A 51507-nucleotide genomic window follows, 5' to 3' on the forward strand; every position below is an offset into this window, starting at 1 on the left:
CCCCACCCACAGTGTATGCTCTCCTTCAGTTCCGTAAGCAACACCTTATTTTCTGCCAGTGCCCTTCCCGAGACTAGACTCTGGATTCGCCCCTGCGTGCTTGGTAATTACTGTGTTGGTCCCCCCGCCCTCCTTTTTTCCTTCCTATGTTTCCCCACCCCACCCCTATTTTCCTTCCCCTATTCCTGCCCCATCCTTAAGCTTCCTGTCCGCCCTTTTTTCCTCCCCCTTTCCCCTTCATCATTTCTTTTTTCTCTTACCCTCCTCCCCCCCCCCCCGCGCTCCCCCTATTTTCCTTCCCCTATTCCTGCCCCGTCCTTAAGCTTAAGCTTCCTGGCAGCCCTTTTTTCCTCCTTTCTTTCTCTTAACATCTTCCCCTCCCTTCCCTCTTCTTCCACCCTTCCCCTATGCCTGCCCCATCCTTAAGCTTTCTTAAGGCCCTTTTTTCCCCTCCTCTTTTGCCTCTTCATCCTTTCATCTTTCTCTTACCATCTCACCCCCCCCCCCCCTTCTCGGTATGGTTCCCATCCTCCATCTTCTCCTCCCTCTTCTTTTTTTTTACTCCTCCATCCCTTTTATGTACTCCTCCATCCCTTTATGTACTCCTCCATCCCCTTTATGTACTCCTCCATCCTCTTTCTGTGCTCCTCCTCAACCTTCTTTATGCTCTCTACTGTCCTCTTTGTGTAATTCTCTATCTCCTTTCTGCACTCCTCCTCCATCTCCTTTCTGCAATTCTCCATCCTCTTTATGCACTCCTCGATCTCTTTTCTGTACCCTTCCTCATTCTTCTTTATGCTTTCTGCTGTCCTGTTTGTGTACTCTTCCATCTCCTTTCTATGTGTCTCCTCCTTCTGCTTTCTGTATTTCTCCATCTTCTTTATGTACTCCCCCATCCTTTCCTTTCTGTACTCCTCCACCCACTTTGTGTGCTTCTCCATCCACTTTATGTGACCTTTCTCCCCCTTCTTCCTGCACTCCTCTATCCTCTTTGAGAACTCCTCCATCTCCTCCCTGTGATCCTCCTCCCTTTTCCTTCGGCCCTCCTCAATCATCTTGGAGCACTCCTCCATGTTCTTTCTGTGCTCCTCCTCCCTCTCTGTCCTGTACACCTCCCTCTTGTTTGTGTACTCCTCCGTCCACTTTCTGTGCACCTCCTCTTTATTCTTTCTGTACTCCTCTATAATATTTGAGTACTCCTCCATCTCCTTTCTGAGACCCTCCTCCTTATTCTGTCTGTACTCCTCCAACCTCTTTGTGTAATCCTCCATCTCCTTTCTGTGCTCCTCCTCCCTCCTCATTCGGGACGCCTCCCTCTCCTTTCTCCACTTCTCCCTCCTTTCATTGCTCTCCTCCCTTCTGTTTCTGTCATCCTCCTCTGACTTCATTCTGCGCTGCTCCTCCTTCATCTCTCTGTGTTGCTTCTGTCTCTGGTTTCTGTCCTCCTCCTCTGACTTCTTTCTGTCATCCTCCTCCTTCTTCTTACTGCACAGCTCCAACCATTGATCCAGCCTACTGTTTCTGTCCTCTTCCCTCCTCTTCTTTCTGTCCTTCTCCTCCTCTGACTTCTTTCTGTCATCGTCCTCTCTATTCTTACTGCACTGCTCCAAACATGGATCCGGCCTACTGTTTCTGTCCTCCTCCCTCTTCCTGTTTTCCTTCTCCTTCCTCTTTGTGTACTCCTCCATCTCCTTTCTGTGCTCCTCCTCCCTCCTCTTTCTGGATGCCTCCCTCTCCTTTCTCCACTCCTCCCTCTTCTTACTGTCCTCCTCCTTCCTCTTTCTGTCTTCATCCTCCCTCTTCTTTCTCTCCTCCTCCTCCCTCTTCTTTCTGCACTGCTCCTCCCTCTGTTTTCTGTTTTTCTCCTCCCTCTTCTTTCTACACTGTTCCACCATCTTCTTTCTGTTCTCCTCTTCCCTCTCCTTTCCGCTCTGCTCCTCCTTCTTCTTTCTGTCCTCTTCCCTGCTCTCTAAAAACAGCTCCAGCATTTTCATTCTTTTCTCTATCCTCATCTTTACCCCACAACTCTTCTTTTTCTTTCTGACCTCCTTCTTTATTTCCTTTCTGCGCCATATCCTCTTCTTCTTTCCGCCCTCCTGGTTGCTGTCCTCTTCCCTCTTCCTGCTCTCCTCCTCCTCCATCCTTTTCTCCTCCACCTCTCTCTTCATCAACTCCTCTTTCTCTATCATCTCCTTCTCCTCCTTCTTCCTGCGGTCCTCCTCCTCCTTCCTCCTGCTGTCCTCTTCTTCAATCCTTTTCTCCTCCACCTCTCTTTTTTTCAACTCCTCCCCATCTGCCATCTGCTCCTCCTCCTTCTTCCTGCGGTCCTCCTCCTCCTTCCTCCTGCTGTCCTCTTCTTCCATCCTTTTCTCCTCCACCTCTCTTTTTTTCAACTCCTCCCCATCTGTCATCTGTTCCTCCTTCCTCTTCCTGCTGTCCTCCTCCTCCTTCTTGCTGTCCCCCTCCTCCATCCTTTTCTCTTCCTCTCTCTTCAGCAACTCCTCCACCTCTGCCATTTGCTCCTCCTCCCTCTTCCTTCTACCCTCCTCCTCTGACTTCTTTCTGTCATCCTCCTCCTTCTTCCTAATGCGCTGTTCCAACCACTGATCCAGCCTACTTTTTCTCTCCCCTTCCCTCTTCTTCTTTCTGTCCTCCTCCTCCTCCTTCCTCTTCCTGCTTTCCTTCTCCTTATTCTTTCTCTTTTTCTCCACCCTCTTTGTGTACTCCTCCATCTCCTTTCTATGCTCCTCCTCCCTCCTCTTTCTGGACTCCTCCCTCTCCTTTCTCCACTCCTCCTTCTTCTTTCTGTTTTCCTCCTCCCACTCCTTTCTGTACTGCTCAATCCTCTTCTTTCTGTTCTCCTCTTCCCTCTCATTTCTGCTCATCTTCTCCCTCTTCTTTATGTTCTTCTCCACCTGCCTCTCCCTGAGCTGCTCCAGCTTTTTCATTCTGTCCCCTATCTTCATCTTTATCCCCTCCTCCTCCTTTATCTTTCTTTTTTCCTTCTTGATTTCCTTTCTGCACCATTTCCTTTTCTTCTTTTTGTCCTCCTCCCCCTTCTTGCTATTGTCCTCCTTCTCCATCCTGTTCTCCTCTTCCTTTTTTATCTGCTCCTCCTCCCTCTTCCTGCTGTCCTTCTCCTGCATCCTGTTCTCCTCCCCCCCTCTCTTCATCAACTCCTCCTCCTCTGTCATCTGCCCCTCCTCCCTCTTCCTGCTGTCCTCCTCCTGCATCCTGTCCTCTTCCATCCCTCTCTTCAACAACTCCTCCTCCTCTGTCATCTGCCCCTCCTCCCTCTTCCTGCTGTCCCCCTCCTCTATCCTGTTCTCCCCCACCTCTGTCTTCATCAACTGATCCTCGTCTCTAATCTGCTCCTCCTCCATTCTGTTCTCTACCCCTCCCTTTATCAACTCCTTCTCCTCCTCCATCATCTGCTCCTCCTCTCTCATCAACTCCTCTACCTCTGTCATCTGCTCCTCCTCTCTCATCAACTCCTCTACCTCTGTCATCTGCTCCTCCTCTGTATTTTTCTCCTCTACCTCTCTCTTCATCAACTCCTCCTCCTCTGTCATCTGCTCCTCCTCTGTATTTTTCTCCTCTACCTCTCTCTTCATCAACTCCTCCTCCTCTGTCATCTGCTCCTCCTCCCTCTCCCTACTTTCCTCCTCCTCCATCCTGTTCTCCACCAACTCCTCCTCCTCTGTCATCTGCTCCTCCTCCCTCTCCCTACTTTCCTCCTCCTCCATCCTGTTCTCCACCAACTCCTCCTCCCCTGTCATCTGCTCCTCCTCCCTCTCCCTACTTTCCTCCTCCCCCATCCTGTTCTCCACCAACTCCTCCTCCGTTATCTGCTCCTCCTCCCACTCCCTACTTTCCTCCTCCTCCATCCTGTTCTCCACCAACTCCTCCTCCTCTGTCATCTGTTCCTCCTCCCTCTCCCTACTTTCCTCCTCCTCCATCCTGTTCTCCACCAACTCCTCCTCCTCTGTCACCTGCTCCTCCTCTTGGAAAGCAAGTATTTCAGCCTATAAAGGAAAAAAAAAGGTGGTAAGTGAAAAGTCCAAAATTTAAACTGGAACTCTACATAAAACTTAGCTAGTTACTAAATAAATAAATATTACAATGTTATGTAGTCACATATGTAGCACCCTCCTAGCAAAGGTCCTGGCAAATTTAGCTTCAGCTCATTCTGTAATGAAGGGAGCAGTAATTGTTTGTTTTGTTCAGGGTCTCACAGACAGTGTTAATTTTGGCAGCAAATTTCAATTTAGTTTTAGTCTTAGGACTAAAATGGCATTTTACTTTTAGTCCCATTTTAGTCTTCTGCAGTTGTTTTAGTCGTAGTCGACTAAATCTTCGGTACATTTTAATCGACTAAAATGTCCTACGTTTTAGTCGACTAAAGTCTCCAGTACATTTTAGTCGTCTAAAACCTAATGGGTGTAATTAAATTGTAATGCATTAGTTAACATTTCTCTACAATTTCCAAACTCATTATATACCGCTGGAGTGAAAAATCTAATATGTTATTTATTGAGGTATTGAGGTATGAACATGCACTACAGACCAGTGTTAATTTTAAGTCATTATTAAATAGAAACATTAAAGTTTCTATTTAGCTTTAGTCTTAGTTGTTTTAGTTTTAGTCTTATTTTAGTCGAATAAAATAATATTCATTTAGACGACTAAAATGTTTTAGTCGTTTTACTCGACAAAATTAACACTGTTCACAGGTTGGGAATTTGTTTCCCCTGACTCTAAATGAAGCTTCAAGAGCTTACGGCGGGAGATTCAAATCAATTAGCCAAAAACCAGCCAGCCAGTCAGGCGGGGCACTCAGTGATCAGTATGTAATGGCGTACAGAGGGTAGGGGTTTAGGGGTGCGCTACCTACAGAGGGCAGGGATTCAGGGGTGCGCTACCTACAGAGGGCAGGGATTCGGGGGTGCGCTACCTACAAAGGGCAGGGATTCAGGGGTGTGCTAGTACAGAGGACAGGGATTCAGGGGTGCGCTACCTACAGAGGGCAGGGATTCCGGGGTGCGCTACCTACAGAGGGCAGGGATTCAAGGGTGCGCTACCTACAAAGGGCAGGGATTCAGGGGTGCGCTACCTACAGAGGGCAGGGATTCAGGGGTGCGCTACCTACAGAGGGCAGGGGTGCGCTACCTACAGAGGGCAGGGATTCAGGGGTGCGCTACCTACAGAGGGCAGGGATTCAGGGGTGCGCTACCTACAGAGGGCAGGGATTCAGGGGTGAGCTAACTACAGAGGGCAGGGATTCAGGGGTGCGCTACCTACAGAGGGCAGGGATTCCGGGGTGCGCTACCTATAGAGGGCAGGGATTCAGGGGTGCGCTACAGAGTGCAGTGATTCAGGGGTGCGCTACGTACAGAGTGCAGGGGTGCGCTACGTACAGAGGGCAGGGATTCAGGGGTGCACTATGTAGAGAGGGCAGGGATTCCGGGGTGCGCTATGTAGAGAGGGCAGGGATTCAGGGGTGCGCTATGTACAGAGGGCAGGGATTCAGGGGTGCGCTATCTACAGAGGGCAGGGATTCAGGGGTGTGCTATGTACAGAGAGCAGGGATTCAGGGGTGCACTATGTAGAGAGAGTAGGGATTCCGGGGTGCGCTATGTACAGAGAGCAGGGATTCAGGGGTGCGCTACGTACAGAGGGCAGGGATTCATGGGTGCGCTATCTACAGAGGGCAGGGATTCAGGGGTGTGCTATGTACAGAGAGCAGGGATTCAGGGGTGTGCTATGTACAGAGAGCAGGGATTCAGGGGTGCGCTATGTACAGAGGGCAGGGATTCAGGGGTGCGCTACGTACAGAGGGCAGGGATTCAGGGGTGCTCTGTGCCCAATGTGCAACATCTAATTTCCACCCCTCCTACTGGGTTCTGACCTCTGCCCCCATCCCCCAACCTCTAAACACATCTTTCTACACACCTCCACAGCCCTCCTACCCCCTCCCCCCTTCCACAGCAAACCTCACATCTGTACTCTCTCCTACCGCTACAAGTCCTCAAAATCTGCTAGATGTAAATGAGAACACACAGCCACCGGAGCCGTCAGGTACATCTGCCACTGACTGGTTATGCCGGATGGATAGCGCATGCGCTTGGCTACACACACAGCCGGTGTTCTGTCAAGAAGTGCCCCCCCATCGAATAGTGCCCGGGAAGTACTGCGCATGCGCAGGACGGAGCCGCACTTCAGCTGCTTTGCCGATCAGCTGGAGTGACGTGACCAGGGAGCAAGCGCACATCGTAGGAGGCATCTCTCTATGGGGATACCATTTCATGGCCACAATTGGAACCTATACAAACAGGGGGGAGGGGGGGGGGTTGGACCGTAGTTCTCACATTGTGCCTCGCAGTGTGCTGATGGTCCGGTTTTGTCTGTGTTGGAGGGCAGGTTTTCTGTGTTGAACAGCCGATTTTGCCTGTGTGAACACAGACAAAACCAGCCCTTCAACACAGCCACTAGCCGCCCTCCAGCAGCAGCCATGTGAGAACTACAGTCTCCCCCGACATTTGTATAGGTTAAAATTGTGCGTGTGAAATGGTATCTCCCATCGAGAGATACGTCTGACGATGTGTGCTTGTTCCCTGGTTACGTCAGCACAGCGGATCGGGATATCAGCTGTTGTGCTGTTCCGTCCTGCGCACGCGCAGTACATGCCGGGCACTATTCTATGGGGGGGGCACTTCTCGACAGAACACCCGCGCCGCTGGGGAGACTGAGGGGAGCGCAGGAGTGCATGTTTACTCCTGTTGCCAAGGAGACCTGTGTGACAGCGGAAAGCAGCTGGTTAGAACAGGAGGTGGCGGGCGGCAGGCGCTGCGCAGGTCACATTACAAGGCCTGGCGTTGTGTTTGCCACCTGTGCCCTCCACTGTTTATTGGAGCCAATGTGAATGGAGTGTTTGTGTGGACGGACAGCCTCTCTACTTATTTGGTGGGAAGTGGTTCTAATCAGCGCCCCCTGCGGGGTTAATGCGACACGTCTTATAAAAAGGTAAATAAAAAACAAATACTTACTGGAAAATAGTAATTCCAAAGAGCCGCCGCCAAGTCTCTCACTACAACCAGTAACAATAACAACAGCATTTTTGCGATTTGTATTTTTCCCTTGGGATGAAAATCTCCGAAAACGATAAAAGTATCTCAGAAACGATCAACGATCTGCAAAGAGAAGAAAAAAAAAACAGGATTAGTTTATTGTCTTATTACTTAAAGTGGTTGTAAATCTCAGACATGAAATGTGAACACGGCAAATGTTTCCATGGTGATTACTTCTTGTCCCTCTCCAAAGTGTCATTTCTCTCTTGTTCCTCTGTTATCAGTATAAATTAAATCTGACATGTTTTCCTGACACCAGAGATAAAATGGTGACAGGGAGGAGAGCTCAGCACACAGCCTGTGTATTCACAGCTCAGCTCTGCATGGTGTGTGGGGGAGGGGTGATTGTCCCTTCAATCAGTTCTCACACACTATACAATGTACAAGATCTCTAACTGCAGCTCCCCTCCCCCGCTCTGTTCTCCTGAGAGGTGAAGATGGATTTTATGGAAATTGTGGACTTTGATCAGATTTACAACCACTTTATATATCACACAGAATATCTACAACTGATGTCAATGGGAGTCTCATTATACTGAACACATCTACTGATTGGGGGGATTCACTAAGGGCCAGTTCACACCACATGTGGTTTTTTTCTGCATCAAAAACGCATGGAAAGTAGGGTATATGGTTTTCAATGGCATAGTTCACACCAGTGCTTGCCGTTCCAGTGCGTTCCAGAAAAAAAAAAAAGTAGAACATGCTGCATTTTTTCTGCACTGGACTGTACTGGAACGCTGTAAAACGCATCAAAAAACGCACTGCAACACACTTGTCCTTATAAGGGTTAAGGAAAAAAAAGAGGGGAGAAAAAAAAGCACTGGACTGCATCAAAAACGCACCAAAAATGCATCAAAACCGCGCATGCAGAAAAGCACCTGGAACACATCCGGACTGCGTTTCTATGGTGTGACCCCAATACTGGAGCAGACAGAATCTGGATCAGATCTACAGATCAGCCAATCGGCATCCAGATTCAGCTTGTTTGGTGAAGCTGTGAAAATGAAATGATTGGTGTAAACAGCTGCTCCAGTCTTAGTAAATCCCCCTCATTGTATATAATATCCATCTAAGAATCCATCCATCATTCATCTTATATTAAAAAAAAAATCAGTAAACACCATTAATAATAATGTAGGAGGATTAAATAATATGGATGGACTTTGTTTTACATCAAATGACACTAATAGGAGAATATAATAAAGGGGAGAATGAGGAGAGATGGGAAATAAGACCTACCTGTACACGAGATCAATCCAAATGGTACTGAGAACTCCCTGCAGCTGCCTTATGTGTGTGCTGTTGCCACTGTGATGTCACAGTAGGCGGAGCTTAAGACGGCCGTCATGTGACAGGAAGTAAGGATTAAGTGAGCCTTTGCCACAATGACGACATAGTAGGCGGAGCTTAAGATTTTTTTTTTTTTTTTTTTTCTAACGGCCGTCACGTGACAGGAAGTAAGGAGCTACCTGTTTGATGTTGAAGGTTTGTGAATTCATCTCAGTATTGTCTGCAAAGTCCACACACAGTTCTCATTTATCTTAGAAAGTGTCTGTTTAGAGTGAAATCTGTCCGATCTTCAGGAATGAATCCGATTTTCAGCAATAAATGTCATCTTTATTAATAAATCTGATCTTTCCTTATAAATGTGATTTTCAGGAATAACCAAAACAAACCATAACCAAACAAATTTGAATCCATCTATGGTTGTTCTATGAACTTTTCATGAAACAGCTTGTTGGAAAACTTTGCTTTGATCAGCACATGCAGCCCTGATCAGTATATTCTGATGACGCTGTCAGAATAGTGACACGGGGGGTAATCTTTCCATCCACCGCGAATGTATGGATGGGGTAGTCAGTTCAATTTTTTATTTTTTTGGAACAGCCAGCTTAACTTGACACCAGGCCATCACTTTGAGCCACAGACTTGTAACAAGTATGTATATTAGGACTTCTGACTTTAATTTGCTGCACACTTGTTCAGGGCATGTGAGTCGGAAGTTGTGAAGCCAGAGAGAGCCAGGCTGCTAGCATTTTCCTAAGAGGATCAGCGTTGGCTGCTGCTATATTTCTCTTGTGACAAGTGTTCTATAGGCGTAGATGAATTAGTACAATCAGGCTTGGCTATTGTTTACTGATCCATGTCTAGTGCCTGGTCATCCAGTAATTCAAGTTTATCTAATACCAATATTAACCACTTCAAAACCAGCCTCATTTTGGATTTTAGGTGTTTAAGAGTTTAAAACAGGTTTTTTTGCTAGAAAATTACTTAGAACCCCCAAACATTATATATTGTTTTTTTTCTAACACCCTAGAGAATAAAATAGCGGTCATTGCAATACTTTTTTTTGCACTGTATTTGCGCAGCGGTCTTCTAAGCGCACTTTTTTTGGAAAAAATTCACTTTTTTGAAAAAAAAAAAAAAGACAACAGTAAAGTTAGCCCAATTTTTTTTTATATTGTGAAATATAATGTTACGCCAAGTAAATTGATACCCATCATGTCACGCTTTAAAATTGCGCCCGCTCGTGGAATGGCGTCAAACTTTTACCCTTAAAAATCTCCATAGGCGACGTTTAAAAAATTCTACAGATTGCATGTTTTGTGTTACAGAGGAGGTCTAGGGCTAGAATTATTGCTCTCACTCTACCGGTCGCGGTGATACCTCACATGTGTGGTTTGACCACCGTTTTCATATGCGGGCGCTACTCACGTATGCGTTCGCTTCTGTGCGCGAGCTCGTCGGGACAGGGCGCTTTAATAAATTTTTTTTTTTTTTTTTATTATTTATTTTACTTTATTTTATTTATTTTTTCACTGTTTTTAAAAAAAAAAAATTTGGATCACTTTTATTCCTATTACAAGGAATGTAAACATCCCTTGTAATAGAAAAAAGCATGACAGGTCCTCTTAAATATGAGATCTGAGGTCAAAAAGTCCTCAGATCTCATATTTAGACTAAAATGCAAAAAAAAAAAAAAAAAAAAAAATCGTTTTAAAAAATGACACAAAAAAAATTGTGCCTTTAAGAGAAGTGGGCGGAGCCGTCGTAATGACGTCGCTCCGGCCGTCACATGGTATAGAGACGGGTGGGGGCCATCTTGGCCTCACTCGTCTCAGTGCCTCAGCGGTGACAGGTCCCGATCTCCTCCGCCGCTACCAACGGCTCCGGTAAGCGGCGGAGGGCGCGGGAGAGCGGCGGGAGGGGGGGTGGCACCTCTCCCGCCGCAGATAACGGTGATCTCGTGGCGAAACCCGCCGCAGAGACCACCGTTATCGTGTACAGAATCGCCAGCCCTAAAGATGGATACCTCGGTTGTGGCAGCAGCTGCTGCCATTACCGAGATATCCATCTTTAACCACTTGCCGACCGGGCCATAGCCGAAAGACGGCTGCAGCGCGGTCGGCTAGTTCTGGGTGGACGTCCATGGACGTCCTCCCAGAATACTGCTCGGGCGCGCACCCGAGAACTTCCGTGACCGCCAGGTCCAGAGGACCCGGCGCATCACGGATCATGGTAAATGGCCGCTCATCGCGGCCGTTTACCATGTGATCGCTCCGTCAAATGACGGAGCGATCACATGTCAACAGACCGGTGTCATGTCATGACGCCGGTTCGTCCCTCCCCTCTCTGTACCGATCGGTACAGTGCGAGGGGAGAGGGGGAGGGATCGGATGGCAGCACCGCTGTGGGCTGCATGTGTAGTGCCCACAGCGGTGCTCAGTGACAATTGCTGTCACATCCATCCATCCCTCCATGCTCAGCCATCCCTGCAATACTCTGCATAATACTCTGCATAATACCCTGCAATACTCTGCATAATGCCCTGCAATACTCTGCAGTACTCTGCATAATACCCTGCAATACTCTGCCTAATACCCTGCAATACTCTGCATAATACTCTGCATAATGCCCTGTAATACTCTGCATAATGCCCTGTAATACTCTGCATAATACCCTGCAATACTCTGCATTATACCCTGCAATACTCTGCATTATACCCGGCACTGCTCTGCATTATACCCGGCACTGCTCTGCAATATACCCCGCAATACTCTGCAATATGCCCAGCAATACCCTGCAATATACCCTGCATTACTCCGCAATACTCTGCAATACCCCGCAATTTTTAACCAGTTCCCGCCCACAGTCATATGACGTCCTTGACTTTGAGCGGGGATATCTGAATGATGCCTGCAGCTACAGGCATCATTCAGATATCAGCTTTTTCAGCCGGCAATTTCCTACACCATAAGAATGATCATAGCGGCTGTTCCACTGCTTGATCGTTCTTATGGGAGGCGAGAGGGGACGCCCCCCCTTCCCGCCACCCTCCGGTGCTTCTACCGACTCACCGCTACGATCGAAGCCAAGATCGTTTTTGTTTTTTTTTTTATTTCAGGCTTCCCAGCCTAGAGGTGAGATGTGGGGTCTTATTGACCCCCATATCTCACTATAAAGAGGACCTGTCATGCCATATTCCTATTACAAGGATGTTTACATTTCTTGTAATAGAAATAAAAGTGATCAAAAAAATTTTTTCGGGGAAAAAAGTGTCAAACTAAAATAAATAAAGTAAAATAAACAATAAAAAAAAAAAAAAATTTTTTAAAGCGCCCATTTCCGTGTGCTCGCATGCAGAAGCGAACACTTACGTAAGTCCCGCCCACATATGAAAACAGTGTTCAAACCACACATATGAGATATCACTGCGAACGTTAGAGTGAGAGCAATAATTTTGGCCCTAGACCTCCTCTGTAACTCAAAACATGTAACCAGTAAAAAATTTTAAAGCGTCACCTATGCAGATTTTTAAGTAGCGATGTTTGGCACCATTCTACGAGCGTGTGCAATTTTGAAGGGTGACATGTTAGGTATCTATTTACTCGGTGTAACTTCATCTTTCACATATACCGTGTGAGATAAAAAGTTGCAACAACCGCCATTGTATTCTCTAGGGTCTTTGCTAAAAAAATATATATATATAATGTTTTGGGGTTCTATGTAATTTTCTAGCAAATAAATGATGATTTTTACATGTAGGAGAGAAATACAAGAATTGGCCTGGGTGCTGCAGAACGCCTGGAGGTGCTCCGTGCATGTTGGGCCTCTGTATGTGGCCACGCTGTGTAAAAGTCTCACACATGTGGTATCGCCATACTCGGGAGTAATAGCAGAATGTGTTTTGGGGTGTAATTTGTGGTATGCATATGCTGTGTGTGAGAAATAACCTGCTAATATGACAATTTTGTGAAAAAAAAAAAAAGAAAAAAAAAATCTTGATTTTGCAAAGAATTGTGGGAAAAGATGACAATTTCAAAAAAACTCACCATGCATCTTTCTAAATACCTTGGAATGTCTTCTTTCCAAATAGGGGTCATTTGGGGGGTATTTGTACTTTTCTGGCATGTTAGGGTCTCAAGAAATGAGATAGGCCGTCAGTACTTCAGGTGTGATCAATTTTCAGATATTCGCACCATAGCTTTTGGACTCTCTAACATTCACAAAGACCAAATAATATACACCAAGTTGTACTTATTTTTACCAAAGATATGTAGCAGTATAAATTTTGGCCAAAATTTCCGAAGAAAAATTACTAATTTGCTAAATTTTATAACAGAAACAAAGAAAAATTCATTTTTTTTACCAAATTTTCAGTCTTTTTTCTTTTATAGCGCAAAAAATAAAGAACCCAGCGGTGATTAAATACCACCAAAAAAAAGCTCTATTTGTGTGAAAAAAAGGACAAAAATTTCATATGGGTAAAGTGTTGTATGACTGAGTAATTGTCATTCAAAGTGTGAGAGCACCGAAAGCTGAAAATTGGTCTGGTTAGGAAGGGGGTTTAAGTGCCCAGTGGTCGAGTGGTTAAAAAACAGGACGTCAATATACAGTGGGCGGTCGGGAAGCGGTTAAAAATTAAATAGAAATGCATTGTAAGGCCCCATTCACACCAGCGGGCCGATCGGGTCCGCCTGTCTGTTTTTCAGGCGAATCTAACCGGACCACCCATTGTTCTCTATGGAGCGGCGGATGTCAGCAGACCGTTGACACCCTCCGGCATTCGATCCGATAAAAACAGACGAATCTGATGACAGTCAGATAGAAACAGGCAGTTTGTTTCCATCCTACCGCCCAGGGGCGTAGATAAGGGGGGAGTCAGGAGTGTTCAAACCTCCCCCAGGGCCAAAATGAAATGCATGGTGTCCCTGCTCTGCAGCCGCACATGCAGAGGCGTATCTAGGGTATGGCAGCCATGGCAAGTGCCATGGGCGCCATAGGGGGGGGGCGGCAAAAAAGCACAAAAAATAAAGTCCCACTACCCGTCCTCTCGCGGCCGCCTCCCGATATACTCTTGTCCCCGGCGCCACGACCGGCCTGCTGGAGCGCAGCGCCGGCACAGCAAATTAGCAAGTGAGGAGGCCAGGAGGGAAGCCAGTGACAGGCGCCCCCCCTGACAGCCGATGAGTTGGTCTGGCCAGAGTGACCGCCCCTGGGTCATCTACGCAGAGATAGAGTAACTGGCGGAGGCGGAGCCTAATGCTCCGCCCAGGGCCGGATTAACATAGGGGCTGGTGGAGCTGCAGCTCCAGGCCCCTCCCTCAATATAGGCCCATGGAAGTGGCTTGTCAATTCCTGTGTGCCTTCCTGAAGGAAGAGGAGCCCTCTGTGCACACATGGAGGAGACAAGTCAGTGCAGCCAAGTCCTGTCTCTGCCGATGCCTGACTCCTATCACAGGATCTGTTCACTCACACAGATCCTCCATGTCTGGGGGAGGGGCGCTGATGTCCTAACCAGCAGGAGCCCGGGAGGAAGGACATCTCCCATACTGTTATGATAAGGTCAGTACATTTGTTAGGGGGATGTTGTGTAATTATTGTGCTAGGGGACAGACTGCTGCTTCCCCCATGTAATGTGCTCTCTTGTGCCCAGTGCCCACCATGTCATGTGCATTGCAGTGCCCACTATGTAATGTGCTGTGCCCACCATGTCCTGTCATGTGCATTGCAGTGCCCACTATGTAAAGTGCTGTGCCCACCATGTCATGTGCATTGCAGTGCCCCCCATGTAATGTGCTGTGCCCACCATGTCATGTCATGTGCCTTGCAGTGCCCCCATGTAATGTGCTGTGCCCACCATGACATGTGCCTTGCAGTGCCCCCATGTAATGTGCTGTGCCCACCATGTCATGTGCCTTGCAGTGCCCCCATGTAATGTGCTGTGCCCACCATGTCCTGTCATGTGCATTGCAGTGCCCACTATGTAAAGTGCTGTGCCCACCATGTCATGTGCCTTGCAGTGCCCCCATGTAATGTGCTGTGCCCACCATGTCATGTCATGTGCCTTGCAGTGCCCCCCATGTAATGTGCTGTGCCCACCATGTCATGTCATGTCATGTGCCTTGCAGTGCCCCCCATGTAATGTGCTGTGTCCAGTATGTCATTTGCTGTACATTGCAGTGCCCACCATGTAATGCGCTGTGCTGACCATGTCATGTGCTGTGCATTGCATTGCCCTTCATGTGATGTTCAGTACCCACTATGTCATGCTGTGCCTTGCAGTGCCCACCATGTCATGTGCTGTGCCTTGCATTGCCCACCATGTAATGTGCAGTGCCCACCATGTCATGTGATGTGCCATCCAGTGCCAACGATGTCATGTGCAATGCCCACCATGTCATGGCTGTGCCTTGCAATGCCCGCTATGTAATTTGCCGTGTCCACCATGTCATGTGCTGTGCCATACAGTGATCCCACCATGTAATGTGCAGTGCCCACCGTGTAATGTGCAGTGCCCACCGTGTAATTTGCAGCGCCCACCATGTCATGTGCACTTCCCACCATGTCATGTGCTATGCTGTGCCCACCCTGCCATGTGTTGTGCCCAGCATGTAGTGTGTTGTGCCCACTGTGTAATGTGCTGTGCTGTTCAACAGTGCCCACCATGTCATGTGCAGTTCCTAACATGTAATGTGCAGTTGCATTTCCCACCATGAAACGTGCTATGCCATGCAGTGCCCACCATGTAATGTGTTGTGCCCACCATGTAATCTTATGTGCCATTCAGTGCCCACCATGTAATGCGCTGTGCCCACCACGTCATGTGCTGTGCCATGCAGTGCCCACCATGTAATGCGCTGTACCCACCATGTAATGTGCTGTGTCATGCAGTGCCCACCATGTCATGTGCAGTGCCCAGCATGTAAATTGCTGTGCAGTGCTCACCATGTCATGTGCTGTGTTGTGCCCACCATGTCATGTGCTGCACCATGCAGTGCCTACCATGTAATATGCTGTACTCACCATGTAATGTGCTGTACATTGTCTACCATGGCATGTGCCGTGCAGTACCCTCATAAGAGGGATAAACTGTTGTAGGCCCTCAAACCAGTCCTCCTCAGTCAGTGTCGGAAGGTCACGTTGCCAGGCCGAGAAGGCCCTAGTAGCCCCAGAGCCTCCCGCGCATGTAAGTCGGAGATAGACGGAAGATAATGTTCTATCTATGATGCGGGATGTAAGCAACCTCTCCACCGAGTGGGGTTCAACCTTAATAGAATCGGGGAACTGTGCCCTAAGGGCCTGTCTTAGCTGTAGGAACCTAAAATACATCCAGGAGGGAAGCCCAAATTTACCCTTCAGCCCTCCAAAGGAGAGCAGACCTCCCTCGGGCATGACATCTCTCAGTGTTCTCACTCCGTATCTGCCCCACTCCTGCGGGTCAGGTACTGTCCGCAAATGGGACATTGACAGAATGCCCCATACGGTTATATGGGGAGAGAACGTCTGCGGCTCCTCTAGATGCTTTGAGACTTGTTTCCACACCCCTACCGTGGTCCTCATGAGGGTGGTGATTTGTGCGGTGGATCTAGGCCCTCTGTAAACTAGATTGCTTAGTTCAGAATTGGAACCCACTATAGCTGCCTCTAGGTTGACCGAGGGGTTGGATTGATCCTGTGTGAACCACCACCTCACTGACACCAGGACCGCAGCCCGATAGTATTTCCTAAAGTTGGGGAGGGCGAGGCCGCCTTCTGAAAGTGCGAGCTGAAGTGTGGACCTAGCTACTCTCGGTACCGACCCCTGCCATATAAATGAACTGATCATTTGTTCTAGTTTCGTGAAGAAGGAGTTAGGTATACTAATAGGGGTGTTTCTGAATATGTACAGAAACTTAGGGAGGAAGGACATTTTAATTAAATTAACCCGGCCTACAGGGGTGAGTGGTAGGTTCTTCCAGACAGAGCTCTTCTGCATAAACCTCTGAAGGACCAGGTGTACGTTGGACTCTAGGTATTTTGGCAGGTGTCTATGGATCTGGATCAGGGCCGGATTAACATAGGGGCTGGTGGAGCTGCAGCTCCAGGCCCCTCCCTCAATATAGGCCCATGGAAGTGGCTTGTCAATTCCTGTGTGCCTTCCTGAAGGAAGAGGAGCCCTCTGTGCACACATGGAGGAGACAAGTCAGTGCAGCCAAGTCCTGTCTCTGCCGATGCCTGACTCCTATCACAGGATCTGTTCACTCACACAGATCCTCCATGTCTGGGGGAGGGGCGCTGATGTCCTAACCAGCAGGAGCCCGGGAGGAAGGACATCTCCCATACTGTTATGATAAGGTCAGTACATTTGTTAGGGGGATGTTGTGTAATTATTGTGCTAGGGGACAGACTGCTGCTTCCCCCATGTAATGTGCTCTCTTGTGCCCAGTGCCCACCATGTCATGTGCATTGCAGTGCCCACTATGTAATGTGCTGTGCCCACCATGTCCTGTCATGTGCATTGCAGTGCCCACTATGTAAAGTGCTGTGCCCACCATGTCATGTGCATTGCAGTGCCCCCCATGTAATGTGCTGTGCCCACCATGTCATGTCATGTGCCTTGCAGTGCCCCCATGTAATGTGCTGTGCCCACCATGTCATGTGCCTTGCAGTGCCCCCATGTAATGTGCTGTGCCCACCATGTCAGGTCATGTGCCTTGCAGTGCCCCCATGTAATGTGCTGTGCCCACCATGTCATGTGCCTTGCAGTGCCCCCATGTAATGTGCTGTGCCCACCATGTCCTGTCATGTGCATTGCAGTGCCCACTATGTAAAGTGCTGTGCCCACCATGTCATGTGCCTTGCAGTGCCCCCATGTAATGTGCTGTGCCCACCATGTCATGTCATGTGCCTTGCAGTGCCCCCCATGTAATGTGCTGTGCCCACCATGTCATGTCATGTCATGTGCCTTGCAGTGCCCCCCATGTAATGTGCTGTGTCCAGTATGTCATTTGCTGTACATTGCAGTGCCCACCATGTAATGCGCTGTGCTGACCATGTCATGTGCTGTGCATTGCATTGCCCTTCATGTGATGTTCAGTGCCCACTATGAAATGCTGTGCCTTGCAGTGCCCACCATGTCATGTGCTGTGCCTTGCATTGCCCACCATGTAATGTGCAGTGCCCACCATGTCATGTGATGTGCCAACCAGTGCCAACCATGTCATGTGCAATGCCCACCATGTCATGGCTGTGCCTTGCAATGCCCGCTATGTAATTTGCCGTGTCCACCATGTCATGTGCTGTGCCATACAGTGATCCCACCATGTAATGTGCAGTGCCCACCGTGTAATGTGCAGTGCCCACCGTGTAATGTGCAGCGCCCACCATGTCATGTGCACTTCCCACCATGTCATGTGCTATGCTGTGCCCACCCTGCCATGTGTTGTGCCCAGCATGTAGTGTGTTGTGCCCACTGTGTAATGTGCTGTGCTGTTCAACAGTGCCCACCATGTCATGTGCAGTTCCTAACATGTAATGTGCAGTTGCATTTCCCACCATGAAACGTGCTATGCCATGCAGTGCCCACCATGTAATGTGTTGTGCCCACCATGTAATCTTATGTGCCATTCAGTGCCCACCATGTAATGCGCTGTGCCCACCACGTCATGTGCTGTGCCATGCAGTGCCCACCATGTAATGCGCTGTACCCACCATGTAATGTGCTGTGTCATGCAGTGCCCACCATGTCATGTGCAGTGCCCATCATGTAAATTGCTGTGCAGTGCTCACCATGTCATGTGCTGTGTTGTGCCCACCATGTCATGTGCTGCACCATGCAGTGCCTACCATGTAATATGCTGTACTCACCATGTAATGTGCTGTACATTGTCTACCATGGCATGTGCCGTGCAGTACCCACAATGGAATGTGGTGTGCAGGGCTCATCATGTCATATGCAGTGTCCACCATTTAATGTGCTGTGCTCACAATGTAATGTGCTGTGCTGTGTCATGCAGTGCCCACCTTGTCATGTGCTGTGCAGTGCCCACCATGCTATGTGCAGTACCCACTATATAATGTGTTGTGCCCACCATATAATGTTCTGTGCAGTGCCCACTTGTAATGTCCAGTGCCCACCATGTAATGTGCTCAGCTGTGCCTGCCATGTCATGTGTTGTGCCCACCATATAAGGTCCTGTGCCCACTGTGTGCATGCGCTGTGCTCACCATGCAATGTGTTGTGTTGTGCAGTACCAACCATGTCATGTGCTGTGCCCACCATATAATGTACTGTGCCTACCTTGTAATGTGCTGTATTGGGCAGTGCCAACCGCATAATGTGCTGTGCCCACCATTAAATGTGCTGTATCCATGTATCCACCATGTAATGTGTTGTGCCAACCATGTGATGTACTGTGCTATACCCCCCCCCCCCGTGTAATGTACTATGCTGTGCCCCCCACAGACTCATCCCCTCACTCCCACCCCCCTCTTTCTCTCATCCCCTCTCTTTCACCCTGTTCTCTCACTCACCCCCTTCACCCCCTACCACCCTCTCTCTCTTTCACCCTCTCTCTATTCCCCTTTTTCTCTCTCTCTCTCTCTCTCTCTCTCTCTCTCTCTCTCTCTCTCTCTCTCTCTCTCTCTCTCTCACCCCCCCTCTCTCTCTTTAATTTAAATTTAACAAAAAATTGTTTGCGTTTTCATTTTATTTATTTTCATAAAAAGGCCCACCAACATCCTTAGCACCAGGCCCATGATGCTCTTAATCTGGGCCTGTCTATAGGGGAACATGGAGGCTGGCGACCAGGAGAAGAAAGAGACATCAGAGTAGAAAACCAATTGAACCCCCCCCAGGCAGCAGCAGCAGGTACTAGTACTGTACAGCACCTGTCACCATGATATTGATCATCTTGTGCATGTGTACCAGTAACCAGCACCAACTTCAAAGCAAGCAATCAAATATAGTGCTCAAACAATTTGGATTAAATAAATATGCTTAGCCATAGATATCATAAAGTGTAAAAAAGTGATTTGTGTTAGTAGTACCTGCTTTTGCTTTTATATATGATATCAATGGCTAAGCATATTTATTTAATCCATATTGAGCACTATATTTGATTGGCTACTTGCTTCTGCTTGGGCCTGGCATACACACACACACACGCACATGATGATGACTTAGACCCCTTTCACACTGAGCCGCTCCGGGCGTCAGCGGTAAAGCAGCGCTATTGTAGCGCCGCTTTACCGTTGTTTTAGCAGCGCTATTCGGCTGCTAGCGGGGGCGGTTTAACCCCCGCTAGCGGGCAAAAAAAGGGTTAAATCCACAAAATGCCGCTGCAGCAGCGCTTTGCCGGCGGTATGGCAGCACTGCCCCATTGTTTTCAATGGGCAGGAGCGGTGGAGGAGAGGTGTATTCACCGCTCCTCCACCGCTGCAAAGAAGCTGCTGGCAGGACTTTTTGTGACATCCTGCCAGCGCAGCACCCTCAGTGTGAAAGCACTCAGGCTTTCACACCTGGTTTGTAGCTGAGGCTTTTTTCAGGCGCTATGCTGGCGCTATTTTTAGCTGTTAAGTGCAGTTTTCAACTTAACTGCTTCTAGTTTATATTGCTTTGCCAAATTTAGCTATCAAAGAAATAAGACACAGAATATAGATTTCTGTATATCAGATCCGAGCCTTAAAGGTCCCGTACTCTCAACTGAACCTGTCGGCTCTTTATTGGGGCTTTTTATAAGGCTTGGTTACACAAGCATCAGTTTGAGCAAATCTCCATATAAGGTAACAAGCAGTATAATTTCAACATACATGACGCTGGACACATCTGGAAAGACTTAAGCTACGTCTTACAACATATACTGACACGCACACATTTATGCTGAGAAATGAAAAACAACTTAAGTAGAACTCCAACCTATTATTTCCAACCTTATCAATTTCCCCCTTTGACATCATCCCCTCCCCGATTCTGGGTCCTTGCTAACAAGTGAACAGCCGATACTTCAAAGAGTGCTATCCCTGACCGCGGGTTGTCAGAGGAGGATAAGTCTTCTTTATTTACCCTCATCCCTCAAATCCATACCAGCATCTTATAAGCAAAGAGAATAGAAAAGGGGTGATGTCAAGTTACCCTTTTTGTCATTGGAGTTCCTAATACCTTTCTCTTTCCATTCTATCTGTTCATACCTTAATCTTCCTATATAATCAACAGTTTATCACGGTAAGCAGTACAAAAACTAAAATTAGAATAAGTATCGGATTGAGCATCCAATTAAAAATTGCCGTAGCAGTGGGTGACCATCCAGCAAATACATCATACCAATGATGTGTTGTTTCATCTCTTATTTGTGAGGATAAATGTATTAATTTCCCTTTATCTATAACCGCAGATATTAGATTATTTTGAAGGGTATGTTCTTGTGTCTCTATGTGTTTTCTAAGTATTTCGGACTCATTTAAGATTTGCCGTAAGAGCTCTAATGATATTATAAAAGGAGTAGTATCAGTAAGATTATCTACCGTCCATTCTAGATTAAATATTCTATGTGCATCTGGTTCAAAAAGGAAAGTGTCATTTTGCCATTTAAGCATTTTAACATTCTTTACGCATCCTGAAAAAGGGGCCGTTTTATTTAAACTTTCCATAGTTTCCTGATCATTTGTGACTAAACAAATATGTTGTGTTCCTATCTCCATAAATCTGTTTCCTACACCTGCTGGTAGTCTCTGAAACTTACATATGTTAGATTGATGTTTCAATAAGCAAAGTTCATAGACTGGAGAACTTCTTCCACAGACTATTCCCTTATTAGTTTTAACACATAAACTTAGATCATGAGTCATGTTTTGTGTATCTACATAGTGTCCATAAATCTCAGAATACCAAAATTCAGGTAGATCCTTTCCTATCAGGAGTGGCATCACTATTAACTTACACATTACCTGGACCTCCTCCACTTTGTATACATCAAACCTTCCAGCACACCATCTTTCCTCACATTCAACTTCTTTTCCTGGTACTTCAAACCATGTACTTTCTAAATTTAAACCCTTAAAATAGTTCATCCAAGTGCGATTTGAATGTGATAAGATAGTGTAGAAAAAGCACATTGAGTAATGTTTATAAACTCCTGATTTTCTTTCCACAACTCCAGACTAGCTAGTGCTGTGTGATTAACCATAATATTGAGATATTTAGTTAATTGTACCTAGCTAATTTGTGTTTCGAATGTTGTAGGTAACCATTTGCTTGTAATTATTAAACTATCAGCTATGTGACTTCCTGCACATTTCCACTTATTTTGTATCATTTCCATCTGTATCCCATTCATTATTCCCATTCCAGTTCCTGCAGCTCCCAGAACTGTATCATACCATTCTCGGCGATACCTACATTCTGGTAGCTGGGGAAAAGTTACATTAAATTTGATTTTTGTTTTCTGTTGATACCGAAACATTTATGCAAGATCTAGGAATAGGAGTTAATACAGAGGATTCGAAGATGGTGGGTAGAGCGTCCTCTATCTTTATATTGAAACCATAATGTTGCCATTGTATATATATCCTCCTGTTGTGCTTTCCCGTTTCCTTACTAGTACAAAATACCATTCGTAGTAATGATATTGTGTTATACTCTTATCCTGATTTACCCATCTAAGATCAGTACTATTTTCATGAACTGTTACATTGATACCCGGAGTCCATGTATAAACAAACATTTGAAAACATTCAAGCACTATTATCATAGTTAGAAGAATCTTCATTCTGTTTCTCTCGGTTCAAGACTCTTTTTGCAGTGTGATGCGTGGATCCAGGCTGCTTTTCCTTCCAATTTCACTGAAGTGGCTGTGGTCAAAAGCACTTGATAAGGACCTTCAAATCTAGGTTCCAATGTCTTTCTGGTGTGTTTCTTAACATATACATAATCTCCTGGTAGCAGTGTATGTGTACCTGTTATTGAATTAGGGTCTGGAAGAGAAGAATACACACTTTTGTGGATCTTAGTTAGACGTTGTTGTAATTGTATCACATATGCAGTCAAACTATCACATTGCAATTGCATACTCTGTGGAAAGTATAGACCTAATCTAGGTGCATTCCCAAAAAGTATTTCATATGGGTTTGTTTAACTCTTGCATAGCTTTTTGTATTTTCAACTTTATTGTCCCATTTACTTTTTCCACTGATCCTGAACTCTGTGGATGATAAGGGGTGTGAAAACTTTGTTGAACCCCTAACATGGTCATCACATTCTGCATGATTTCTCCTGTAAAGTGTATCCTCCTATCTGATTCTATAGTTTCAGGAAGACCAAACCTAGGTATTAACTCAGTAATCAGTTTCTTGGCTGTGACTTTTGCTGTGGCTGATTTTACTGGATAACTTTCGGGCCAACCTGAAAATAAATCGATACACACGAGGACAAATTCAAAGGGGCCGCTCTTAGGCATTTGTATGTAGTCAATTTGCAGTCTCTGGAAGGGGTATTGGGCCCGAACCTGGTGTTTCCGTGGGGTTTTTACTCTCTATCCTGGGTTATTCAGGAGACAGATTTGGCAGGCTGCACAGTAGTTTCTTGCAGTACTACTGAATCCAGGGGCGAGCCATCCTTGGTTCACAATCCTATACATGGAATTGGAACTGACGTGTGTGGGTAGGTGAACTGCCGCTGCCATTGCTGGGTACAGAGAGGCAGGCAGGCATACTTTGCCTCCTTCCCTCCATACATTGTCAAGGTCTGGTGCTGCTCCCATCCTGACCCACTTATCTTTCTCGCTCTCCCCTGCTTGCTCCTGTAATTTACTCAACTGCTGCCATGTTGGTTCTGGGATACTCACCTCTACCGCTGCTAAGGTTTCAGGGCTTCCTTCCCCTAGAGCTGCCTGTTTTGCAGTCAAATCTGCAAATGCATTTCCTTTTGCCTCAATTGTTTTTGCGCTCGTGTGTGCCACTATCTTCATGATTGCCACTCGTTTAACCTTTTAAAGATTGTTCAGAACTCTCTTAATCCCTTCTCCATGTTTTACAGGTGTACCTGCTGCTGTCAGATAACCTCTAGCCTTCCATATATGGCCATAATCGTGCGCTACACCATAAGCGTAGGCAGAGTCAGTATAAATATTCCCTTCTCGTCCTTTTAAGTATTCTAGGGCTTGTTCTAAAGCTTTTAATTCTGCTTCTTGTGCTGACATGTGGGCTGGTAAGGGCTGTGCTTCAATCACCTGTGTCAGTCACTACAGCATACCCTGTGTGATATTTACCCTTGTCATCAGCAAACCTACTACCATCTATGTACAAAGTGTGCTCAGCATTTAAAATCGGTGTATCTGTAACATGTACCTTTAAGAAAAAAAAAAATGTACTCTGTCTTAATTATCACCAGATGTTCCTTCTAACTAGAATGACTCTATTGTAGGGATGTTTAACCCTTTCAACTCTGAAAATACACTATATATGAATGTAAAAAAATGATGTGTAAAAAATATCTCATCTTGATATAATAAACATGTCCTGTCACATAAAAATGATATATAAAAACTGCAACATATCTGATGGATAAATTATTTCATCAGTAGTCAAAAAAACTAAAAAGTCCATTGTTTTTAGAATGTCCTCTCTTATCAGAAGTTCTCGAGAATTTTTTTTTTCTTCCTCTTCTTCTTCCTTATTAGTACTATCATTCCCCCTTGCCAAATCTGGTGACTGAACAGGCAAAAAGGTAGCCAAATTTAAAGTTGTACAGCGCTGAAAAGTAACATTTGGAGGTAAAAGTAAAGTACACTGTAACCTTAATTGCCTAGCCATTGAAATGTGTTTGGGCTGTACCTGAGACAAGATTGCATGTATCTCATGTGTGGTGTGCACTACAACTGGATTGTCTAGAACAATTTCTGATGACTTATCTAGGATTATCGACACCGCTGCTATCGCCCGTACACAGGACGGTGAACCTCTGGACACTGGATCTAATGCTGCTGAAAATTAAGCAACGGATCTTTGTTTTACATGTGCCTGTGTCAAAACACCTGTGGCGTGTCCAGTGATTTCAGCAATGTACAAATAAAATATCTTGGTGTAATCTGGAATACCAATAGCCAGGGCAGAAATCAACAACCTTTTCAAAGTGACAAACGACTCATAAGCTACTTCTGTAAGCATATACGGTACAATTTTCAAACAATCATATAATGGCTGCATCAAAACGCTAGCATGTGGTATCCATTGTCTACAATATGACACAATACCTAAAAACATATGCAATTGTTTGAAATTCCGTGGGGGTAACATTTCCTTTATCACTTGAACCCTCTCCTCAGTGAGATGTCTCGTACCCTGTGATATACAATGTCCCAAAAAGATAACTTTTTCTGACACACTTGCAACTTTTTCTTATTAACCTTGCAACCTTTTTCTGCCAAAAATCGCAACAAATTAAGGGTGGTATGCAGGCTTTCAGTCTTTCACTTATCTGTGGAATTAATCCTTCCATAAACTGTCTATTGAAGGCTCAGATCGTGACTGGCAGAGCCAAATCCAATCCCTCATCTGCCATCATACTTTCCATAGATAAGTAAAATTCTGATACAGTCTGTCCTGGCATTTGTTTCATGAGTGATATTGACCCTCTCTCCTGTTGTTTTGCCTGAGAGAAAGCTTCTAATCTAGCAATAAAAGGAGCCCTTGAGTCTATGTGTCTGACCTCCTGTCTCTAAATTGCCATCCCCCCTCAGCTCGTCTGCAGGTCAGTCATAAACTAGTTAAACAGGGTCAGAGTCATTTTATGTCTGCATAAATCCTCCCCATCCTGCCAGGTTGCTTCATGTGTATTCATTAACTGTGTCACAAAAAAAAAAATCTACAGAAAGCAGCTGGCTTTGCTATACAAAACCCATCCTCTACCCTCAATTTCAGGATATATCTTGTGTAGTTTACGTACTATGTCAGTATATGGGGGTGGGATGGCTGAACTAAGATTATTTAAAATTTCAACATTTTTTTTTTTTTTTTTTTTTTTTTTTTTATTCTTCTGTCTTTCATATCCCAACCATCACAATCTGAATTATATTTCCACCCCTCTTCTTTTGCTCTATTTGAGACCTTAATTAAGCATTGAATCTGACGCATCCATTGCTTCTCTAACACCTCTCCTTGTCTGTCCCTTTTTATTTCACTCCATACATCCGGGTCTAAACCCGCTGCTCCTTTCACCTTAAATTTACGAAGGACATCCTTTAAGTCCTATGCTTCATCTTTCCCATAGATGTTCTTAATTATCTGTGGCACCGTATAATGCACCACAATTCCCTGACGGGGTTTCGTGTTCTGCTGGCCCATTCTGACAGTCCGTGCCTAGGTAGCGTGTGGGACACTTAGTGTACAGTACTAAATACTAAAAAAAGCTACACTAGTTCCTCGTTGCCTTCCTCCTAGGGTACCAGAATACTAAAAACCTCTCCGGATGAGATTTCTGAAATCGAATTACTTTATATGCTAGCCAACTCACAAATATTATGACCAGAATGGCAGCTACACATATACAAGCATTCCTTTAAGTGACCAGGTATCCGACTAGATCTCCGGGCTTATGGAGACCTCATTCCCCCTGTATCTGGGAATCCCTCTCATACACTCTTATCCCTGCTTTATGGAGCAGACAGGGCTTATACTTTCAACCCGTCTATGGTTTATGAATTAAATTGAATATCAAACTTAAGCGGCAGACCCCCAAAGTCCTCTTGCGAGGTTAAGGACGCATTCTACTGCTCATTGGGATGATATTCTTTCAATTCATACCAACCTAGGCAAGGCTCATTCACTTTCTCAACAAGACAGACAAATAACAAACAACAAATAATTCCAGCAATATAAACCACAATATGCAGTAATTCTAGACTCACCACTACAGAGGCTGGTGTTTTAAAACCAGGAGAACCGTAACTGACAGAACGGATAGGCACAAATCAGGGGAGCACAGAATATAAGAAAAATAAAGCTTTTTCTTACCTGCGCAGGTTTTTTGATCTGTGGTTCCCGGAATGCCTGACCTTTTGTTCCGTCAGTCCAATTCATCCACCTCTTGAAGTGTCATCGGTGTGTCCCTACTTCCGGGCGCCAGAAATGTTAAGTGCAGTTTTCAACTTAACTGCTTCTAGTTTATATTGCTTTGCCAAATTTAGCTATCAAAGAAATAAGACACAGAATATAGATTTCTGTATATCAGATCCGAGCCTTAAAGGTCCCGTACTCTCAACTGAACCTGTCGGCTCTTTATTGGGGCTTTTTATAAGGCTTGGTTACACAAGCATCAGTTTGAGCAAATCTCCATATAAGGTAACAAGCAGTATAATTTCAACATACATGACGCTGGACACATCTGGAAAGACTTAAGCTACGTCTTACAACATATACTGACACGCACACATTTATGCTGAGAAATGAAAAACAACTTAAGTAGAACTCCAACCTATTATTTCCAACCTTATCATAGCGCTGTAGCACCTGAAAAATGCCTCCAGTGTGAAAGGGGTCTTAAAGTCATCATGGGCGATTCTGCGTGTGTGCCAAGCAGACTGGGCCGGCACTACCACTAGGCAAACTAGGCAGCCTAGAGCACCCGGTCGCTGGTGATTCTACTCCCTTTCTACCTCTGTACAGTGTCAGAGGCGATGGCACAGCATTTTTGGGTGCTGGTAAGGCCGCATTTATGGGTGCTGATGTTACTGTATTTATGGGTGCTGATGTTACTGTATTTATGGGTGCTGATGTTACTGTATTTATGGGTGCTGATGTTACCGAATTTTTGGGTGCTGGACAGGGGCGCAGTTTCAGGTCTTGCCATAGGCGCCATTTTCACTAGATACGCCTCTGCGCACATGGCACCAGCGACAAGCAGCACCGCAGTCAGTGGTACACAGAGTGTAATAATGCCGCTGCAGCAAGTGTAATAGATCATTTGGCATATCCGCACGCATGTTGTGGTACACTGGCAGGCTGGTTTATCAGGCTCGGGCTGAAGGCTGACAGATCTATCACCAGGCAGCACAGTGGGAGCCGGCGGTGCATGTAGTCCTGCCCACTGCACACCATGTATTCCCGTTGGCTTGCAGTGCCACTCCCACCTTGGGCTTGGGAGAGGAGCTTTGCCTGGGCCCTGGAGCGCAGAGTGCTTGTGAAGTGCTGTGTAGCCGCCGGCCCCCCACATGGATGAACTGCTGCTGTCCTGTCCAGGTATGTCCTTCTTTCTCTTCTGGCCTAGTCTCAGAGAGTGTCCTCAGACTTACCACTGCTCCCACTGCTGTGCTGCTGCTGGCATTCTGCTGTTCATACTAGGTAATCGTGAGTCAGTGAGAGACTGTCTGTGATTCTGTGTGGCAACTGACAAAGCATGTGATTGAGGCTGGCTGGGCTAAATTTTGCATTGCTTGTATTACTGACAGTTGATTGAGGCTAAGCTGAGTTTTCTATTGCTTGTGTTACTGACAGTCCAGCCTGGCACTGGCAAGCTTGTTGTGGTGCTCACCGGCTTACTGATTCAGTAGTTGGCACCACAACATGTCTGCCAATGCCAGAGCCAGGCTGGACTTTCTGCTGCCCTCAGTGGCATGCCTTGGCCCTGTTTTACCCCTGGTCCATACATATGTGGTACAGAAAGCGCTGTGCTCCCAGTGCGTTTCCGCACTGCATTGCAATCACACTGTGTTTTTGATCTGCTGCAGGTGTCAACTCAAAGTTAACAACTCCCCAAAATAAGGTCACAAACGCAGTGTTTGTCTGAACCAGACCGCATGGTTGCTTTTAAAAAAAAAAGGTGCCTGTACTTCTTTGGTGCGATTCAGCCCATTCAAAATGGGCTCCAATAACACCACACAGAATCACATGTGAATTGCACAGGAACGCGGTGCAGTTCCTGTGCGATTTACATGCAAACTATAGTGTAAAACCAGGCTTACTGTGTTGATTGCAGTGCAATCAAAGCCCATTCATTTTGAATAGGCTTAAATCGCACCAAAGTCATGGAAACGCACTGCAACCGGTTCGCATGGTCGTTTTGTGAAATTGATCTGGTGCAGGCAAACACACTGTTTTGCAACCTTTATTTGGGGTGTCGTTAAGATAGCACTGACACCCACTGCAAGGGGGGTGCGATATGAATGAGGTGCATGAAACGTTCGTGGATTGAGGGTTTCCTGCGTTGTAGTGTACCGCCGCAAATCTCCTAAGCAGTAGTGTGTTTTTTTTCTGCCGGTGCAGGAAGGTGTGCAATTTACACACCTTCTCACACCCGCTTAGATGTGAACCTAGCCTAAAGAAAAGTCAGTGTTTTCAAGGCTGGTCATTTTTCAGTTGATTGTTTGTTTTTTAATTTTGTGATTAATTGAAAATTAAGCTAATGTGAACACAGTGAGTGTGCTTCCTTCCACAAGATGGTGCCCTTTGCACTTGCCCAGTAAGATTGGCTATTACAGGGCACCATCCTGTGGTAGGCAGTGCATCCCACCCCCCAGCTGAGCAGGCGGATCCGCTTGATGGATTCCGCTCCGTCTGAGAGTTTACATACAGTTTAAAGTGATACTAAACTCTGGATTAAATTAAAAACAAAAAAACTTTTTTCAAGCATTCCAATACGTATTCTTTTTTTTTTTAATTCTTTATTTAGCGAGAGACAAGGGTTTACAAACTCTATGCACAGAAATAATTACCAAAGGTAAGGCAGTTTAGACACAGCTGAGGAGTCACAATATACTGAAATATACAATAACTCAGAAAAGACTCATGAGGTCATAGACTTGCAGTAACAAAGTCAGAAGTTTCCAAGGACTTCCAGAATAGCGTAGCGATAACCTCCGTAACAAAAAATATAACCCCCACTCTGGCTGCCTGCCAGACCTGAATCACATGCCTTTCGACAAGGATTTTTATTAAATTAGCAAGTGGGGATAACCAAAAAAGTGCACTCTGCTGCAACTTTGGAGGGGTGCGACTTAGATGCGACTTTGACCAATGATAACGGGCAACTGTTGCACAACTTTCGCATATATAACATTCAGGTGTGACATGAAAGTCAGACCAAAGTAGTGCAGGAACCTTTTTAAAGTTGCTGCATTTTAAATTGCACATATTTGAACAGTAGTTATTGAAAAACATGGGGTGCGACTTGTCATGCGACTTTCGTGTCCAAAGTCCCATGACAAATCACTCACGTGTGAATGGAGCTAAAGGATAAGTTCATCTTTAGGCCTGGTTCACACTGCTGCGTTATGGGATCCGACTTGTGAGACCCCAAGGCAGATGACCTGTCAAATTCAATGTTTCCCTATGAGAGTGGTCTTACCGGAAGCTACACAAGTCACTCCAACTTTATGAATAGTTCCTGCACCACTTTGGTCTGACTTGGGTGTGATTTCAGCCCTTGTACAGGCTCCTAAATAGCATCCAAGTCAGATCAAGTCGAAATGAAGTTGCAGGGCAAAGTTGCACGACTTTGCCGTCGCAGCAGTGTGAACCGAGTCTAAGCAGCCTGTTACATGTTACACCCATATTTAGGGTCTACATAACATGCTCCTATGCACCCGCCTTCCCCTGCCAGAGCTCTCCTTTCTGTGATAGCAGGCAGGGGTTTTTCTTCCTGCACCAGCTGTCACATTTTGAAAGCAGTACACCGGTGCGGGGCTCATCCGTCAGCAAACAGACCTTTAGGGGTTGATTTACTAAAGGCAAATAGACTGTGCACTTTGCAAAGTGCAGTGGCACTCTGATAGTGCAGTTGCTCCAGAGCTTAGTAAATGAGGTAAAGCTTCACTTTGCAAAGAATACCCAATCACATGCAAGGAAAATTTCAAAAACAGTCTTTTTGCTTGCATATGATTGGATGATGGAATTCAGCAGAGCCTTTCCTCATTTACTAAGCTCTGGAGCAACTGCTCTCGCAGAGTGCAGCTGCATATTGCAAAGTGCACAGTATATTTTCCTTTAGTAAATCAACCCCAATGTGTCTGTGGGCAGAAGCTTCTGATGGGGGTGTAAGGAATGAGGATGGGGGCAGCAACAATGTATCCTCCGCTTCCCCTCTACAGGTGCTGTTCTCCCTCCTGCCAGCTTTTAGCTGCTGCAGGGTGAGCCACAAAAGATCAACTCCAGCTATATCCCCCACCTGCTGCACTGATCACTATGGGATTCTCCCCCCTGCGGGTAGGGGTAATTTAATCAAGATGGTGTACTTACCAAAATTCTTGTATTTTTTTGGTAGCTGCCATATTCCCTTACTGAATTCCTTTTTACAAAGGTGAATGGTGTGCTCCCTGGTTTCATTAGTTCAGGTTGAACTCCACGGTTGGCCCTGTCTACGTTGCAGCTGCCCCTTGGTATGGGGGGATTGTCTCTCCCCAATTTCCAGCTTTACTACTGGGCGGCAGTGCTTGTCACTGGCAAGTGGTGGTTTTCACAAGCACGAGACAATCTTGCTGTGACTTTGGAAGCAGCCATTGTGGGCTCATACTCAACGCTTAAACTTGTCTCCAGGGGCCCTAGGGCACACCTGGAAATTACAATTTTAATGCGTACCATTGTGTTGGTTTGGCGTAGAGCTCAGGCAAAGTATCACACTCTGGAATCCTTCTCCCCTCATGCCCCTTTGTGGGGTAACCCTTCTCAACCTCATATGCATAGTAGCCCAGATCCTAGTGTGTGGGTCTGAAGCATATAGTGGCTGAGGGTCACTCGAGGATGTTCCCTGATCGCAAGGCCGCTTTTCATCTGCCTAACTGAATGTTTTTCAGGTACTTGCAGCTTAGGCATGCTTTTGGCCAACAATTCCCCTCTTGGATAACCTTGGAGTTAGACCCCGTTGAGAGACTGTTGACCTCCCAAGTGTTGGATAAGCCCCTCCCCTATCTTGCACTTCTCCATGGCCTATGCAGCCTCATTTTTTCATATGGTATGGTATTATCCCTCCTTACAGTCGTTTTAGTGGTGACTGATGTCAATTCGGTGTGCAACTTCACTCTCAGATTGGATCCCAGGGTTCTACTTCTGAATGTTTTTTGATGATTCTCAAATGAATAGATATGTAAGAGCCCTTGCACACTGGGGCGGGGGGCGGCGTCGGCGGTAAAACGCCGCTATTATTAGCAGCGTTTTTCCGTCGGTATGCGGCCGCTAGCGGGGTGGTTTTACCCCCCCCCGCTAGCGGCCGAGAAAGGGTTAAATACCACCGCAAAGCGCCTCTGCAGGAGCGGTAAAGGAGCGGTATACACACCGCTCCGAAGATGCTGCTAGCAGGACTTTTTTTACCGTCCTGCCAGCGCATCGCTCCAGTGTGCAAGCCCTCGGGGCTTGCACACTGGAATGAAAGTAGCGGCACTTTCGGGGCGGTTTGCAGGCGCTATTATTAGCGCAATAGCGCCTGCAAACCGCCCCAGTGTGCAAGGGCTCTTAAACTTTTTATTTGTTACACTTCCTTTTATGCACTCAGGGAGATTCTTTTATGCTGGAAATCTGCTCAGCCCCCAAATGTTACTTCCTGGCGTTCTGCTGTGAATAGAGTTCTGTCTTTATATAAGTTAACCTATTTCAATCAAAAGTGTCCTAAGAAATTTGTCAAAATTTGGTCCACTTGGATTGATTCACGGGGTGTGGCAGCAGAGCAGATCTCCTGATCCCCCCCCCAGTGTATGCTCTCCTGATCCCCCCCCCCCCCCCCCAGTGTATCAGTGTATGCCCTCCTGATCCCCCCCCAATGTATGCTCTCCTGATCCCCCCCCCCCTGTATCAGTGTATGCCCTCCTGATCCCCCCCCCCCCAGTGTATGCTCACCTGATTCCCCCCCCAGTGTATCAGTGTATGCTCTCCTGATCCCCCCCCCCCCCCGTGTATGCTCTCCTGATCCCCCCCCAGTGTATCAGTGTATGCCCTCCTGATCCCCCCCCCCCCCCAGTGTATGCTCTCCTGATCCCCCCCAGTGTATCAGTGTATGCCCTCCTGATCCCCCCCCCCCAGTGTATGCTCTCCTGATCCCCCCCCCCCCACTGTATCAGTGTATGCTCACCTGATTACCCCCCCCCCCCGGTGTATCAGTGTATGCTCTCCTGATCCCCCCCACCCCTGTGTATGCTCTCCTGATCCCCCCCAGTGTATCAGTGTATGCCCTCCTGATCCCCCCCCCCCAGTGTATGCTCTCCTGACCCCCCCCCCCCCCCACTGTATCAGTGTATGCTCACCTGATTTCCCCCCCCCAGTGTATCAGTGTATGCTCTCCTGATCCCCCCCCCCCCCCCCAGTGTATCAGTGTATGCTCTCCTGATCCCCCCCCCCCAGTGTATCAGTGTATGCTCTCCTGATCCCCCCCCCCCAGTGTATCAGTGTATGCTCTCCTGATCCCCCCCCCACACACACAGTGTATGCTCTCCTGATTGCCCCACCCACAGTGTATGCTCTCCTTCAGTTCCGTAAGCAACACCTTATTTTCTGCCAGTGCCCTTCCCGAGACTAGACTCTGGATTCGCCCCTGCGTGCTTGGTAATTACTGTGTTGGTCCCCCCGCCCTCCTTTTTTCCTTCCTATGTTTCCCCACCCCACCCCTATTTTCCTTCCCCTATTCCTGCCCCATCCTTAAGCTTCCTGTCCGCCCTTTTTTCCTCCCCCTTTCCCCTTCATCATTTCTTTTTTCTCTTACCCTCCTCCCCCCCCCCCCGCGCTCCCCCTATTTTCCTTCCCCTATTCCTGCCCCGTCCTTAAGCTTAAGCTTCCTGGCAGCCCTTTTTTCCTCCTTTCTTTCTCTTAACATCTTCCCCTCCCTTCCCTCTTCTTCCACCCTTCCCCTATGCCTGCCCCATCCTTAAGCTTTCTTAAGGCCCTTTTTTCCCCTCCTCTTTTGCCTCTTCATCCTTTCATCTTTCTCTTACCATCTCACCCCCCCCCCCCCTTCTCGGTATGGTTCCCATCCTCCATCTTCTCCTCCCTCTTCTTTTTTTTTACTCCTCCATCCCTTTTATGTACTCCTCCATCCCTTTATGTACTCCTCCATCCCCTTTATGTACTCCTCCATCCTCTTTCTGTGCTCCTCCTCAACCTTCTTTATGCTCTCTACTGTCCTCTTTGTGTAATTCTCTATCTCCTTTCTGCACTCCTCCTCCATCTCCTTTCTGCAATTCTCCATCCTCTTTATGCACTCCTCGATCTCTTTTCTGTACCCTTCCTCATTCTTCTTTATGCTTTCTGCTGTCCTGTTTGTGTACTCTTCCATCTCCTTTCTATGTGTCTCCTCCTTCTGCTTTCTGTATTTCTCCATCTTCTTTATGTACTCCCCCATCCTTTCCTTTCTGTACTCCTCCACCCACTTTGTGTGCTTCTCCATCCACTTTATGTGACCTTTCTCCCCCTTCTTCCTGCACTCCTCTATCCTCTTTGAGAACTCCTCCATCTCCTCCCTGTGATCCTCCTCCCTTTTCCTTCGGCCCTCCTCAATCATCTTGGAGCACTCCTCCATGTTCTTTCTGTGCTCCTCCTCCCTCTCTGTCCTGTACACCTCCCTCTTGTTTGTGTACTCCTCCGTCCACTTTCTGTGCACCTCCTCTTTATTCTTTCTGTACTCCTCTATAATATTTGAGTACTCCTCCATCTCCTTTCTGAGACCCTCCTCCTTATTCTGTCTGTACTCCTCCAACCTCTTTGTGTAATCCTCCATCTCCTTTCTGTGCTCCTCCTCCCTCCTCATTCGGGACGCCTCCCTCTCCTTTCTCCACTTCTCCCTCCTTTCATTGCTCTCCTCCCTTCTGTTTCTGTCATCCTCCTCTGACTTCATTCTGCGCTGCTCCTCCTTCATCTCTCTGTGTTGCTTCTGTCTCTGGTTTCTGTCCTCCTCCTCTGACTTCTTTCTGTCATCCTCCTCCTTCTTCTTACTGCACAGCTCCAACCATTGATCCAGCCTACTGTTTCTGTCCTCTTCCCTCCTCTTCTTTCTGCCCTTCTCCTCCTCTGACTTCTTTCTGTCATCGTCCTCTCTATTCTTACTGCACTGCTCCAAACATGGATCCGGCCTACTGTTTCTGTCCTCCTCCCTCTTCCTGTTTTCCTTCTCCTTCCTCTTTGTGTACTCCTCCATCTCCTTTCTGTGCTCCTCCTCCCTCCTCTTTCTGGATGCCTCCCTCTCCTTTCTCCACTCCTCCCTCTTCTTACTGTCCTCCTCCTTCCTCTTTCTGTCTTCATCCTCCCTCTTCTTTCTCTCCTCCTCCTCCCTCTTCTTTCTGCACTGCTCCTCCCTCTGTTTTCTGTTTTTCTCCTCCCTCTTCTTTCTACACTGTTCCACCATCTTCTTTCTGTTCTCCTCTTCCCTCTCCTTTCTGCTCTGCTCCTCCTTCTTCTTTCTGTCCTCTTCCCTGCTCTCTAAAAACAGCTCCAGCATTTTCATTCTTTTCTCTATCCTCATCTTTACCCCACAACTCTTCTTTTTCTTTCTGACCTCCTTCTTTATTTCCTTTCTGCGCCATATCCTCTTCTTCTTTCCACCCTCCTGGTTGCTGTCCTCTTCCCTCTTCCTGCTCTCCTCCTCCTCCATCCTTTTCTCCTCCACCTCTCTCTTCATCAACTCCTCTTTCTCTATCATCTGCTCCTCCTCCTTCTTCCTGCGGTCCTCCTCCTTTTTCCTCCTGCTGTCCTCTTCTTCCATCCTTTTCTCCTCCACCTCTCTTTTTTTCAACTCCTCCCCATCTGTCATCTGTTCCTCCTTCCTCTTCCTGCTGTCCTCCTCCTCCTTCTTGCTGTCCCCCTCCTCCATCCTTTTCTCTTCCTCTCTCTTCAGCAACTCCTCCACCTCTGCCATTTGCTCCTCCTCCCTCTTCCTTCTACCCTCCTCCTCTGACTTCTTTCTGTCATCCTCCTCCTTCTTCCTAATGCGCTGTTCCAACCACTGATCCAGCCTACTTTTTCTCTCCCCTTCCCTCTTCTTCTTTCTGTCCTCCTCCTCCTCCTTCCTCTTCCTGCTTTCCTTCTCCTTATTCTTTCTCTTTTTCTCCACCCTCTTTGTGTACTCCTCCATCTCCTTTCTATGCTCCTCCTCCCTCCTCTTTCTGGACTCCTCCCTCTCCTTTCTCCACTCCTCCTTCTTCTTTCTGTTTTCCTCCTCCCACTCCTTTCTGTACTGCTCAATCCTCTTCTTTCTGTTCTCCTCTTCCTTCTCATTTCTGCTCATCTTCTCCCTCTTCTTTATGTTCTTCTCCACCTGCCTCTCCCTGAGCTGCTCCAGCTTTTTCATTCTGTCCCCTATCTTCATCTTTATCCCCTCCTCCTCCTTTATCTTTCTTTTTTCCTTCTTGATTTCCTTTCTGCACCATTTCCTTTTCTTCTTTTTGTCCTCCTCCCCCTTCTTGATATTGTCCTCCTTCTCCATCCTGTTCTCCTCCTCCTTTTTTATCTGCTCCTCCTCCCTCTTCCTGCTGTCCTTCTCCTGCATCCTGTCCTCCTCCATCCCTCTCTTCAACAACTCCTTCTCTTCTGTAATCTGCCCCTCCTCCCTCTTCCTGCTGTCCTCCTCCTGCATCCTGTCCTCCTCCATCCCTCTTTTCAACAACTCCTCCTCCTCTGTCATCTGCCCCTCCTCCCTCTTCCTGCTGTCCCCCTCCTCTATCCTGTTCTCCCCCACCTCTGTCTTCATCAACTGATCCTCGTCTGTAATCTGCTCCTCCTCCATTCTGTTCTCTACCCCTCCCTTTATCAACTCCTTCTCCTCCTCCATCATCTGCTCCTCCTCTCTCTTCATCAACTCCTCTACCTCTGTCATCTGCTCCTCCTCTCTCATCAACTCCTCTACCTCTGTCATCTGCTCCTCCTCTCTCATCAACTCCTCTACTTCTGTCATCTGCTCCTCCTCTCTCATCAACTCCTCTACCCCTGTCATCTGCTCCTCCTCTGTATTTTTCTCCTCTACCTCTCTCTTCATCAACTCCTCCTCCTCTGTCATCTGCTCCTCCTCTGTATTTTTCTCCTCTACCTCTCTCTTCATCAACTCCTCCTCCTCTGTCATCTGCTCCTCCTCCCTCTCCCTACTTTCCTCCTCCTCCATCCTGTTCTCCACCAACTCCTCCTCCTCTGTCATCTGCTCCTCCTCCCTCTCCCTACTTTCCTCCTCCTCCATCCTGTTCTCCACCAACTCCTCCTCCCCTGTCATCTGCTCCTCCTCCCTCTCCCTACTTTCCTCCTCCCCCATCCTGTTCTCCACCAACTCCTCCTCCGTTATCTGCTCCTCCTCCCACTCCCTACTTTCCTCCTCCTCCATCCTGTTCTCCACCAACTCCTCCTCCTCTGTCATCTGTTCCTCCTCCCTCTCCCTACTTTCCTCCTCCTCCATCCTGTTCTCCACCAACTCCTCCTCCTCTGTCACCTGCTCCTCCTCTTGGAAAGCAAGTATTTCAACCTATAAAGGAAAAAAAAAGGTGGTAAGTGAAAAGTCCAAAATTTAAAATGGAACTCTACATAAAACTTAGCTAGTTACTAAATAAATAAATATTACAATGTTATGTAGTCACATATGTAGCACCCTCCTAGCAAAGGTCCTGGCAAATTTAGCTTCAGCTCATTCTGTAATGAAGGGAGCAGTAATTGTTTGTTTTGTTCAGGGTCTCACAGACAGTGTTAATTTTGGCAGCAAATTTCAATTTAATTTTAGTCTTAGGACTAAAATGGCATTTTACTTTTAGTCCCATTTTAGTCTTCTGCAGTTGTTTTAGTCGTAGTCGACTAAATCTTCGGTACATTTTAATCGACTAAAATGTCCTACGTTTTAGTCGACTAAAGTCTCCAGTACATTTTAGTCGTCTAAAACCTAATGGGTGTAATTAAATTGTAATGCATTAGTTAACATTTCTCTACAATTTCCAAACTCATTATATACCGCTGGAGTGAAAAATCTAATATGTTATTTATTATGGTATTGAGGTATGAACATGCACTACAGACCAGTGTTAATTTTAAGTCATTTTTAAATAGAAACATTAAAGTTTCTATTTAGCTTTAGTCTTAGTTGTTTTAGTTTTAGTCTTATTTTAGTCGAATAAAATAATATTCATTTAGACGACTAAAATGTTTTAGTCGTTTTACTCGACAAAATTAACACTGTTCACAGGTTGGGAATTTGTTTCCCCTGACTCTAAATGAAGCTTCAAGAGCTTACGGCGGGAGATTCAAATCAATTAGCCAAAAACCAGCCAGCCAGTCAGGCGGGGCACTCAGTGATCAGTATGTAATGGCGGGGCACTCAGTGATCAGTATGTAATGGCGTACAGAGGGTAGGGGTTTAGGGGTGCGCTACCTACAGAGGGCAGGGATTCAGGGTGCGCTACCTACAGAGGGCAGGGATTCGGGGGTGCGCTACCTACAGAGGGCAGGGATTCAGGGGTGTGCTAGTACAGAGGGCAGGGATTCAGGGGTGCGCTACCTACAGAGGGCAGGGATTCAAGGGTGCGCTACCTACAAAGGGCAGGGATTCAGGGGTGCGCTACCTACAGAGGGCAGGGATTCAGGGGTGCGCTACCTACAGAGGGCAGGGGTGCGCTACCTACAGAGGGCAGGGATTCAGGGGTGCGCTACCTACAGAGGGCAGGGATTCAGGGGTGAGCTAACTACAGAGGGCAGGGATTCAGGGGTGCGCTACCTACAGAGGGCAGGGATTCCGGGGTGCGCTACCTATAGAGGGCAGGGATTCAGGGGTGCGCTACAGAGTGCAGTGATTCAGGGGTGCGCTACGTACAGAGTGCAGGGGTGTGCTACGTACAGAGGGCAGGGATTCAGGGGTGCACTATGTAGAGAGGGCAGGGATTCCGGGGTGCGCTATGTAGAGAGGGCAGGGATTCCGGGGTGCGCTATGTACAGAGGGCAGGGATTCATGGGTGCGCTATCTACAGAGGGCAGGGATTCAGGGGTGTGCTATGTACAGAGAGCAGGGATTCAGGGGTGCACTATGTAGAGAGAGTAGGGATTCCGGGGTGCGCTATGTACAGAGAGCAGGGATTCAGGGGTGCGCTACGTACAGAGGGCAGGGATTCATGGGTGCGCTATCTACAGAGGGCAGGGATTCAGGGGTGTGCTATGTACAGAGAGCAGGGATTCAGGGGTGTGCTATGTACAGAGAGCAGGGATTCAGGGGTGCGCTATGTACAGAGAGCAGGGATTCAGGGGTGCGCTATGTACAGAGGGCAGGGATTCAGGGGTGCGCTACGTACAGAGGGCAGGGATTCAGGGGTGCTCTGTGCCCAATGTGCAACATCTAATTTCCACCCCTCCTCCTGGGTTCTGAGCTCTGCCCCCATCCCCCAACCTCTAAACACATCTTTCTACAAACCTCCACAGCCCTCCTACCCCCTCCCCCCTTCCACAGCAAACCTCACATCTGTACTCTCTCCTACCGCTACAAGTCCTCAAAATCTGCTAGATGTAAATGAGAACACACAGCCACCGGAGCCGTCAGGTACATCTGCCACTGACTGGTTATGCCAGATGGATAGCGCATGCGCTCGGCTACACACACAGCCGGTGTTCTGTCAAGAAGTGCCCCCCCATCGAATAGTGCCCGGGAAGTACTGCGCATGCGCAGGACGGAGCCGCACTTCAGCTGCTTTGCCGATCAGCTGGAGTGACGTGACCAGGGAGCAAGCGCACATCGTAGGAGGCATCTCTCTATGGGGATACCATTTCATGGCCACAATTGGAACCTATACAAACAGGGGTTGGACCGTAGTTCTCACATTGTGCCTCGCAGTGTGCTGATGGTCCGGTTTTGTCTGTGTTGGAGGGCAGGTTTTCTGTGTTGAACAGCCGATTTTGCCTGTGTGAAAGGGCGGCTTGCAACACAGACAAAACCAGCCCTTCAACACAGCCACTAGCCGCCCTCCAGCAGCAGCCATGTGAGAACTACAGTCTCCCCCGACAATTGTATAGGTTAAAATTGTGCGTGTGAAATGGTATCTCCCATCGAGAGATACGTCTGACGATGTGTGCTTGTTCCCTGGTTACGTCAGCACAGCGGATCGGGATATCAGCTGTTGTGCTGTTCCGTCCTGCGCACGCGCAGTACATGCCGGGCACGATTCTATGGGGGGGGGCACTTCTCGACAGAACACCCGCGCCGCTGGGGAGACTGAGGGGAGCGCAGGAGTGCATGTTTACTCCTGCTGCCAAGGAGACCTGTGTGACAGCGGAAAGCAGCTGGTTAGAACAGGAGGTGGCGGGCGGCGGGCGCTGCGCAGGTCACATTACAAGGCCCGGCGTTGTGTTTGCCACCTGTGCCCTCCACTGTTTATTGGAGCCAATGTGAATGGAGTGTTTGTGTGGACGGACAGCCTCTCTACTTATTTGGTGGGAAGTGGTTCTAATCAGCGCCCCCTGCGGGGTTAATGCGACACGTCTTATAAAAAGGTAAATAAAAAACAAATACTTACTGGAAAATAGTAATTCCAAAGAGCCGCCGCCAAGTCTCTCACTACAACCAGTAACAATAACAACAGCATTTTTGCGATTTGTATTTTTCCCTTGGGATGAAAATCTCCGAAAACGATAAAAGTATCTCAGAAACGATCAACGATCTGCAAAGAGAAGAAAAAAAAAACAGGATTAGTTTATTGTCTTATTACTTAAAGTGGTTGTAAATCTCAGACATGAAATGTGAACACGGCAAATGTTTCCATGGTGATTACTTCTTGTCCCTCTCCAAAGTGTCATTTCTCTCTTGTTCCTCTGTTATCAGTATAAATTAAATCTGACATGTTTTCCTGACACCAGAGATAAAATGGTGACAGGGAGGAGAGCTCAGCACACAGCCTGTGTATTCACAGCTCAGCTCTGCATGGTGTGTGGGGGAGGGGTGATTGTCCCTTCAATCAGTTCTCACACACTATACAATGTACAAGATCTCTAACTGCAGCTCCCCTCCCCCGCTCTGTTCTCCTGAGAGGTGAAGATGGATTTTATGGAAATTGTGGACTTTGATCAGATTTACAACCACTTTATATATCACACAGAATATCTACAACTGAGGTCAATGGGAGTCTCATTATACTGAACACATCTACTGATTGGGGGGATTCACTAAGGGCCAGTTCACACCACATGTGGTTTTTTTCTGCATCAAAAACGCATGGAAAGTAGGGTATATGGTTTTCAATGGCATAGTTCACACCAGTGCTTGCCGTTCCAGTGCGTTCCAGAAAAAAAAAAAAAGTAGAACATGCTGCATTTTTTTCTGCACTGGACTGTACTGGAACGCTGTAAAACGCATCAAAAATGCACTGCAACACACTTGTCCTTATAAAAAGCACTGGACTGCATCAAAAACGCACCAATAATGCATCAAAAACGCGCATGCAGAAAAGCACCTGGAACACATCCAGACTATGGTGTGACCCCAATACTGGAGCGGACAGAATCTGGATCAGATCTACAGATCAGCCAATCAGCATCCAGATTCAGCTTGTTTGGTGAAGCTGTGAAAATGAAATGATTGGTGTAAACAGCTGCTCCAGTCTTAGTAAATCCCCCTCATTGTATATAATATCCATCTAAGAATCCATCCATCAATCATCTTATATTAAAAAAAAAAAATCAGTAAACACCATTAACCCCTTCCCGCCGACCGTTGTTTACAGCGGGCGATCGGCTACCCGTATATAACAACCGATGCGGCTAAAAGCCGCTCGGTTGTTATACCGGAGGAGCGGGAGTGGACACCCCCCCCCTCCCGCCGCCTCCCGCCGCTGTTACCGGGCCTCCCGTGCGATCGGGAGGCCCGGTGTCCGTTCCGCTGCCTTCGGCGGCTGGGGGCGGACTGGAACGAAGCTGCGAGCGGCTTCGTTCCAGCCTTCTTGCTGTAAACGCAGAAGCGACGTCATGACGTCACTTCCCGTTTACTCGGCTGCCAATGGCGCCGAATTTAAAAAAGTACATAGTATTCAGAATCGCCGTTTTCGGCGATCTGAATACTTTGAAGTGTAAAGGAGGGATGGGGGGGTCTTTTAGACCCCCCATCCCTCCATAAAGAGTACCTGTCACCACATATTACTGTCACAAGGGATGTTTACATTGCTTGTTACAGCAATAAAAGTAAAAAAAAAAAAAAAATTTTAAACACAATTTATAAAGTACAAAAATAAATAAAATAAATAAAAAAAAAAAAAAAATTTTTTAAAGTGCCCCTGTCCCCGCGAGCTCGCGCAGCGAAGAAAACGCATACGGAAGTCGCGCCCGCATATGTAAACGGTGTTCAAACCACACATGTGAGGTATCGCCGCGATTGTCAGAGCGAGAGCAATAATTCTAGCCCTAGACCTCCTCTGTAGCTCAAACCTGGTAACCGTAAAAATTTTTTAAAGCGTCGCCTATGGAAATTCAAAGGTACCGTAGTTCGTCGCCATTCCACGAGTGCGTGCAATTATAAAGGGTGACATGTTTGGTATCTATTTACTCGGCGTAACATCATCTTTCACATTATACAAAAAAATTGGGGTAACTTTACTGTTTGGATTTTTTAAAATTCATGAAAGTGTCACTTTTCCAAAAATTTGCGTTTAAAACACCGCTGCACAAATACCGTGTGATAAAAAATATTGCAACAATCGTCATTTTATTCTCTAGATTCTCTGCTAAAAAATATATATATAATGTTTGGGGGTTCTAAGTAATTTTCTAGCAAAAAATATGGATTTTAACTTGTAAACACCAAATTTCAAAAATAGGCTTAGTCATGAAAGGGTTAATAATAATGTAGGAGGATTAAATAATATGGATGGACTTTGTTTTACATCAAATGACACTAATAGGAGAATATAATAAAGGGGAGAATGAGGAGAGATGGGAAATAAGACCTACCTGTACACGAGATCAATCCAAATGGTACTGAGAACTCCCTGCAGCTGTCTTAAGTGTGTGCTGTTGCTACTCTGACATCACAGTAGGCGGAGCTTAAGACGGCCGTCACGTGACAGGAAGTAAGGATTAAGTGAGCCTTTGCCACTAGTGGCTAGTTCCCATCCTGCAGCTTAACCTTGTGATGTCACAGGAAACATGTGACCAGGAAGCAGGAAATCGAGGGCGGGAACGTGAAATTAATAGGAGGCTGCAAGCAGAGTAGAGAGAGCACACGTTTTCACCCTGAAGGTCTCCCCCTTCCTATCCATCTTCTTTTATATTATATCTTCTCTGTTCATTTCTCTCTTTATATCTGTATATCTCTCTCTGTATACCTCTCCACCTCTCTCTGTATACCTCTCCACCTCTCTCTGTATACCTCTCTCTGTATACCTCTCCACCTCTCTCTGTATACCTCTCCACCTCTCTCTGTATACCTCTCCACCTCTCTCTGTATACCTCTCCACCTCTCTCTGTATACCTCTCCACCTCTCTCTGTATACCTCTCTCTGTATACCTCTCCACCTCTCTCTGTATACCTCTCTCTGTATACCTCTCCACCTCTCTCTGTATACCTCTCCACCTCTCTCTGTATACCTCTCTCTGTATACCCCTCCACCTCTCTCTGTATACCTCTCCACCTCTCTCTGTATACCTCTCCACCTCTCTCTGTATACCTCTCCACCTCTCTCTGTATACCTCTCCACCTCTCTCTGTATACCTCTCCACCTCTCTCTGTATACCTCTCCACCTCTCTCTGTATACCTCTCCACCTCTCTCTGTATACCTCTCCACCTCTCTCTGTATACCTCTCTCTGTATACCTCTCCACCTCTCTCTGTATACCTCTCCACCTCTCTCTGTATACCTCTCCACCTCTCTCTGTATACCTCTCCACCTCTCTCTGTATACCTCTCCACCTCTCTCTGTATACCTCTCCACCTCTCTCTGTATACCTCTCTCTGTATACCTCTCCACCTCTCTCTGTATACCTCTCCACCTCTCTCTGTATACCTCTCCACCTCTCTCTGTATACCTCTCCACCTCTCTCTGTATACCTCTCTCTGTATACCTCTCCACCTCTCTCTGTATACCTCTCTCTGTATACCTCTCCACCTCTCTCTGTATACCTCTCCACCTCTCTCTGTATACCTCTCCACCTCTCTCTGTATACCTCTCCACCTCTCTCTGTATACCTCTCCACCTCTCTCTGTATACCTCTCCACCTCTCTCTGTATACCTCTCTCTGTATACCCCTCCACCTCTCTCTGTATACCTCTCCACCTCTCTCTGTATACCTCTCCACCTCTCTCTGTATACCTCTCCACCTCTCTCTGTATACCTCTCCACCTCTCTCTGTATACCTCTCCACCTCTCTCTGTATACCTCTCCACCTCTCTCTGTATACCTCTCTCTGTATACCTCTATACCTCTCCACCTCTCTCCTTCATAGTGAACTGTCTAGTTCCCATCCCTCTATGATACCTGTATGATAATAATGAAGAAAGGTCATTTACGGGGATGGGAACTAGCTCCTTCATAGTGAACTGTCTAGTTCCCATCCTTATACATGACCTGACCACTAGGGGGCAAAAAGGTTATTCTGTGGGATGGGAACTAGCCAGTTCACATTGAGCAAGCTAGTTCCCATCCTCAGAATTGACTAGGTGAATCTGCGGGATGGGAACTAGTCGCAACCATAGACGGAGCTTAAGACTTTTTTTTTCTAACGGCCGTCACGTGACAGGAAGTAAGGAGCTGCCTGCTTGATGTTGAAGGTTTGTGAATTCATCTCAGTATTGTCTGCAAAGTCCACACACAGTTCTCATTTCTCTTAGAAAGTGTCTGTTTAGAGTGAAATCTGTCCGATCTTCAGGAATGAATCCGATTTTCAGCAATAAATGTCATCTTTATTAATAAATCTGGTCTTTCCTTATAAATGTGATCTTTGAAAAATTTCTAAAAATTTGATTTTCAGCAATAAATCTGATCTTTAGTAATAAATGTGATTTTCAGGAATAAATTTGATTTTCAGCAATAAATCTGATCTTTCCTTATAAATGTGATTTTAGACCTTTTGGAAAGTGACTGCTGTAAGCTGTGTTGGGATACGGCGATATGTCGGGATACGGCGATATGTCGGGATACGGCGATATGTCGGGATACGGCGTTATGTCGGGATATGGCGTTGTACGGACGCACTGATCACGGACGGTCACATGTTGCGGTGAAATGCAGATTAGTAGCACAGCGAGTGTGAATGAGACCTGACAGGCGGCTCCTCCCCCACACATCAATGCACACAGACAGGAGATGTGACATCACACACACAGCTTCTACTAAGATTTCTGATTCACAAAGAATTTATTAGATAATAAAATAGTGTACAGAAATTAACCCCACAGCTGCCGGGGAGGGATCACCATTAACCCCTCCATGGCCGGACACTGTAATGCCCCGTACACACGGTCGGACATTGATCGGACATTCCGACAACAAAATCCATGGATTTTTTTCCGACGGATGTTGGCTCAAACTTGTCTTGCATACACACGGTCGCACAAAGTTGTCGGAAATTCCGATCGTTCTGAACGAGGTGACGTAAATCACATACGTCGGGACTATAAACGGGGCAGTAGCCAATAGCTTTCGTCTCTTTATTTATTCTGAGCATGCGTGGCACTTTGTGCGTCAGATTTGTGTACACACGATCGCAATTTAACAGATCGGATTTTGTTGTGGGAAAATTTTATAGCAAGCTCTCAAACTTTGTGTGTCGGAAATTCCAACGGAAAAAGTCCGATGGAGCCCACACACGATCGGAATTTCCGACAACACAGTCCGATCGCACTTTTTCCATCGGAAAATCCGACCGTGTGTACAGGGCATTACTCTGTAACCAGCAGTCACTACTTCATTGGTTATTTTCCACCCATCATCTCTCACAGCTCCTCCCCCCATATGTCTTCGGGGAGGGATCAGCGCTGTCCTTACACTGTAGGCTGTGGGAGATAATAAAAATCTTCTGGAGGTTCTGATGATTCTTATCCCTTTCATGACTAAGCCTATTTTCGAAATTTGGTGTTTACAAATTAAAATCCGTATTTTTTGCTAGAAAATTACTTAGAGCCCCCAAACATTATATATATATTTTTAGCAGAGAATCTAGAGAATAAAATGGCGATTGTTGCAATATTTTATGTCACACGGTATTTGTGCAGCGGTGTTTTAAACGCAACTTTTTGAGAAAAGGGACACTTTCATGAATTTAAAAAAACAAACAAACAGTAAAGTTACCCCAATTTTTTTGTATAATGTGATTGATGATGTTACGCCGAGTAAATAGATGCCAAACATGTCACGCTTTATAATTGCATGCACTCATGGCGACAGACTACGGTACCTAAAAATCTCCATAGGCGACGCTTTAAATTTTTTTTACGGTTACCAGGTTAGAGTTACAGAGGAGGTCTAGTGATAGAATTATTGCTCTCGCTCTGACGATCGCGGTGATACCTCACATGTGTGATTTGAACACCGTTTACATATGCGGGCGTGACTTCCATATGCGTTTTCTTTGCTGCGCGAGCTCGCGGGGACGGGGGCGCTTTAAAAAAATTTTTTTTTTTTTTATTTATTTATATATTAATAAACTGTGTTTAAAAAAAAAAAAAAAATTGATCACTTTTATTGCTGTCACAAGGAATGTAAACATCCCTTGTGACAGTAATAGGTGGTGACAGGTATTCTGTATGGAGGGATCGGGGGGTCTAAAAGACCCCCGATCCCTCCTTTGCACTTCAAAGTATTCAGATCGCCGTTTTCGGCGATTCTGAATACTGTATATTTTTTTAAAACCGGCGACCATTGGCAGCCGAGTAAACGGGAAGTGACGTCATGACGTCGCTTCCGTGTTTACTATTAGGAGGCTGGAACGAAGCCGCTCATGACTTCGTTCCAGTCCGTCCCCAGCTGCTGGAGGCGGCCGCTTGGTCATCGGGTCTCCCGATGGAACGGGAGGCCTGGTAAGAGCGGCGGGAGGCGGCGAGAGGGGGGATGTCCCCTCCCACTCCTCCGGTATAACAGCCGAGCGGCTTTTAGTCGCATCGGTTGTTATACCCGGATAGCCGATCGGCAGCTCTAAAAAACAGTACCGGGATAATGCCTCCAGCTGCGGGCATCATCCCGGTATAACCCCGGAAAACCGAGTACGCACATCTGTGTACGCTCGGCGGGAAGGGGTTAAACATGACAATAGTGTGGTGTGGATGAGGCCTCCTTTTCTGCTGCTTTGCGTGTGTCTGTGGACAGAGCCGTCCTATGGAGATGGTTTGCACAGCGTTTAGACATCGCTGTTGTTTTATTTGTTTCTTCTGTTGATGGTGTTCATTAGAGATGCACCGAATTGAAAGTTTAGTACAGAAACCGAAAATGCAGGATACACTTGTCCGAAAACCAAAATGGACAGTTTAAAAAATATAAATATATATATATTTTTATATATAATTGTATCATACTTAACTTTTTAATGAGGATGAAATTATTGTCAGCCATAATTGGCACTTTTAGCACAAGAAGAGCTTGAGAAAAGTGTGTTCCTTTAGCCTCTTGCCGCCCGTACTATAGCTGAAAGGTGGCTACAGCGCTGGCCTAAATTGCCGGGAGGGCGTCCATGTACGTCCTTTCATGCATGAGCTGCCTGCGTGCCGCCTGCGCTCTGTGATCAGGGAGTTAAGGAGACTCAGCTGATCATAGATCGGAGTAAGGGGCCCATCCCCTTACCATGTGATCAGCTGCCAGCCAATGACAGCCGATCACGTGATGTAAACAGAAGATCGTAATCGACTTTTTTTATTTTTCTAATGCTGACAGCATGAGGAGCAATAAAAAAGCAAATTACCAGCTTCTGTCAAAGGGACATCAGTCCCGCACATGGACACCCACTGCTGCTAAGCAGTGACACCTACCAGCGCATACCAGTGCTGCCTATCAGTGCCCATCATGCCACCTATCAGTTTCACCTAACAGTGCCCATCAGTGCCACCTATCAGTGACCACCAGTGCCGCTTCACCAGTGCCTCATCATCAGTGCCGCCTATCAGTGCCCACCAGTGCCGCTTCACCAGTGCCTCATCATCAGTGCCGCCTATCAGTGCCCACCAGTGCCGCTTCACCAGTGCCTCATCATCAGTGCCGCCTATCAGTGCCCACCAGTGCCGCTTCACCAGTGCCTCATCATCAGTGCCGCCTATCAGTGCCCACCAGTGCCGCTTCACCAGTGCCTCATCATCAGTGCCGCCTATCAGTGCCCACCAGTGCCGCTTTACCAGTGCCTCATCATCAGTGCCGCCTATCAGTGCCCACCAGTGCCGCTTCACCAGTGCCTCATCATCAGTGCCGCCTATCAGTGCCCACCAGTGCCTCATCATCAGTGCCTCCTATCAGTGCCCACCAGTGCCGCTTCACCAGTGCCTCATCATCAGTGCCCACCAGTGCCGCTTCACCAGTGCCTCATCATCAGTGCCCACCAGTGCCGCTTCACCAGTGCCTCATCATCAGTGCCGCCTATCAGTGCCCACCAGTGCCGCTTCACCAGTGCCTCATCATCAGTGCCGCCTATCAGTGCCCACCAGTGCCGCTTTACCAGTGCCTCATCATCAGTGCCGCCTATCAGTGCCCACCAGTGCCGCTTCACCAGTGCCTCATCATCAGTGCCGCCTATCAGTGCCCACCAGTGCCTCATCATCAGTGCCTCCTATCAGTGCCCACCAGTGCCGCTTCACCAGTGCCTCATCATCAGTGCCGCCTATCAGTGCCCACCAGTGCCGCTTCACCAGTGCCTCATCATCAGTGCCGCCTATCAGTGCCCACCAGTGCCGCTTCACCAGTGCCTCATCATCAGTGCCGCCTATCAGTGCCGCTTCACCAGTGCCTCATCATCAGTGCCGCCTATCAGTGCCCACCAGTGTCGCTTCACCAGTACCACCTATTAGTGCCTCATCATCAGTTCCGCCTATCAGTGCAGCCTCATCAGCGCACATCAATGAAGGAGGAAAATTACCTGTTTGCAAAACGTTCTAACAAACTATGAAAAAACAAGGAAAATGGGGCGCCTCTGAGTATGTATCAATAAACATTTATTATAAAAAATAATATCCACTCGCATGGAAGATAGCATATCTGCATTCAGGCATGTCTCTGGATGAGAGGAGAGGGACTGCAAGCTTCAGCATGTCCACAAACGGCTGGCGAATCCACATAGGATGATGTGGGGTGGTGGGGCACAGCGGTTCTTCTCCTTGGCACACAGAACTGAGATGTGATGGTATGTAGAAGCATCCAGGCATGTGTGGGTTCCAGTGGAGGGGAAGAAGGACGCCGGGTCCGTAAAATCTGCTTCTCTTAGCTCACTGAAGGGCACAGTATAGATCTTGATCTCTGACCATCGGGTTTTGGCATCACCTTCAGCAGTAGTACAGGTTAGTAGAGGCCGAAGACAGGAACCCGGTGGGTAAAAGGACAATCCAACACAGCGGACCAAGGCAGAAGTACACAGGGGTCAACCAGAAGGCAGTGTCGGAAACAGGCAGGGTCGGCAACGAGATTGGCGTAAATCCAAGGGGTAATCCAAGAATCAGAGTCAGGAACAAGCAAAGTCAGCAACCAGAAACAAATAGCATTCACCAAACTAGCACGAACAGGAACCTATACTAGGACAGGCACTGTCTTGGATTGTCCTTTCACCCACCAGGTGTTTTTCTTACCTGTAAGGCAAAGGCATAATGTGCTAGTATGCATCGCATACTAGCACATTATGTGACACTCACCTGTAAACAAAGCCTTCCAGCGATGCAATGTCATTGCTATAGACAGCTTCCATATTCACCCGTCTTGCTTCTGGGTTCGCGGATTCCGGCTCTGTGACTGTCCCTCATGCGCGTGCAGGTGGCCGTTCCTTCAGAGCGCATGTGCCAGTGATGTCACTGGCTGCATGTACAGTAAATATCTCCTAAAGGGTGTACATTTAGGAGATATTTACACTACCTATAGGTAAGCCTTATTATAGGTATAAGTAAAATTCAAAGATGGAAGTTTACTTCCTCTTTCAGTCTTAGCTAGACCCTTCCTATTTCTTCCATCTTCTCTCAGGCAGTATTAGTCCTCAGCAGACAGTGGGCTAAGGAATGCCATGGTCTCACACTTCAGGAGACTGGAAAAACATTCTCAGTACTGCAATTATTATTATTTAAGGTACTTATATAGCGCCGTCAATTTACACAGCGCTTTACATATACATTGTACATTCACATCAGTCCCTACTCTCAAGGAGCTTACAATCTAAGGTCCCTAACTCACATTCATATACTAGGGACAATTTAGACAGAAGCCAATTAACCTACCAGCATGTCTTTGGAGTGTGGGAAGAAACCGGAGTACCCGGAGGAAACCCACACAGGCACAGGGAGAACATGAAAACTCCAGGTAGGTAGTGTCGTGGTTGGGATTCAAACCAGCGACCCTTCTTACTGCTAGGTGAGAGTGCTACCCACTACACCACTGTGCCGCTCACTACACCACTGTGCTGCCCACTACACCACTGTGCCACCAATTACGTGAAGTAAAATTGTCTGCCTGTGGAATTAATAAAGCAACATTTGAAACAGAACGGCACACTTTCCTTGTAAAGTACCCCCCCCCCCCTCCAGTGCTCTCATCTGATCTCCCCCATTGCTCCATCACCAGAACTTTCATTATCTCCCGCCTTGATAGTAGGGTTGCCACCTTTTATTCATGTCAAACCCGAACATTTTCACGGTGCACAACATTTTTTTTTTTAATTGGTATAATCTATACATATATTTTACTATTAACATTTCTAATCATATGAAGTTAATAACAAGAGTCCCCCTTCACATCTGAGTCCGCAGAGTTCCCTTACACTGTAATGCCCCGTACACACGATCGGACATTCCAACAACAAAATCCATGGATTTTTTCCGACGGATGTTGGCTTAAACTTGTCTTGCATACACACGGTCAAACAAATGTTGTTGGAAATTCCGATTGTCAAGAACGCGGTGACGTACAACACGTACGACGAGCCGAGAAAAATGAAGTCCAATAGCCAGTGTGGCTCTTCTGCTTGATTCTGAGCATGCGTGGCACTTTATGCGTCGGAATTGTTTACACGCGATCGGAATTTGCGACAACCGATTTTGTAGTCGGAAAATTTGAGATCCAGATTTCAAATTTTATTTGTCGGAAATTCCGACGGAAAATGTCCGATTGAGCCCACACACGGTCGGAATTTCCAACAACAAGCTCCCATCGAACATTTCCCGTCGGAAAATCCGACCGTGTGTATGCGGCATAAGGGGGGACTCTGGGGACTCTGACATAATGCGCTAGGAACCCTGATTTAAGGGGGGGGGCCTGAGAACTCTGATGTACGGAGAGGACTCTGATGAAAGGGGGAACACTGTGGCCTCTGGTGTGGAGGGAAACTCTGATGTAAGGGGTGCTCTGAGAACTCTGAATTACCTTAGTGTTCTCATTTAGAGGCAGGAGAGAGAAGGCGGAAACTTCAGTCACAGACAGGGATGGATGGTGAGCTCACTCACCCCTTGGCAGTCAGCACCTCTAATCCAGATATATCTGTGGCTGCTGGAATGTGTGTGTGTGTGTGTGTGTGTGTGTAAGGGGGGTAATTGTTAGGTCAGTGCTAACTTTGGGCAGTGTGAAAGAGACTGTAACAGACGCTCTTGGCTTAGACAACTGCAGCCAGCAACCCTGCTGGGAAGTCATAGTCCAGTCTGAATAATGTGTCCGGGTCTCAGTCAATCTGGAACCCGGACACATGATTCCAAACCCAAACTGTCCGGGTGAATCCCGGACAGGTGGCAACCCTACTTGATAGGCTGATCAGGATGGCCCTACTTCCATTTATTATTATTATTTTGTTTTTAAACAGAACCCCTATAGAATAAAATAATGGGATTTGCAATTTTTTTATGTCACATGGTACTTGCACAGCGGTTTTTCAAACTTTAATGCATTTTATTGCACACAAACACAATATAATACCCAATTTGTAAAATGTAAAAGTTGATGTTACGGTGAGTAAACAGATATCTAACATGTTTCACACATGCCCGTGCAGTGACGACAAAATACGTAGATTTTACCACACACCGATAACGGTTTAAAAGCCTTTACAGGTTACCAGTG

At 46.8% G+C, this 51507-nt stretch overlaps 2 protein-coding genes and 1 long non-coding RNA gene across 3 annotated transcripts; all 3 read right to left on the bottom strand.

Moving 5' to 3' along the window:
* Positions 1–302: 302 nt before the first annotated feature.
* Positions 303–10090, bottom strand: LOC141127033 (uncharacterized). The gene is made up of 3 exons (XM_073613158.1): positions 8370–10090; positions 7047–7190; positions 303–4025 (listed from the first exon to the last, which is right to left on the bottom strand). The coding sequence occupies exons 2-3, from the start codon at positions 7113–7115 to the stop codon at positions 576–578; spliced, it is 3519 nt and encodes a 1172-aa protein (XP_073469259.1). The 5' UTR covers positions 7116–7190; positions 8370–10090; the 3' UTR covers positions 303–575.
* A 9958-nt stretch (positions 10091–20048) lies between these two features.
* On the bottom strand, positions 20049–26873 carry LOC141127032 (uncharacterized). The gene is made up of 2 exons (XR_012241482.1): positions 26399–26873; positions 20049–22363 (listed from the first exon to the last, which is right to left on the bottom strand). It is a non-coding gene; the product is annotated as an uncharacterized lncRNA (long non-coding RNA).
* Positions 26874–33104: 6231 nt separating this feature from the next.
* On the bottom strand, positions 33105–42436 carry LOC141127034 (uncharacterized). The gene is made up of 3 exons (XM_073613159.1): positions 42242–42436; positions 39820–39963; positions 33105–36800 (listed from the first exon to the last, which is right to left on the bottom strand). Exons 2-3 carry the CDS (start codon positions 39886–39888, stop codon positions 33381–33383), a joined length of 3489 nt encoding a protein of 1162 aa, XP_073469260.1. The 5' UTR covers positions 39889–39963; positions 42242–42436; the 3' UTR covers positions 33105–33380.
* Between the last annotated feature and the right edge of the window lie 9071 nt (positions 42437–51507).

The sequence above is a fragment of the Aquarana catesbeiana genome, linkage group LG02, assembly GCF_042186555.1.
Source record: "Aquarana catesbeiana isolate 2022-GZ linkage group LG02, ASM4218655v1, whole genome shotgun sequence".
NCBI classification, from domain to species: Eukaryota; Metazoa; Chordata; class Amphibia; order Anura; family Ranidae; genus Aquarana; species Aquarana catesbeiana.

Coding starts and splice junctions, on each gene's coding strand:
- LOC141127033 (XM_073613158.1), bottom strand. CDS start 7,115: ATGCTGTTGTTATTGTTACTGGTTGTAGTGAGAGACTTGGCGGCGGCT. Junction 4,026..7,046: donor TTTGGAATTACTATTTTCCA/GTAAGTATTTGT, acceptor TTTCCTTTATAG/GCTGAAATACTTGCTTTCCA.
- LOC141127034 (XM_073613159.1), bottom strand. CDS start 39,888: ATGCTGTTGTTATTGTTACTGGTTGTAGTGAGAGACTTGGCGGCGGCT. Junction 36,801..39,819: donor TTTGGAATTACTATTTTCCA/GTAAGTATTTGT, acceptor TTTCCTTTATAG/GTTGAAATACTTGCTTTCCA.